This window comes from Erinaceus europaeus, chromosome 4, assembly GCF_950295315.1.
Source record: "Erinaceus europaeus chromosome 4, mEriEur2.1, whole genome shotgun sequence".
NCBI classification, from domain to species: Eukaryota; Metazoa; Chordata; class Mammalia; order Eulipotyphla; family Erinaceidae; genus Erinaceus; species Erinaceus europaeus.
The window spans coordinates 119,557,372-119,629,460 of record NC_080165.1 but is presented as its reverse complement, the minus strand read 5'-3'; the positions used below and the strand labels follow the sequence as shown (position 1 = coordinate 119,629,460).

The 72,089-nt window shown below is 37.5% G+C and overlaps 1 protein-coding gene and 2 long non-coding RNA genes across 3 annotated transcripts; 2 read left to right on the top strand and 1 right to left on the bottom strand.

The window, feature by feature from the left end:
- Positions 1–16,977: 16,977 nt before the first annotated feature.
- Positions 16,978–20,108, bottom strand: CCN2 (cellular communication network factor 2). Its single transcript, XM_007535797.3, has 5 exons — positions 19,838–20,108; positions 19,497–19,719; positions 19,105–19,356; positions 18,751–18,962; positions 16,978–18,379 (listed from the first exon to the last, which is right to left on the bottom strand). The coding sequence occupies exons 1-5, from the start codon at positions 19,886–19,888 to the stop codon at positions 18,083–18,085; spliced, it is 1,035 nt and encodes a 344-aa protein (XP_007535859.1). The 5' UTR covers positions 19,889–20,108; the 3' UTR covers positions 16,978–18,082.
- Positions 20,109–24,186: 4,078 nt separating this feature from the next.
- Positions 24,187–33,978, top strand: LOC132538143 (uncharacterized). The gene is made up of 3 exons (XR_009549582.1): positions 24,187–26,674; positions 28,491–28,543; positions 33,775–33,978. It is a non-coding gene; the product is annotated as an uncharacterized LOC132538143 (long non-coding RNA).
- A 9,238-nt stretch (positions 33,979–43,216) lies between these two features.
- Positions 43,217–61,431, top strand: LOC132538142 (uncharacterized). The gene is made up of 3 exons (XR_009549581.1): positions 43,217–43,314; positions 54,762–54,968; positions 59,593–61,431. It is a non-coding gene; the product is annotated as an uncharacterized LOC132538142 (long non-coding RNA).
- Positions 61,432–72,089: the final 10,658 nt, after the last annotated feature.

Sequence of the window (72,089 nt, the reverse complement as noted above, 5' to 3'; positions counted from 1 at the left end):
GAGAGAGCTTATGCTGATGTTTCTGATGGAAGTGACCAGTGGTGGTGGAGAGAGCGATCTATTAGAAATGTAGGCCCATCATATCTGTGTGGGAATTCAAGGATTCCCTAAGTAGGGCCCCAGATGATGGGGTCAGATCTTCCATTTACATGCAGAGTTCCGTTTATTTTTTTATTATCATTTTTGTCCCTTCCCTACTTCTTATTTTATTTTATTTGTTTCCAGGGCTATTGCTGGGGTTTGGTGCCTGCACTGTGAATCTGTTGCTCTTGGAGACCATTTTTTTTATTACTATTATTGGATAGGACAGAGAGAAATTGAGAGGGGAGGGGAAGATAGAGAGGGAGAGAAAGATAGGCTCCTGCAGACCTGCTTTATCACTTGTGAAGTCCCCCTTCCCACTGCAGGTGGGGTGCCCAAGGCTGTATCAGGATCCTTGCAGGGGTCCTTGAATTTTGTAATATGTGTGCTTAACCCAGTTTGCCAATGCTATTCCCCTCCCTACTTTTTTTCTGGCTTCCTGTTTATTAAACATTTTGTCCTGCTTTTTATCTTACTGCCTTTTAGCTCAAATATAACAGACTCTACTGTGATTCTATCCTGACTGCCCTCTATGTTCTTCAGATATAATAGAAAGCAAGACAAAGAACAGTCTGTTTTCTTGTATTTTTTAAAGATTTTTTAAAATTTATTAATGAGAAGAGAGAGAGAGAGAGAGAGGGAGAGAGAGAACCAGACATCATTCTGGTACATGCTGCCAGGGATTGAACTCAGGACCTCATACTTGAGAGTCTAGTGCCTTAGCCACGCGCCACCTCCCTGACCACATTTTTATTTTAATTTTTTTTAAATTTTTTAACCACTGCTTGGTTCTGGCTTATGGTATAGGTAACTGTACCTGGGACTTTGGAGCCTCAGGCATGAGAGTGTCTTCCCATAACCACTATGCTATCTATCCCTGCCTTTGTCTTAAAAATTCTTAGAAAAGATCTTTCTCAGTGGAAAACATAGAAAATATTTAAGTTGTGGCTCTGGGTGGTGGCGTGCCTGGTTGAGTGCACACATTACAATGCACAAGGGCCCAGGTTTGAGCCCCAGTCTTCACCTGCAGGGGGAAAGCTTCACAAGTGGTGAAGTAGTGTTGCAGGTTTCTCTCCATCTCTCTCTCCCTCCACCTCTCCCTTCCCTTTCAATTTCTGACTATTCCTATCCAATAAATAAATAAATAAAGATAAATATATATATATTTTTAAATTTATTTCTTTATTGGGGAGTTAATGTTTTACATTCAACAGTAAATACAATAGTTCGTACATGCATAACATTCCCCAGTTTCCCATTTAACAATACAACCCCCGCTATGTCATTTATCGTCCTTCATGGACCTGTATTCTCCCCACCCACCCACCCCAGAGTCTTTTACTTTGGTGCGATATGCCAATTACATTTCAGCTTCTACTTGTGTTTTCGTTTCTGATCTTGTTTTTCAACTTCTGCCTGAGAGTGAGGTCATCCCATATTCATCCTTCTGTTTCTGACTTATTTCACTTAACATGAATTTTTCAAGGTCCATCCAAGATCGGCTGAAAACGGTGAAGTCACCATTTTTTACAGCTGAGTAGTATTCCATAGTGTATATATACCACAACTTGCTCAGCCACTCATCTGTTGTTGGACACCTGGGTTTCTTCCAGGTTTTGGCTATTACAAATTGCGCTGCTAAGAACATATGTGTACACAGATCTTTTTGGATGGATGTGTTGGGTTCCTTAGGATATATCCCCAGGAAAGGAATTGCAGGGTCATAGGGTAGGTCCATTTTTAGCCTTCGGAGAGTTCTCCAGACTGTTCTCCACAGAGGCTGGACCAATTGACATTCCCACCAGCAGTGCAGGAGGGTTCCTTTGACCCCACACCCTCTCCAGCATTTGCTGCTGTTACCTTTTCTGATGTATGACATTCTTACAGGAGTGAAGTGATATCTCATTGTTGTCTTTATTTGCATTTCTCTGACAATCAGAGACTTGGAGCATTTTTTCATGTGATAATAAAATATTTTTTAAAAGATAAACATTAGAAAAAAAAGAAGTTGTGAGGGAGGATTGAAGTTAGAGCATTTAGTGATGGCCAGAAGGCAGTGTTGCTGGGGTTAAAAAAATGAGAGAACAGACTTCCCTGGACAGACAACCCCACCAGTGTGTCCTGGAGCTCTAATTCCCCAGAATCCTACCACACTAGGGAAAGAGAGAGATGGGCTGGGAGTATGGATCAACCTGTCAATGCCCATATTCAGCAGGGAAGCAATTACAGAAGCCAGACCTTCCACCTTCTGCATCCCACAATGACCCTGGGTCGATACTCCCAGAGGGAAAAAGAATAAGAAAGCTATCAGGGGACGGGATGGGATATGGAGTTCTGGTGGTGGGAATTGTGTGGAGTTGTTCCCTTTCTTATCCTATGGTTTAGTCAATGTTTTCTTTTTATAAATAAAAAAATTAAATAAAAAAAATTTAAAAAAAGAATGTGCATAGAATAGCAACCTTAGCTTATATAGAACAGGATTAGAAACATGGTCACTGGACTTAGGTGTCTTTTTTTTCTTTCATTCATTAGTAAATATTTATTAAACACTTTATGTGACAAACAAACAAACAAAAAACGAGAGAAAAAAAATGTAAAGGTTGAAGTCAAGACCATGGAGCCTGTGAACTCTGCTAAGGAGTTTAGATTTTATCGGAAACATAATGGGAAGCCATGGGAGAACTTACTTTGTTGAAAGATTACACCAGGTGATGAATAGAGAAAGAATAGTAGAAAAGCACACAGAAGGAGGCTGACCTATAGAGAGGAACAATGTTAACTTGAATTGGAGTTGTGGTCATGGAGACAGGGAGAAATAGTCAGATTCAGCATGTATTTTGGCTGTAGAACTTACAGACTGATTAAATATGGGGCATGAGGGAAGAAAATTCAATAATGACAACTCAGTTTGGGGCCTAATTGATTGGGGGAAAGTTGGTGTCATTACCTGGCATAGGAAATAGCGGGAGATCATTATTGGGAGAATAATATATTTTAGGATAGAAAAGTATTGTACTTAGTGGAAAATTATTTCTTGTGGGAACGACTAATATTCACAGGTTTGTGACCATGAAAATTCTTACCTTTATTCTTGGCTTCAAACTGTTTATAAGAGCTACCTGGCCACTTTATTATTTTTTTATTTGTTATTATTTTATTTTTCTTGTTTACTCAAATGATATAATTTGATTCTCCAGATATTTTCTCCAGTTCTGTTATAAGGTTCAGGTTATATGGACAGATTGTCTTTCATGTTATATGTTTTGAGTCATGAAAGTCAGTTTAATAACATTATTCTCATAAGATTATATATATAATTATGTTTTTAACCAGAGAACTGCCCAGCTCTGATTAATAGTGGTTCTGGGGGACTGAACTTGGAGTTTGGAGCCTCAGGCAGGAGAATACCCTTACACACCATTACTCTATCTCCCCCTACCCAGTATATACATATATGTTTTACGAGTATATAGAACAGATAGTTGGAGAGGGCCAGAATAAGTAAAAATTCAGATAGAGTGCAAATGTTTCCTTATCCTCTGAAGAATGTTGGCTCATTTCTGCAGGCCACTGTAAAAACCTTCTAGCTTCTAGTGCTTTCTATTATGACTTCAGCAAGAGCTCTCCTTTCAAATAAGCCACACTGGAATAGTGTTTTATATGAGTTTTAAAATTCATCTTTTGGCCATAAAAATACTTGAAGTGGTATAATTCATAGGCATTTCAAATCTGGACAGGACCAGGGTCCCAGATTTTTCATACTGAGTGTCTGATTTTTGTGAGAACAAAGATTGCTGGAGTATTTCTAATTCCCAATAATGGATTCAAATTACTGTGTAACACAAAAACAGTAATTCATCGAGTAGACATCAGATTGAACAAAATAAAGCCAATAGTAATATAGCCCCCAAGCAAGAAGAGATGAAAAAAATATTGCTATTTATAATTATTAAGAAAGATTTCTTTTTAATTTTACTAGTTATTACTATTACTTTACAAAACCATGTGATGATAGGAGTATAGTATCACACCATTCCAACCACCAGAATTTTGTATCTCCAATGGAAACATCAGTAGTTCTCCCAAGTTTACAAATATGGGTTGACTTTTATTTCTATAACTATCTATATTTATACATGTTTGCCCATTTTTTACTTTGGTCCTTTATAAGTCACAACTATACCTATTACTACTTTTTTTTCTTTATTGGGGGGATTAATGGTCTACCATCAATATTAAAATGCAGTTGTTTGTACATGTGTAACATTTCTCAGTTTTCAACATAATAATTTAACACCTTCTAGGTTCTCTTCTGCCATCATGTTCTAGGACCTGAAACTGGCCCCCCAGCACCCCGCCCTAATCCCAGAGTCTTTTACTTTGTTGCAATACACCAAACCTAGTCCCAGTTCTGCTTTGAGTTTTCTTATTTTTCAACTTCTTTTTCTTTATTATTAGTGATTTAATAATGATTGACAAGATTGTGGCATAAGAGGGGTACAACTCTATATAATTCTCATCACCAGAGTTTCACATCCCATATTCTCCACTGGAAGCTTTCTTATTCTTTATACCTCTGGGAATATGGACCAAAGACTTCTATAGGGCACAGAAGGTTGGAGGTCTGGCTTATGTAATTTCTTCTCTGCTGGATATGGGCGTTGACAGATCAGTCATACCCCTAGCCAGTCTTTACCTCTCCCTAGTAGAGTAGGGATCTGAGGAGGTAGGGTTCCGGACACATTGGTGAGATTATCTGCCCAGAGAAGTCAGGTTGGCATCATGGTAGTATTTTTCAACTTCTTCTTCTTTTTTTTTTTTTTTAATTTCTTTATTAGTGTATTAATGGTTTACAGTAAGATACAATAACTTGTACATGCATAATATTTCCACATAACAATACAACTCCCACTATGTCCTCCTCTGCCATCTTGTTCCAGGACCTGAACCCTCCCCCCACCCAAGAGTGTTTTACTCTGGTGCAATACACCAACTCTAGTCCAAGTTCTGCATAGTGTTTTCCCTTCTGTTCTTGTTTTTCAACTTCTGTCTATGAGTGAGATCATCCCATATTCATTCTTCTCTTTCTTGCTTATCTCACTTAACACGATTTCTTCAAGCTCCATCCAAGATAAGGTGAAGAAAGTGAAATGGCCACTTTAATTTGAGGTCAAGTAAATTTAGAAGAGTAGCTTTCTAAATGTCATCTGTTATGATTATTCTCACTGTAAAGAAGGAGAATTGCTAACGACCTAGAAAAGAAGAAAAACCTGTGTTATACTATACATGTGGCAAACCTTTGTTTATTTTGTTTTTATTGCATGACTTTCATCTGATAACAAACTTAATTTCTTTCTTTTATAGGGGTTAAAAACTACAACCTGTAGGCAAAATGTATGCTAATATATGTATACATACACATAATAGATAATACATAAAACATACATAAAATCTCTATAGCTCTCTGAATGTACCTGGTACTAATTTCTTTATAAATGAATTTTTTAAATGAAGTTAAGATACTTGAATTGGGTAAAAAGGAAGTGAAGGACTCCATGATAATTGAACATTTTTCCATTTGGTTAATAGTGCTATAATGTAAAATGTAGAAGTGCATGAATAATATAGGCTTTTTATTTTTTTATTTTATATTTTTTAAATTTATTCCCTTTTGTTACCCTTGTTGTTTTTTATTGTTGTAGTAGGCTTTTGATTTTTTTTAACTTAGAAATAGCTTTTTCTACTATGCAGCTATCAAGAACAATGAACCCACCTTCTCTGACCCATCTTGGACAGAGCTAGAAGGAATTATGTTAAGTGAACTAAGTCAGAAAGATAAAGATGAGTATGGGATGATCCCACTCATCAACAGAAGTTGAGTAAGAAGATCTGAAAGGGAAACTAAAAGCAGGACCGGATCAAATTGTAAGTAGGGCACCAAAGTAAAAACCCAGTGGTGAGGGGTAGACAAGCAGCTTCCTGGGCCAGTGGGGGGTGGGAGTGGGCGGGAGGGATGGGTCACAGTCCTTTGGTGGTGGGAATGGTGTTTATGTACACTCCTAGCAAAATGTAGACATATAAATCAGTAGTTGATTAATATGAGAGGGGGAAAATCAATTGTATGTCTCAAAGTTTTTCAAAACACAAACTGAATCTTTTTAATATATAGGCTGTGTATTTGATATGCGGGCTCTCTCAAAAGCCTAGACCAAGCAGATTAGAAGCATCCAATAGCACAGCTATATACAAGATACTGGATACTGTACAGCAAACCCTAACAAAAGGACTTTTCAAAGTTAACCCAATTACCAAATAATGTGATGATAACATTAACTATCGATTGTCTTTTTGAACCCTAAGACAGCAGGAACCTCACATCTCCACTATAGAACCTCTACTTCCCCCAGTCCTGGAACCCTTGGATAGGGCCCACTTTCCCGTATGCATCTCCCAATCCATATCAAATAATATTGCATCCGCCGATCACAACCTCACCAACGCAATGATTGCCACCTCAACATGCTTCACCTCAGACTGTGTCCAGAGACTTCACGTGTGGAATGACAACCCTTCAGCTTCATTACTTGGGTGAGACCTTTCCTTTTATAGTACACTCTAATTTCATCTCAGGTAGTTCACTTTCTGACAAAGTCCCATAACCTAGATATACACCAGTTTCTGTGAGAGAGAGCTTATGTTTACACGTACCCATAAACTACTGCAAAATATATACCTGAAAGCAGAAGTACACTAGAGTTTGCAGTGAGTACCTCCCTAACACTTCCTCTCCACTATTCCAAGCTTGGGATCCATGATTGCTCAACAAATTGTTTGGCTTCATATGTTAACTCTCTTTTCAATCACCAGGTTCCAGATGCCACCAGGATGCTGGCCAGGCTTCCCTGAATTGAAGACCCCACCAATGTATCCTGGAGCTCAGCTTCCCCAGAGATACACCTTACTAGGGAAAGAGAGAGGCAACTGGGAGTATGGACTGACCAGTCAACGCCCATGTTCAGCGGGGAAGCAATTACAGAAGCCAGACCTTCTACCTTCTGCAACCCTCAACGACCCTGGGTCCATGCTCCCAGAGGGCTAGAGAATGGGAAAGCTATTATGGGAGGGGGTGGGTTATGAAGATTGGGTGGTGGGAATTGTGTGGAGTTGTACCCCTCCTACCTTATGTTTTTATTCGTTAATCCTTTCTTAAATAAAAAATTAAAAAAAAATAAATTAAAAAAAAAGAAATAGCTTTTTCTTATTTGTTGAAGGTTTGAATAAATGCATCTTCAAAACAGCATACAATTTGGTTTCCACTCAACTTATATATTATTGTCATATTTCTAAATGATAACAACTAGAGAAAAATGAATTAACTTATTGAATGTAGTCTTAGCAGCAATTCTTTTGTCACCCATTTTATGTGACTAAGCAAATCAAGAGATTAAGTAGCAGCACTCACACAGGCCATTAAATTTTGTTTCTTAAAAGATAAGATCTTTCGTATTAAAAAATATTCTAGCTGTGGCCAGCTGTGAAATCATTGGAATCCTATGCTGGAAGGACAGGGCATACCAACTCTTGAGCATTGTGTTTTGTTTTTTTTTTTTAATTTCTTTACTGAGGATTAATGTTTTGCAGTAGACAGTAAATACAATAGTTTGTGCTTGTATAACATTTCTCAGTTTTCCACATAACAATACAACCCCACTAGGTCCTCTGCCATCATGTTCCAGGACCTTGAGGATTGTTTTATTGGACTAAAGAAACACAATTGTACAATTAGATTTTGTCACATTCTTCACATGTTTATATATATTTTTTATTTTTGAGTTTGTTTGTACAATGGTGATTTGTGTATAGACTGTGCAATTGCATTAATTTATCTTTGAATATTAATTCAGTCTTAAGAAAATGTCATTTTGAAAGAAATATGATGCCTTCTCAGTATGCAACATAAAAGCAGTAGTATTCCTTTTCACTATCATCAGTAATGATTCATCTAAGAATGTTTAAACAAACTTCTCCTCAGAAAACTCTTCAAACACATGATCCCCAGGCCTAGAACTTTTTTTTTTCACTTTTTTTATTTTATTTTTTATTTAAGAAAGGATTAATTAACAAAACCATAGGGTAGGAGGGGTACAACTCCACACAATTCCCACCACCCAATCTCCATATCCCACCCCCTCCCATAATAGCTTTCCCATTCTCTATCCCTCTGGGAGCATGGACCCAGGGTCATTGTGGGTTGCAGAAGGTAGAAGGTCTGGCTTCTGTAATTGCTTCCCTGCTGAACATGGGCGTTGACTGGTCGGTCCATACTCCCAGTCTGCCTCTCTCTTTCCCTAGTAGGGTGGGTCTCTGGGGAAGCTGAGCTCCAGGACACATTGGTGGGGTCTTCAATCCAGGGAAGTCTGGCTGGCATCCTGATGACACCTGGAACCTGGTGACTGAAAAGAGAGTTAACATACAAAGCCAAACAAATTTTTGAGCAATCATGGACCCAAAGCTTGGAAAAGTGGAGAGGAAGTATTAGGGAGGTACTCACTGCAAACTCTAGTGTACTTCTGCTTTCTTACTTTGGTGCCATACTCCAAACTCAGTCAATTTCTGCTTTGCGTTTCTACTTCTTCTTTTTTTTTTTTTTTTTACATTCCCCAGATTCCCATTTAACAATAGGCCTAGAACTTTATGAGATACACCAAATGACGCTCTCCAGTTCACAGCTCCTTGTATAGCATCTTGGCTATGACTCTAAGCAATGCCAGCTTCCATGGCTACTCCTTCCAACAGTGGATAGCATGAATTTCCACTGCAGCAGCTTCCAATCTCACGCTATCATGACATCTGTCAGCAGCTCTTCTTGCTGGTGAACAGTAGTGATTATTTCAAGTGATTTCCATCAGATGTTTATTTCCTCGGAATTCCATTACATCCTAAAAGGTTTCATTTTACAAGACTTTAATCCCAAAAAATCTTCTTGAAAATGCTCTGCTTCTCTCTGTGGCTAAAAGAAAGACTGATGTTCTAGCATCACTATTTTGAGTCAGCTCTCAACAGGTTCAATCTTAAAGTTTTAGTGGCAGTTGAAAAGTCAGTACTTTCCAAGTCCTTTAAATCTCCACTGGCTACTCTACATTTTCCTGCTAGACATGTCCCAGAGATGAGGTGCTGGATTTTTGGCTTTAAAGCCCAACAGAGGGTCTCACTTGGTTAGTGTGCTAATTTGAAATGCTTGCAACCCATACTCAAGCCTGGTTCCTACCACAATACTTACTATAAGGAAGTTTTGGTGCTGTGGTCTCTTCTCTCTCTCTTTTTTGGTTCTGCCTACCTCTCTTGGTCTATATCTAAAACAAACAAACTAACAAAAAACAACAAAGCCAACCAACCAACCAATGCTTTCTCATCATATTCTCTCATTCTAATGTATATCATCCTGCTGGATGAGCAATTAAATAATTGCAGCATCATTAAACACCAACATTGTGATGGACCAAAAGACTGCCACAATGGTTAGCAGAAAATTAACAGATTCATACTAAAAAGAATGGGTTTCCAGATGTTGCATGAGCAAATAAGAATGCATATATTACTCAGGATAACCTTCCTATTGTTTGTTTTCTGCTTTGCCTATTTTTCTACTTTATTTATTTTGCTCTGAGTTTAATATTATGAAAGATATGAAATAATCCTCAAACTGTGAATCAGCCAAATTTATGACTAAAAGTTTAAAATTCAATGAGTAAAATGAAAGACAATAAAAAAGTCATCAAGTAGGAAACAATTTCCCTAAATTCTTGAATTTAATGCCACTTGAATAGGTCATTAATAGCTCACTAGGGAGGATGTATCAAACACTAAATATGGAAATAATTTAACTAGAGAGGAATTGAGATTAGGGAAGAACAATAAGGAATCCATTATAGGTCTATTCTCATTTGAAAAAAAAAACTGGTATAAAAAACAAGAACATTTTTATTTTTCATTTTCTGCCACCAAGTCTTCATTGAGGTCTCCTGCTTGTGTAATTCCACCACTCTTGGCAGACACTTTTCCTCTCTCTCTCTCTCTCTCTCTCTCTCTCTTTTGTTTGCTTCCAGGGTTATTGCTGGGGCACTGTGCCTGCACTAGGAATCCACTGCTCATGGTGGCTATTTTTCCCTTTTGTTGCCCTTATTTATCATTGTTGTGGTTATTATTATTGTTACTGCTTTCGTCCTTGTTGGACAGGACAGAGAGAAATGGAGAGAAGAGGGGAAGACAAAGAGGGAGAGAAAAAGATAGACACTTGCAGTTCTGCTTCACCATGTGTTAAGCGAACCCCCTATAGGTGGGGAGCTGGGGGGCTCAAACTGGTAACCTTACACGGTTACCCCAGCTCCCCACTTGCAGGGGCTACTCTTCCCAAGTGGTGAAGCAGCTCTGCAGGTGTCTTTTTCTCTCCCACTCTATCTCTTCCTTCTCTCTCAATTTCTCTCTGTCCTATCCAATAAAATGGAAAAAATGGCCGCAAGGAGCAGTGGATTTGTAGTGCTGGCACTGAGCCCCAGCGATTACCCTGAGAGGGAAAGAAAGAAAGAAAGAAAGAAAGAAAGAAAGAAAGAAAGAAAGAAAATCATCTAAGAAAGATTGCATTTTATATATATCTTACATATTAGACATATAAGATTTTGTATCTTATGTAAGACCATGTATTTCATTCATTACCACTCTAAGGTGACCAATGGGTTTATTTCTTCAACTATTGCTATGAACTAAAAAAAAAAAAATCAAGCACAGATGATAGTCTCAGTGCATACACTTCTTTTCCTTAATGAAAGGGAAATTGCCTATCTTTATTTATCTCTTAAATTTGCCTTCTGAATCATATTGATATGATTTTAATGGTCCTTATTAAGTTTACCAATATTCAATATAAAACAGTATTTCAAGCATAATTGAAAATATTTTTCACAATTCTTGCTTTGGTGTTGGAATCAACTATTCATCAAAAATCTGTCATTTTTTTTTCAAGTAGAAAGTAGCATTTCATGAGTGTAACTTGGACCTAGAAATGTGCATCTCTCTTGTACCTAATTTTTTTTTTTTTGACACCAGGCTTGTTGATGGGGCTTGATGCCAGCACTACAGGTGAACCACTACCAAGAAACCCTTATTTATTTATTATTTCTAGATGAAATAAATATATAAAAATATTCCTCTAAGTCTAAAATAACACAATATCCTATCTATGCCATACCACCCTGAACACGCCAGATCTCGTTTAAAATGATACAATATTCTTAGAAATTTTGGAAAATACAGAAAACTGTAAGATGAATATGAATTAAACCACTGCTCCTTATGGCCAGTTTTTCGGTTTTGTTTTTTTTATAGGACAGAAGAGAATTGAGAGGGGAGGGGATGATAAAGAGGGAGAGAGAAAGACACTTGTAGATCTGCTTCATGACTGTGAACTGTCGTGTGAGTGTGCGTGTGTGTGGAGGGGTAGTGGTGGTCGGGGAAGAGGCTGGAAGCTGTGTCTTTGAGCAAGGTAATATGTGTTTAACCAGGTGTATCACAGTCAGGCCCCCTGTATCTAAATGTTTTCAGAGAGCAAGTGTAGTACAAAATATACATACATATGCATATATATTAAAAGATAAAATACAGGAGTCGGGCGGTAGCACAGCGGGTTAAGCGCACAAGGCAGCTCAAGGATCGGCATAAGGATCCCGGCTCCCCACCTGCAGGGGGGTATTTTCACAGGCGGTGAAGCAGGTCTACAGGTGTCTATTTTTCTCTTCCCCTCTCTATCCTCCTCTACTCTCTATATTTCTCTCTGTCCTATCCAACAACGATGACATCAATAACAACAACAATAATAACTCCAACAATAAAACAACAAGGGCAACAAAAGGTAATAAATAAATATTAAAAAATAACTGAAAAAAAAAAAGAAAAGATAAAATACATTGTGAATTGGGCCGGCAAGATTGCTTGCCTGAAGTGTATACTTGCTTTGTTATACGCACAACCCAGGTTCCTGGCCCCACTGCACTGAGGGGAAGCTTTAGTGTCTTTGTCTTTTCTATCTGAAAAAGTTGACTTAGAGTGGTAAAATCCTGGTGATAGCAAAAAATGATCATAAATTAGTGTTGATATTTCTAATTCAATTTGATATCTATAGAATTTGATGCATATATAAGATACTTATGAATACACTTTAAACTTATACGTGTATACGTACATTTGTATTTACTATGTTTAAATTATTTGTACTGTTATAAACATATTATTAATTTGTAATTATGTTATAACTGCACTGTGTAATACTCAGTGAGAATTAGAATTATAACTAGAGTATCTACAGTAATTTCTTTGTTTCATTCCACACTATACACACAAGACTTTCAGAATGACAGTATTTTTAAAGAACTTTTTGACTTAATATTATCATTTTTACTTATTTACTTTTATTTATTGGACCGAGACAGAGAAATTGGGAAGGAAGGGGGAAGCGGGGAGGGAGAGAGACAGAGAGATACCTGCAACTCTGTTTCAGTATTTGTGAAGCTTCTCCCTTGCAGGTAAGGATCAAATGTTTACACCTAGGCTTAAACATTGTTACATGTGCACCATGGCCTGGTGCTCAGAATAACAATATTAATATGAGCACTACTGATAAAAGTCCTTTCCTATTTAAGGGATCATATGGTAATTACATCCATTCTCTCTTCTACCTTTTATTACCCTTTGTAGTACCAGAGTATATAAGCATTATGTTCTGTGCATTTTCATTTTTAATCTTCATTCACTTGGCTCTAAAGCTAAGTTGTATTTAATATTCACCACTAATCCTTCTGTTAATATTTATTATTTTCACTGTATGATCTTTTCTAGTAGATTCCTTAGGAAAGGCTCATAGGAACTATACGCCTCAAGTCTTTTGTCTCTGACAATATTCTTCTGTGTTCTTTATTCTTGCATGTCAGTTTTGTAATCTCTCTTTCTGACTATCTTAAAACTATTACAGTCTTTCTATGGTTATTTCAATGCTTCATTTTTATATATAAAGCTCATGTTTTTTTGCCTATATATTTAGATAGATTTTTCTCTGTTTTATATTTCAAAAAGTTTAATAAAATATTTCCTGGTCCTGGTAATTTTACATTTACATGACTATGTGTTTAACTAATTAATTCTTAGGCTTCACTACTTCTGGCTTTTTTTTTTCCTTTTCATGTAGAGAGAAGCAACAGAAAGGCAGAGAAAGAGAACAGGAAAGAAAACACAGTGCCAAAGCTTCCTTCAAAACAATGGGGGATAGATCCAAACCAGGGTCACACGCATGGCAAAGCAGTGCAGTATCCCATTAGACATTTATGTATCTTTTTATCATTTATGAAAAGTTTATTCAAAATTTATTTTCCTGAGGCAGAAATACAGTGAGACTGACAGAAGCAAAGAGCGATATAAAGAGATAGAGTAAAAGGTTTGTGGTGGGATTCGGTTGGTAGCGGGTTAAGCGCAGATGGGGCAAAGTGCAAGGACCAGGTCTGCAGGTGTCTGTCTTTCTCTCCCCCTCTGTGTCTTCCCCTCCTCTTTCCATTTCTCTCTGTCCTACCCAACAATGATAACATCAAGAACAACAATGATAATGACTACAACAATAAAACAATAAGGGCAACAAAAGGGAATAGATAAATATTTTAAAAAGCCATCAAGATAAAAAAGAAGAGGGTTTGTGGTGATGCTGGAAGTTGGACTTGAGACCTCTGGGACTTCAGGCATATGAATCTAGAATGCTCTTTCTACTGTCCAATAAGTTATTTATTTATTATTATTATTTTAATAATTTGTCCTTTATTGGGGGATTAATGGTTTACAGTCAACAGTAAATTACAGTCGTTGGTACATATGTAACACTCCACCCAAGTCCTCCTCTGCCATCATGTTCCAGGACCTGAACACTCCCTCCATCCCAACATGTTCTTTAATATGTGCTTTAAAAATCCCCATTTATTTCAGTAAGTTTTTTTTATCATTTACACTTACTGCTTTTTTTCCCCTCTCTCAGAAAGTTCTGTCAGATCTTCTTTGCCTCTTAAAATAGTTGTCATTTTTTTCATGAAATATTTTTATTTTAAATGGTTTTCTTATGCATTACCTATTATTTTAAAAGAATTACTGGTCGTGACATTTTCACTCATTTTTATTCTAGTCTGACATCTTCTATTTGTAATTTCTTGAGCTTTGTCATATTTCTAACTTTTACCAGCTCTGATTTATTGGATATATTGTTATTAACAGTTTTTGATCATTTATATCTATGTCATTTTTAAATGTACTTTTGAAATAGTAGATTATATTTATGTTATACTTTCTGGACATACATTTCTGGCACATTTTATTTTATTTATTTTATTTTATGCAGGTTGTTATTCCATCCCTATTTTCATTTACTTATTTTAATTTTTTTAAAAAAAGTACCTTTATATGTTTATTAGATAAAGACAATTAGAAATAGAGAGGTAAGAGGGAGGTAGAGAGAAAGAGAGACAGAGTGCCACTTGCAGCAATGCTTTACACTCACAAAGCTTTCCTTCTGCAGGGAGGGTCTGATGGTTCAAGCATGGGTCCTTGTGCATTGTGACAAGCAATCAACCAGGTGTGCCACCACCTGGCCCCGTTTTTGGGATTTGATTTTGATAAGTTGGTTTCCATGTTTTATATAAAATTAGATTTTTCTTGATTACTTTAGGAAGGGTGTTTAGTTTAATAGCTTTTATAGCCTCTTGGAGATTCTTCTTTTGCTGTTTTCATGCAGTACTTACACACACACACACACACACACACACACACACACACACACACATCATTTATAACTGAAGAAGGGGTACAGTGAATAAAGCATTGAAATCTAAAGGTCCTGAGACTCACTTCTGGCATCACATGTACCACAGTGATACTATGGTTCTCTCTCATTAGTAAATAAATACAAATTTTCAAAAAAAATAAAACCATTGCAATTGCTTCCTGAGATTTTCAGATTAAAATTCTCTTCATTTTTTGTTTGTACATTGTCTTTCTCTGTCTATATATGTTTGTGTATGTTACATATTCATTTTATTGGGTACTAATGATTTACAGAGCAGTTGTTGACATATGGGTACATGATCTGTCATCTTCCTGTGAAAGTTCTTTGCAGAAAACTCACCCACAGCTTAAGTCCTTTTTCATAATCATGCAACAGGACTCCAAGATTCTTTTCACCCCTTGCCACTTCCTTCTTCCCCAGAGTCCTTAGCTTTGGTCCAGTACATCCTACCCAAAGTTTTGCTTTGTGTTTTACTTTTATTGTTCCTAGTCAATTTTGCTTCCACTCCCAAGAATGTGGGAGAGAATTCTGGTTTGTGAATTTGCTGGAGTGGGCAAAACTCCTATGTGTTTTAGCAGCTGTTCTCTTCTATTTCACTGTTGGCTATTTTAGAGCTCTGCTTTTATCAGAAGCACCAGATACCCTACTGGGTTCCTCTTGTTTTGTCTTACATATATGCTATTATCATGCAAGGCTTGTAGTGACGGATGACTTTTTTCCCCACTCATGTTTTGGGGTTTAAGCAATGCTTTGTCACTTAATTTTGTCAAAGTATTGCTCATAAGATATTGAGTTAGTAATCTAGTTACTTTATTTCTATTTGGAGAACTGGAAAATTTAAAATTTATGCTCTCATTAACATTCCTGTTTTCCTAGAATTCTCCAATACTTTTTTAATACAGCCTTATTCAGTATGGCCCTTCAGGTAGGAGTTAACTGGCAGGAAGGAAAGGAAAACTAAACAGTGTGCTCTCTCTCTCTCCTTCCCCCCCCCCCCGTGTGTGTGTGTGTGTGTGTGTGTGTGTGTGTGTGTGTACTCTCATGTTTTCCTGTGGGTTTATTTGGAGAAGCGGGGTTCAACTGCTGACAGTGTTGCTATATATGTACATGGACGTATTACAACACTCCAATGTTTTGACCAGAAACACTTTTTACATTTTGAATAATGGAAGCTTTCCCCTTGGTTTGTGGCATAGACATTGTTTGCGGAACTAATCTTGTTTTTCGGATGTATTTTTGTCTCTTGGAATGACACTGGCATTACAATATGGCTAATTACCCTCTGATGAATTATTTTGTAATTATTTTTTATTTCATTTCTCCCCCCCCCAGTGCCCACAGTTTTTAATCTGGAAAAAGAAGTCCAACTTCTAGTTGTCTTTTGTTTGCCACTTTGCTTTTCAGTAGAGGCTGAGTACTTCCAAGTTTCCATAAGTTTTCTTGAATAATTTCATTTTGTCACTTACAAACCATTTAGTAAACTATGTATCTTAAGATCTCATAAAGCCTAAGACAGGGAAATGCAGGAGTTGCCTTTAAGAAAATTCTTGACAATGTTATTGAGTGGGCAATTTACTTATCCTTCCTTTTCTACTTATGGCATTTACTTATGATGACCACTATGCCAACTGGTATTAAAGTAGACTTAATTTTACAGTCAGATTTAATGGTAAGTTATTAAAGTTTGGAAATAATTCTGCATAGGGCACAGAAATTCAGGGAGATTAAATGCCTACAATGGTCAGAAAAGTATTAAATGTAAGCAGGGTCAAGTGTAATTCACAGGTGCTAGTTCTGTGGTTAAACTACTGTGAAGACATCATAAGATGCCTGTGTTCAATATAGTGTGTATGTGCAAAGTTGCAACACTTGATTCTGTGTGAAATATTTATGCAAAACTGTATTTGGGTAATTAATTTATTAATATATTTGGATATATTGAGAATTAGTGAATTGTGCTTAAGACAAAATATTTTCTTTTGTACTCAAGAAGATTCCAATATTTAAAACATAAATGAATAACCAAATACTTTATAGAAAAAATATATACTTTATTTTCAACCAGAAAGGTGCAAACATGTAACTTTTGGTCACACTCTTAACAAATAAAACTGTCCAAAAAAACAGCCATAGTCAAAGTAGAAACAAATGTTTCCAGGTGGAAAAACTGATCAGCTTTACAGAACCACTCATTTACAAATAAAGATCATTTGTTTAACAAAAGTGAGCCTGCCACATTTCTAACCAGCCTGTCAGACTTCCAAAGCATTGCTGCCTCATCTTCTGCAAACTGTCTATTTTGATGGACTGTCCCTCTAACTGAGCAGAATTTCCATTTGAATATCCACTTCATGCTTTGAATCAAACAAGCTTTACATCTTACCTATGGTGTTCAGACTTGAGGCTAACATTTGAAATATCAAAGCATTGAAAAAACAAAACAAAACAAAATAGGCACAAACAACTTTAAATTAACTTAGATAACTGTACAAATATATATATATATGTACACACTATACACACACACACACACACACACACACACACACACAATGTCAATAAAAAAATTTGGCTTGTCACAGGCAAATTAACTTGCCACAAGTTGTCCAGTCTAATAGACAAGGTTCTGATTCCTGAATACTCTGCTTAGAATCAGAATGTCAGAGCTGAATCTGCTGTTCTAACTTAAACAAGAACTTGACTCAGGCCCTTGATGGCTGGAGAACACACATCCTAGCTGTCATTAGAGCTTCAAGCAGATTAGCAAGCATGCTAAAATGCTCTTTCTCAATTACACTCCAAATAGCAGGCACATCACTACCTTACCTTACCGGTGCTCTCCCACTGTCCCTAAAGCCACACCTTAGTATACATTCTGGTGCTATGTGCTAATGTAGTCCCATGGTCAAGTTTTACTTTCTTCAAACCAGTGTTTGGGGTTGATAGACTATTTGTTTGAATGTCACATGGCACAATATTTTTAATTTGGCGAGAAACTTCCTCCCTCCTGCCCCAGCTAGAAAACAGATTTAAATAACTTGTGCTACTGAAGTCATGTTTACACAAAAAAAAAATGAGATGCAAATTAGTTCAAGTTATAACCTACAGAGTTAATGTCTCTCACTTTCTCTGGTTTTAAGCCATGTCTCCATACATTTTCCTGTAGAACAGTGACTCAAAGATGTCGTTGTCTCCAGGACAGTTGTAATGGCAGGCACAGGTCTTGATGAACATCATACTCTTCTTCATGACTTCACCATCGGGGCACTTGAATTCCACAGGCAGAGTGGTGGTTCTGTGGGGGGTACAGCATCGGCCATCTGTGCACACTCCGCAGAACTTAGCCCGGTATGTCTTCACACTGGTGCAGCCAGAGAGTTCAAACTTGACAGGCTTGGAGATTTTGGGGGTGCGGATGCACTTTTTGCCCTTCTATGGAAGACAAAGGAGTAGAACATTAATGACTCAGCTAAGGGAGTAGCTTTCTTTAACCTCTGTCTGTTCTAGTCTTAGGTTGTCTGGCTTCTGTTTATATTTTGAGGAGAGGAAGTTTGAGTGTTATAAGGCAATTTTCTAAAAATACACAGTCTCTTTTGAGTATCTTGGGCTAGCTAACGTTGTGGAAGATTTCTAGTGAAAAGGTGGCAGATCTTAATAGGCAACCTCTCATTGCAGCAAGAAAACACAGTGGATACTTTTGAAAATAATAGGTCTACCTATGACTACAAGGGTGTAAGAGAGCTAACTTTGATCATATTCACTACCACACCATGACTATCTGTTAATAATAGCGGAACATGTACCTTAATGTTTTCTTCCAGGTCGACTTCACAGGGTCTGACCATGCAGAGACGGCTCTGCTTCTCCAACCTGCAGAAGGCGTTGTCATTGGTAACCCGGGTGGAAATGCCCATCCCACACGTCTTGGAACAGGCACTCCACTCTGTGGTCTGGACCAGGCAGTTGGCCCGAATCATAGTTGGGTCTGAGCCAAACGTGTCTTCCAGTCTGTAGGCTGTAAGAGCAGAGAACACAAATTTACTAAGGGTACGATGCCATGACAGGACACTTCCTTTCTTCCCTTGGCAAAATCAGGAGCAGACCCCCAACCTCCCAGCCCCAAGCCCTACGCCAGGAATTGAGAAGACTCAACTCACCTGCTAGGGCTGGGCCAACCACGGTGTGGTCTTTGGGCTCATCGCACACCCACTCCTCACAGCATTTCCCGGGCAGCTTGACCCTCCTCGGGAAGGGGCAGTCAGGGCTGGGCAGGCGAACGTCCATACTGCACAGGGGCACGCAGCCTACCGCCCCGTCCAGGCAAGTGCATTGGTATTTGCAACTGCTCTGGAAGGATTCTCCGCTCCTGTACACCGTCCCTCCAAAGACGCAGGGAGCACCATCTTTGGCTGAAGGAAAGGAAGAAAGGAGCAACGCAAACGTCAAACGTTGGTCCCTGGCTCGTCAGTGTCCCCAGCCCCAACATGCCCCCTACTCCTGGTGATGGTACGAGCTTGGGCCCGGGCAGGGGGCTGGCTGCAGGTCTTACCAGTGCACACGCCGATCTTGCGGTTGACCGGGGAGCCGAAGTCACAGAAGAGGCCTTTGTGCGGGTCGCAAGGGTCGCGCTCGGTGCACAGCTCCCCCAGCTGCTTGGCGCACACCCTGCAGCAGCCGCAGCCGTCCAGCACGAGGCTGACGCCGGCCGGGCAGCGCGGCGCCGGGGCGCTCGCACACTGGCACTGGCCGCTGCAGTCCTGGCTGGAGGCGGGCTGGGGGAAGGAGCGGACGTCAGCCGGGCGCACGCCCCTCGGGGCCCTCCCCTTCCCCCGTCGAGCCCCTCCCCACCGGCGCCTGCCTCCGCCGCCGCGAGGGTCTCGGGGCGCTTACCCGGCTGCAGAGGGCGAGGAGGAGCACGAAGGCGAAGCCGACGGGGGACATGGTCGGGGCGCAGCGGGCTGTGGGTTCCGAGTTCGGTAGCGGCGGGGTGGGCGCGGCGCGGGCAGCCGGGCAGCGAGACTCGGTTTCTGCTGGAGGTGGGTGCTGGGTTGCGGCGGGCGGGCTGTCGTCCCGGTAGCTGCGGTCGAGTTGCAAGTTGCACTGGCTGCCTCCTCTCCGTGGGGAAGAGTTGTTGTGTGGAGTTGAGGCAGCAGCCCGAAGCTTTTATACGCACTGGGCGGCCCCGGCTCGCCAATGAGCTGAATGGAGTCCTACACAAACAGGGACATTCCTCACATTCCTCCCCACCTTCCTGCCTCATCAACTCACACCGGATTGATCCTGACCCCTTGACACTCCACATTCCTCCCGTCTGAAAAAGCTGGCACACTCTAGCTCACAGGAGGGGAGGGGGAAAAGAAAAGAAAAGAAAAGAAAGAAACCCTGTATTCCAACATTTCGAAGCTCTACGTAGGATTTTCCCCCCTCTTGCCTCTTTGCACCGCTCTTTATTTCTGTCAGTTAAAAGTACTTAGGAAATCATTATTAATATTGTTATTTCATACTATTTCTGTTTCTGATAGACTCACTTCTACCCAGGGACTCAAATCCCTTTTAGGAGGGTGATAGCTGAAGAGGCTAACAAAAGGAATTTCTAAATAATAATAATAATAATAAAAGAAGGTTTCTGTTATAGTGAATTTAGTTTTAGAGTCTGTATGTCTTTGAAACTCTTAGGAGAGGAGAAAAGGTGTTTGTTGTTTACAAATAGCTGAATCCCCCAGGAAGCCTACCTGCAGAAGCTTATATAACATATTTGATAATGGCTTGCATGGCCATTGCCAAGCAGAATAAGTCTTCAGAGGAGTATATGGATATGGTTCTCTGGGGGCAGGCAATCTTCCTTTGTTTCCTCCTAGTATATGTAGCTGCTTCATTGTTGGGGATATAGGATATAGAAACAGTATCATCAAAACATCTTTTTAAAAAATGGGTCCGTTGTTATGTCAGAGCAAATGATATGTGGTGGGTGACTGGTTATAATGAGTAAAGCTAAGGAATAAAGCTAGACAGGAGTGGGTGATAATATATTTGGGGTTTACTTGCATAGATGATGAACTTTTTTCTTCACTAAAACCTGCAATATTCAAATGTGGGTTAGAATTAGTTGGCCTTGCAGGAAAAAAAAATATATGATTATAAAATCAGAGCAATGTGCTCCTTTACATCTCATTATCATCTAGGAGTGTCAGTGAAAAATGTGTTTTAGTCATTTTCCATATATTTGTGTATAGCGGTTGTCATTTCTTTTTCACTCAAGTGGCCTGCAGCTTAATGGACTGAGATGAGATCAAGGAAAGAAGTCTTATCTCCTCAACTTGTGTGCAAATGTCAAATCTGACTAACAGAATTCAAGCATATCTCTCTTACTTACTGAGACTGCTAATTTCACTACAACCCCAATTACTGTCCTGTTAATTACAGTCCATGTTATCTAGGTTTTTTAAAATAGTTATTTTTAATGACCACTTTACATAAGGAGAGTGATTCTAGTACCATGTCTTTCTTTCAACTGTAATATCACATTATTTGACACTGGTATTACCATTGGATAGATTCATTTCAATTGTTGATGTTTAGGTTCAAGATATACATGCCCATTTTTGATATAAAGACAAGCTTTAGAAATAATCCTACAGATTTGTGAGTTGAAAAGAGCCTGCTTTAACTGGTCCCCTCCCCCTCTTTTTTAAAATCTCAATTCATTCATGGACCAACAGCCAAAAAGCAAAACCACCACCACTCCTAAGTTCAGCACAAACCATATCATCTGTGCAGTTTCCTTATTAAGCAGCCAGCACGTTGTACAGTGTAGTTGCCTGTCAACAGTGTCAATAGTCAGCCAGCAAAAGGGGCCTCTGAAGCTCAAGAAGAATTTTCATCATTGTTATCTAGTGTTCTCTGCAAGCAATTTTTCAAAGAGGCTAAAAGTTCCTATTTACAGAAGGAACATTCCAAGTAATGTGAATATCCACATGTATATTAAAGGTAACTTGGCCCCCAACTCTTTCTTTCCTTGTGGATGATTTTAAAAGTCCAAAATACGTGGGAAGCCACAGTGAAATCTTTCAAGACCTAAACACCCAATTATACCCACCACTAATGGCTGGAAAGGTGTGGTAGATGGGGATGGGTAGGGATGTGAAGCTCAAACCTCACCTAAGGTGGGATGTGGGCTAAGTGGTGAGTTTTTGTGGCTTGCAGGGTGAGGTAGAAGGAGGGAACATTAGACATTTTTTAATCCCCAGGAGAGTCTGAGAGCCACTACCAACAGATTCAAGTAAGGCAGAGTTGAGACTCATTCATCAAAGGGACAAATTGCTGGACTGAGCTGCAGTTGGGTGACTTGAGTTCTATTCTTGAAAGTGCCATTCACAAATTTTAGGGAAGTGACAAATAGGAGGCAGATGTTCAGTTTTCCATTTATAAAGTGATAATTAAGATGTTTTACTTCATAGGGTTTAACAATAGTTAATTAGATTGAAATCCTCTGCAATTAGCATTTCATCTTTTAAAACATCTTTCTGGATTCTTTTCTTTCTTCATAAACATAACGAGTCTTCTTTCTTCATAAACATAACTCACACAGACAGTGTACTTGCTTTGCTACTGGCGTGATCTGGTTCTAGCCCAGTACCCATTGCATTAAGGGAAGTTCTGGGGCTGTGGTGTGTTTTTCTCTGTCTTTCTCTATCTCTGTCTTTCTGTGTGAAAAATCCAGCCTACAGGGACAAAACCCCAGTGATGACCAAAAAAATGAATAAATAAATATAAATTTAACAAATAAAGCCAACAAGACATATTGTAAAGAAGAATTTGGTTTCGCCATAGAATTCACTTGGTCTGTCAACAAGACCAAATAGATGGTTTTAATATTGACTAAGGAAAAAGATATCAAAATATATTGAAATATATAGAATGTGAAATCTCAGAATAGAGATATATGATGTGAATTACAAAATTAGGTTGAGGTTTTTTGATCAGAACTCTTGACAAAATAGGGGGCTGGGTGGTGGTGCGCATGTTACAATGGTCAAGAACCTAGGTTAAAACCGCTATTACCTTCTTGTGGGCAAAAGCTTTAAGAGTAGTGGAACAGTGCTACAAGTGTCTTGCTCTCTCTCCCTATCCTTCTTTCTCTCCCCCTCCTTCTTTCTTTCCCCCTTCTATTTAAATTTCATTCTGTTTCTATACAAAGTAAGTAAGTAAAATAAAATAAATATTAAAAAAAGATTTAAGATTTAGGGCGGCCGGGCGATGGTGCACATGGTTAAGCGCACATAGTACTGTGTGCAAGGACCGGGGTTCATGTCCCCTGCCCCCTGCAGCAGGGTCTCTGACAAGCAGTAAAGCAAGTCTGCAGGTATCTGCCTTTCTCTCTCCCTCTGTCTCCTTTCTCTGTTCTATTGAATAAGATGGAAAAAGAAAAAAAAAAAAAGGAAAAAATGGTCGCTAGGAGTGGTGGTGGACTTGTAGTGCTGGCACCGGGTTAAGCGCAGGTGGCGCAAAGCGCAAGGATCTGCATAAGGATCCTTCCTGGTTGGAGCACCCGGATCCCCACCTGCAGGGGCCTCTCATCACAAGCGGTGAAGCAGGTTTCAGGTATCTTTCTCTCTCCCTTTCTGTCTTCCCTTCCTCTCTCTATTTCTCTCTGTCCTATCCAAAAACAACAACAATAATAACAACAACAATAAAACAACAAGGGCAACAAAGGGGAATAAATGAATAAATATTTTAAAAAAAAGAAGAAAGTAGATAACCAAGACATTCACAAACTCAAAAGTATGTTTGTGATTTGAATCATCTAGTGCTGGGATATTCAAAGGGAAAGACTGACACTTAATCCTCAACTCCTGCCATGGAACTTGAATTCTTGCAGTATTATAAATAATTCAGCAAATGTTTATGCCTGAGCAATAAGTTGGAAATAGTGACTTCTTCATAGCAGTTTCATCCAGTTAGTTGTGACTTATCCCCACCCTTTTTTGATTGACAACAGGTCAGTACTGGAGAAAAAAAAAGTTCTTTGAATTTGTGGCAAAACGGTTGAGATAAGTTAATTTTGTCTTGTAAGCAAGTGTTTAGCAGATGTTTTTTAGAGAACTCCCCCCCGCCCCCAGTAAAATGAAGAATTTACTAATTTGGCCACTGACTTATTTGCAGAGCTAAATAGGGTATGTGTGAGTCTACTTGGGTATTATTTATACAGGGCATTTAGTTAAGTCTTGTAAGATGTTCAGCTGTGGATGTACTACATTCCTTCTCTTATGTTTTTTGTTGTTTTTGCTCCTTTAAAAAGGGAGCTTGATCAGGTATCAGACATAGAGAAAACCTGGCAGTATTACAGGAAAGTGGCTAGACTTGGAGTGTTTGTGTACTTAAAGAAGGAATCTTGCACATTTTCAACTTTCAGTCGTAGACATTTTCTTATAAGAGCAAGTAGGAAGCTGTGCCAGCCCTCAAAGCGGAAATCAAAGCTCCCAGGGAAACATACCAGAGGAATGTGATTTAGAGCCAAGACCCATACGCAATGCATACACTGAACTGTCAGATTTATGGGAAGCCCGGCTGTACATGGGCATCTGGACAGTTAGCGATTTGTCCTAATGGGGGTTTCTGATGTTTGCAGTATGTCTCAGCTTCGATCATGTAAATTAATTCCATCAAAAGAAAAAAAAAAAAAGGTAAGCCAGAGGCTTTTTGAAAAACAGCAATAAATGTTATCCCAAAATCTTCAGGGACCTTGGGTTGGCTTAGTTTGCCTTATATTTGCTTAAGATGAAGGTTAAAGAGAGGGCAACACTTGCTGGGATTTCAGAGGTGGGAAAGAAGTGCGGATGTTTACTATTTAAATTACATTCATTTCCTTCATGCTTTTTCCTCCTTAAATTAGTCCCCTGTAAAGTATTTTTCTGATGCAAAGGTATGTATCAGAAGGTAGTCAGTGCTGTTTCATGTGGTCTGTTTTATGTTTGCGTGTTCATTTACTTGCTTGTAGATGGAGTTGAGGGTGAGGAAGGCAAAGAAGTAAAGGAACTTAACATGCTATGTTTACTTCAGTTTTCTGCTTGTCTCACTTTATGTTACCAGTTTACTTAGAATTTTGTTACCACTAGTCTGTTTTTACTCAGAGATGGTGCTGAAGACATAGATATTATTACAGATGAAGATGATGTCCAACACTTTGCTGACAGATGAGTGATTCATATTTATTACAATTTAGTAACCACAAGTACTTACAAACCTTTTATTTATCAACCAGATGAAGAGCCCTCTTAACTTGGCAGTTGTATTTGGAAATGGAAAAGTAGGGGAGGCAAGCATTCTTTCAAATAAGTAGCTTGAAGGGACCAAATCAAAAGGTTTAAGAGGAAGAGAGGCATCAGGGAAGATAATTCCACTAGTTAAAGCATCAGACTTTCATATCTGAGGTTTCTGGTTCAATCCCTAGAACCACATGTATTGGGGATAATTTGATTTGTCCTTCTCTCCTCTCGGCCTCAAGTGAAATTTTCTTTATGTGTAATAAAATCTTAAACACAAAAACAAAACTTTTAATGTTTAAAAAGGGGGGAGAGAATGGAGACTCTCTATAGATGATGTATTTCACAGGATGGGAGTAAATGAGAGGGTAAGTATTTATGAAAGAGTTAGTGTAAAAATATGAATGAATGTGTCCTTAGAGATTCTATAGGATGGGTGGCTGAGAGGCAAATTAAATTAGGCTTCATCATTTTATCCTTTGAAAAATGTCCCCACCACCTTCCAAGAAACCTGAGATTATTTATAATTTTAGGGATCCCTAGAATACTTATTAAACCCTTAGGTATGACCCGGAAGACTGTATAGTAGGCTGGAGGTGTGCATTCCGTTCCTGCTATTTTTCTGCCATTTGATCATGGGAAAGACAATAATCTGAGTCCCAGATTTCCTCACTAACCATGTTATCTTTCAACCCAAGGAAACAATTATTTCTCAAAGTACTTTTCCATAATGTATTAGACTTTTCCATTTTCCTAGCCTGTTCTTCAAAAGTTCTTCTTTGCCTTCCTTAGTCTAAAGAGACTAAGTCCTACTCAACCTTGATTTTAAAGGTCCAATGCAGTCTGACTTTATGACACCATTCATCTTTGAAGGAATTGATGATACAATTCATCTTTTTTTTTTTTTTGTAGTTGCCACCAGGACTATCACTAGATCTCTGTGTTTGCTCCTGGCGGCCTTCCCCACACCACCTTTTTCTTTTCCTTCCCCATTTTTGATAGGACGGAGAGAAATTGAGAAGGAGATAGATAGATAGATAGATAGATAGATAGGTAGATAGATAGATACCTGCAACCTTGCTTCACTACTGCTGAAGTCCCCCCTGCAGGTAGAGGAGGGGCAGTTTGAACCCAGGAACTTAAACATGGGAACTTGTGCACTCAGCTGAGTCCACTACCATCCCGTCCTGATGCCGTTCATCTTTGTAAGACTTTTTAGTGTTGAAGCTCTGAGAACTTAGAGGAATTCAAATCCTACTTCTTCTTCTTCCTCTTTTAATATACTTTATTTTTATTTATTTTGGATAGAGACAGAAAGAAATTGAGAGGGAAGGAGTAGATAGAAAGGGTGGGAAAAAGAGAACCTACAACACTGCTTCATCACTTAAGAAGTTTCCCTCCTGCAGGTGAGGACCAGGAGCTTGAATCCGGATCCTTACACACTGTAATGTGTGCACTCAACCAGGTATGCCACTACATGGCCCCCAAATCCTATTTCTTCTACTTTAGAGGAAATCCTCATACTTAATAGAGACATTTAACAAGGGAAGCCTTTATGTCTTATGTTTCATATATCATATATCATTTATATCAAAGAAACATGGCAATATATTTCTCACTTAATCATAGTTCTCAGGATACATGAAAAATTCTATACCAAGATTATCTTAGTCACATGATTAATAGTTGTTCTTTTCATTTCCATTTTATTTCTGTGCCTTGATTTTTGGGAGAAAGGGTTCCAAATTTTTCCTTCTTCAAATAAATACTTGTAAGTTGTCATTAATCCTTAGCTATCAATACTAAAAAAAAAATAATAATAACTGAAAATATTTTATGGCGTTTGCCCATTATATTTTCTTTATATTATTTGGTCAGAAGTCATGATAGTATATTTTTTTCTTTACTTAACAAATTGGTACAGACATCTTGTATTCTACATATATTTTCCTTTAATTTTATACCATAATAGTAGCAAATAAGTTTTGAAATTAACTAGAAATTGGTAGCCAGCATACTCTGTGATGCTAAAAAGTCAAGTTGTGCAAATTGTTTTAAAGAGTTTCTAAAGTCACTTCCTGTGAACGAATTTTTTATGCCTATGAGAAATATATTAAAATTTGAACACATGGATAAGACTTTTTGAGAAGGTATTTTACCTTCTTGGCTAGAGTTTATATATAACATATATAAGAAAGAAGCAAGCTTTAAATTCATGATGTCATACCAGTTGAAAGTAAAAGTGAAGTAATACCTTATGTAATTTGACATTAGAGTACACAATGCTAATTTTGTCTGGTCAGTTTAACAAAAGCGTCTCCTAGAGCTCTGTTTGGATACCTGAAATTGATACTCAGATCGCTGTAATACCTTTGTGTATGAAGAGATTTATATTGACAAATCCCTTTATATATACTGTCTCACTTTAGCTTCACTATAATCCTGTGAGGTATTATTTTTCTCCCCTCAGGTGAGAAAACTCAGGCTCTAGCATAATTGGTTAGAGGTGGAGCAGAGATATGTGACTTTAAATTCAATTCTAATGAGTTCACTTTTCCTTTTCCCATCCGATTCTTTTATCTTCATATTCTACATGCAGTGATTTCTGAATGCTGTCTGTTCTCAAGATGATTATCTCAGATCTTACACCATGAAAGCACACACCCTAAAAGACATAGAAAACACTGGGCTCACAGGCCAACTCAGAATTATGTTGTGGTTTCAGATAAGCTTGAAGTAGAAAGATGTTTACTGGTTTGTCTTGGGAGAGGACCTGGGCCTTTGACTCAGATTTTTTTTTTATTTTTTGACAATTCAGATTTGTCTGACATTGCTCTGTAGACAGATGTGTTGCCTCTTACTTGCTAATGAACTGATGTGGCTAATAAAGGAAAATGAATCGAAATGATGCTTTATGCTTTGGGAGACTTAATATTAGGGTGTGTACTACAGTGACATCAGCTTCAGCCCACACTGAAAATGTTCAGTCTCTAACTCAGTCCAGTCCTGTTTAGGCTGAGTCTGGGACCAGCCACAGGCATCATAAAAGTCTCCTTGAATCATTGCATCATTCACTGATAAGTTACCCTTCTGATTAATATCATGACAGAGTCTCAGACAGGCTATCACACTGAAGTAGTATCTACTATAAACAAAGTTTTTTTTTTTTCCAAGTCTCCCTAAATTGGCATGTCCCAGCATAGTATTGATGTAGTGCTTATTTTGTGAACTGTCTTAGTGAAACTGTACTTTCTTCTAACTTGGTATGACCTGTATTTCAGGCTTACTGATTTCTCCTTTTCCCCCTTCTATGGAATGGTTGATTTGAAATATGGTAAGTTTCATGTTAGTAACTACATGTACTGTAACTACTTGTGGCAGAGATTAAGAATATATGTCTGGGGATGACAAGTTTATAATAAGTATTTTTTTTATTGATGTGTGTGCATGCGCATGTATGTCTCTGAAAGCTGACAACTAGAGATTAAAGTTTCATGTAACCATAGATTTGCTAATGTCTGGAAATATTTCACCATTAAGCAACTTCTCACAAATAGACAAGGAAACCTTATTTTGTCCGAATGGATCTTTGTGGTGCCTTCTAGTTACTCTCTGTTGATTCTTCTTGCTCATGATATTTCCATATATGGCTGAAGCCTGAGGTTCCAGATTGCTGGCTTCAGCTCTGTAGGTGAGCAAATAAACTTCCGTTCCAGTTTCAGATAGACTTTGAACCATTTTTTACTTTGCAACAGGGTGGGGCACTGCCATCACCAGATGTATCCCCTTGTTGATTTTGACTAGTTTCCAAGCAGGCCCCTCCCTCACTTGTGGACCAGAATTTTCCTGACCAGCTTCTGGAGAAGCTAAGGGGGCTCCCACAGCATGGTACTACTATTTCTGCCTCTCTGATGTTTTCATCTGGCTCACTAAAACCTGGCCTTCATCTAAAGAAAGTTCAAGCTTTCCAAGCTTCTATATTTCTATTAATTTTTTTTTCTTTTACCAGAGCACTGCTCAGCTCTGGTTTGTAGTGGTATGGGGGATTGAATCTGGGCCTTTGGAGCCTCAGGCATAAGAGTTTCTTTACATAATCATTATGCTATCTCCTTCATCCTAAATTTCTATATTTCTTATATGTTATATCCAACTTTCCAAGAAAGGAAAATGGCAATCTGGAAGTCATTATGTCTACTGTAAGTGCCAAAGACAAGGGAAATTCCTAGACTGTATATGTGAGAGCGGGTGTGCAAAGTCACACCAATGCCTCAAATGCATACCACCTGTCATCCTTTAGTGAGTACTGCTGAGAGTTACTTTGCTAGGGTTTCTTATTTTTCCTGGCATTGGGGCTGGTAGGAAAATAATATTGTTTTACTATTTTAGGCAGCCTAATATCCAGTAAAGCTAAATCTTAAAAATCTAAGGAAAGAAAACACACTAATATCCTATTTATTTATTTTGTAATTAATTAATTTTTTAATAATGTTTATTTATAAAATGGTGGGGCCGGGTAGTGGTGCACCTAGTTGAGCACACATGTTGCAGTGCTCAAAGACCCAGGATCGAGCCCCCAGTCCTCACCTGTAGGGGGGAAGCTTTGCAAGTGGTAAAGCAGGGTTGCAGGTGTCTTTCTGTATGCTTCCCTTTCTGTCTTTCCCTTCCTCTTGATTTCTGACTGTTTCTATCCGATAAATAAATAAAGATAATAAAAAAATAAAATAAAACAAAATGGAAACACTGACAAGACCATAGGATAAGAGGGGTACAATTACAGGGAGTCGGGCTGTAGGTAGCCAGCAGGTAGCACACAAGGCAAAGCGTCAGAACCTGCATAAGGATCCTGGTTCAAGCCCCTGGCTCCCCACCTGCAGGGAGTTGCTTCACAGGTGGTGAAGCAGGTCTGCAGGTGTCTTGTCTTTCTCTCCCCCTCTCTGTCTTCTCGTCCTCTCTCCATTTCTCTCCGTCCTGTCCAGCAACCACGACATCAATAACTACAACAATAAAACAACAAGGGCAACAAAAGGGAAAATAAATAAGTAAAAATAGAAATAAAATTAAAAAAAAGAGGTACAATTCCACACAATTCCCACCACCAGAACTCCATATCCCACCCCCTTCCTTGATAGCTTTCCTATTCTTTAACCCTTTGGGAGTATGGACCCAGGGTCATTATAGGGTGCGGAAGGTGGAAGGTCTGACTTCTGTAATTGTGTCCCTGCTGAACATGGGTGGGGACAGGTTGATCCATACTCCTAGCCTGTCTCTCTCTTTGAAGTGGAGCTCCAGGACACATTGTGTGTGTGTGTGTGTGTGTGTGTGTGTGTGTGTGTGTGTGTGTGTGTGTGTATGCCCTGGGAAGTCCCGTTGGCATCTGGAACCTGGTGGCTGAAAAAGAGTTAAGATATAAAGCAGACCAAATTGTTGACTAATCATGAACCTAAAGGCTGGAATATTGCAGATAAAAATTGGGGGTCTTTGTTTTGGAAAAAGCCTAACACCTGGTAGACTGCATGTTACCACATGTAAAGACCTGGGTTCAAGCCCCTGTCCCCACTTGCAAGAGGAAAGCAATGGAGCAGTGCTGTAGGTGACTCTTTGTCTCTCATTACTATAAAAATAAAAAGAAAGGGGGCTGGGCGGTGGCGCAGTAGGTTAAGCGCATGTGGCGCTGGGCGCAGGGATCGGAGTAGGGATCCCGGTTCGAGCCCCCGGCTCCCCACCTGCAGGGGCGTAGCTTCACAGGCGGTGAAGCAGGTCTGCAGGTATCTGTCTTTCTCTCCCCCTCTCTGTCTTCCCCTCCTCTCTCCATTTCTCTCTGTCCTATCCAACAACGAACAACATCAATATAAAAAAAAAAATAAAAATAAAAATAAAAAATAAAAAGAAAAAAACCCTCAATGTTTCTATTTTGAACATTAAATGGAAAAAGCCTAACAAAGCAGATTTGACTCATATTTAAACTGTACCCTGAAGATTCTTATAGGTATGGAATTTGTGTGTCTGTCTTATATATACTGTTTTTTTTTTTCTGATGGGGGGGTTTGTACCTGATTTTGTGTTTCCATTGCACCCCCAACTCCTGACATCTTATGTCCTACTCTTTTAAATGTATGTTCAGTGTTGTTACTTGGAACCATCATGCTATTTCACTTTTAAGTCAGTACACTCTTCTTTTTTTTCTATTTAATCTCCTATATTCAGCCTCAAGTTTTGTGAATTCTGTCATTTTATTTCACCTTCCCAATATACTAGACCATCAGCATTTTCTGAGGGAATCACTACAGTAATCTTATGAGTAATTTTTTTTTTTTGATGTACATTATTGATCCTCTCTAATTTATTCTCCACTGCTGCCTGGAAAATTTGTCAATTTGTAGTGTATACTCATCTGCTTAAATCCTTCTCATAGTTTCCATGGCCTCTCAGATAAGGTTCTTTGTTTAACTCCTGTCTTCTTTGTTCTTATCTCTCTGCTACCTACCACATCCCTATTTCCTGTTAGTGCTTTTTTACATCCTTATTTGCTTAAGTCATTTTAAGTGGCTTAAAATTTCAGCTGGCTCTTTGACATTTTTATAACTTGCTAATATTGTTCATCCAGCAGTTGGTGGATACTTGGTGTGCATAAACATTAGACTCTAATAGAAGTTTATCGTGTATTTGATTCAGTATAAATACAACAAACACCACTTTGGGCTGCTTAAAATTTTTTTGTTGATTTTTTTTCTTCTTTTTTTCTACCAGAGCACTGCTCAGTGTTTGTTGTAGCTATCATGTCAATGTATGACTTTCTCACAGTAGTGTGTTATCTCATTGTTGTCTTTGTTTGCATTTTTTCTGACAAGTCAGTGACTTGGAACATTTCTTTTATATGTATTTGGCTTTTTGGATTTCTTCTTTGATGAATATTCTGTTCATATCCTGGTGGCTTTAAATCCATCTCTCTATTTTTGGATGGGATCATTTTTTGTTGTTGTTGCTGAGTTTTGTGAGCTCTTTATATATAATTTGGTTATTAGCATTTTGTCTGATATATGTCATGTAAAGATCTATTCTGTAAGGAGTTTCGTTGTTAGGGTACTGGTTTCTTTTACTGGACAGAAGCTTTTTAATTTGTTGTTGTTCCATTGGTTTATTATTCTTTTAATCTTCTTTGCAATCAGTTTTGTATCATTGAAGATACCTATAAAATTTGGATTAAAAAGAGTGTTGCCAATGTTTTCCACTAAGTATTTGATAGTTTCTGTTCTAAGATCCAAGTTCTTGATCCACTTGGAGTTTATTTTTGTGCATGGTGAAATGTAGTGGTTCAGTTTCATTCTTCTGCATGTTTCAACTCTATTCCAACACCATTTGTTGAAGAGACTCTCCTTTTTCCATTTGATAGTTTGTACCTCCTTGTCAAAAATTAGATGTCCATAGGGCTGGGGGCTTATTTCTGGGCTCTTAATTATTTTTTAAATTTTTATTAATGGTTTAATATTGATTTACAAAATTATAAGATAACAGGTATAATTCTACACCATTCCCATAACTAGAGTTCTGTGTTCCCACTCCCTCCATTGGAAACTGGAGAAGTTCTCCCAAGATCCCAGATATAGATTGACTATTATTTCGTTAACTATATATTTACATATATTTGCCCATTTTTTTTTATGGTCCTGCCTTCTCTTCCTTTCTAAGTCACACCTATTATTTCTGAGTTTCCTTCCTCCCCCTCCTCCACTCTTCTCTCTGGGGCCTGATGGAAATAGAGTTCAGAACCCTCTGGTCATCCATCTTCCCCTAACATTTACCTCTCTGGTAGCATGGACTAAAATTACTTATGGAGTGCAGAAGGTGGAAGGTCTGGCTTCTGTAACTGCTTCTCATGGGCGTTGGCAGGTAGATCCATACCCCTATCCTGTTTCAATCTTTCCCTATATGGGTAGGGCTCTGGAGAGGTGAGATTCCAGGTTTCAATAATGAGGTCATCTGTCTGGGCTTTCACTTCTGTTCCACTGATCAGTATGTCTATTTTTATTCTAATACCAGGCAGGTGTACTTACAATGGCCCTATAATATAGTTTCAGATCTGGGAACTTGATGCCACCAGTTCTGTTCTCTTTTCTCAAGATAATTTTGGTAATTCTAGGTATTTTTCTGGTTCCAGATAAACATTTGTAGCTTTTGTTCTATTTTCATAAATAAATTGGTGGGACCCTGATGGGGATTGCATTATATTTGCATAGGGCTCTGGGTAGAATATTTATTTTGATGCTGTTAATTCTTCCAACCCATGAACATGGAATATTTTTCCAACTCTTTGTGTCTTTTTCTGTTTTCCTTGAATAGTGACTCATAAGTTTTAGTATACAAATCTTTCATTTTATTAGGTTTATTTCTAGATGTATATATATATCTATATTTTTTTGCTGCTATAGTACATTGTACTGATTTATGCATTTCTTCTTCTGACAGTGTTCGCATAAAAGAATGCTACCAATATGAAAATATGCTAATTTTGTAGCAGGACACTTTACTATATTGCCCCTTGAGCTGCTTTTTATTTCATTCACATAGAGGAAAAAAGTGTCTGTGAGAAAGAGGGAGAGATACCACATTGCTGGAGCTTCTCTCAGTGCCACAGAACCTCCCATGGGTGGTATTGAAGCTAGAAACTGGTAAGCGTTCCTGGCAAGTCACAAGGCCTACCTAGTGAGTTTTTTGTTTTTTTGTTTTTTTCTGAATACCTGTATTTTCAATGCAACTATTAATATTTCCTAATTTCATCATGCTATTGTAGCACTCCTTTCTAGTCTTTTTTTAACACAATGGATGACGTAGAGAATTAAAACATTTTTATGACATTTTGAGACAGAAGTTTACTAAAAATTGTAAAGTATTGGAACACTGCAAAACACTGTATTGGAACACTAAAGTATTGGTATATAAAGTTTCTTGGTTTAAAGATATCAAAGATCAAGGGGGAACTAACTGGCAAATTGCTACCTTTTAAAAATTTTCTAGGTAATTTAAGGCATTTCTGGGAAGTTGACTTCTTAGTATTTGTGAATAACCTCTCACATAACATCAAGTATAAACAGATCCACGTTGAATGAACTCTTTATGTAAAGTTTGGGAACTAGTTTGAACTTTAAAATATTCTGTAAATATCCTATATTTAGTTATAATTGCACAGTTACTAAAGTCTTAGGAAATATGGCATTACATATGTAATGTATTCATATCAATTTATAGGTATGTGCTTTGTATCACTGATTATATTAATAAGATTTCTTAGTATCAACTATTCATACCTAATAAGTTTGTTTTTCAGGATACTAGGAAATAAAGTTTATTTTATTCAAGCCATAATTTATTAAAGTAATTCTCTTGAAAACTAACTAACTTATGGATACATGTACATATGCCCTGTCTCATGGGCCCTGATCTAAATATATCTTTAAGATTTTTAAAATTATTTATTGGATAGAGACAGCCAGAAATGGAGAGGGAAGGGGAAGGTAGAGAGAGGGAGAGAGGGAAAGAGGGAAAGAGGAGGGAGAGAGGGAGAGGGAAAGAAGGAGAGAGGGAGAGGGAGAAAGGGAGAGGGAGAGAGGGAGAGGGAGAAAGGGAGAGAGACCTGCAGCACTGCTTCACTCACGAAGCTTTCCCCCTGCAGATGGGGACTGGGGGTTCAAATGGGGTCCCTTAAGCAGGTGTGCCACCACCCGGCCCCAACAGATTCTTTTTAGATAGATGGTGGGGGGGGGGGAGGGAGAGAGATACAAAGACATAAGACATTAGTGTTTCATCTTTTGAATGAGAAAGCTCACCTGATAGAGCACATGGTCTCTTTTGTACCTGCCAAGAAAAACCGTTTGATTTGATATCAGCATGATGGACGTGTCATTGAATTAGGGCAAATCTGTTTCCCTTTTGATCACCTGCTTGACACCATGATAAGCTCCACCACCTGCCATAACCTCCTATTGAATCCTTAATAGTAAATAAAGTTTTCTCCTCAATGCCCAGTAACACATGAATTCAGTTGCACATAACTTTATCATGTATCTCTCTACTTTTGATTAGCTAGTTTCTGAGAGTAAAAAAATAAAGAAGAGTTGGCCTGTCAGTTTCTATACTCTAGGTATTCCTGAAAGCACAGAACTGTACACAGTGCTATTTATGGCACTAAAATACTATCTCTCTCTCTGTGTAAACATATATATATATATATATATATATATATATATATATATATATATACACACACACATGTATATATATCACTTATTTACATAAAGGTCTTTTATGGATTATAAAATAATTTCATGGATGTTATATAATTTGGCTTTCTCAAAAATTATGTGAGATAGGAAGAGTTTTACTGACCCCACATCACAAAAAGGAGATCAAGGTAGAGAAAAGAGAAGTTACTCACTCAAGGTAATAGCTAATAAGCATGAAAGTAAACTCTCATCCTTTCTTACTGTTAAGACCCTCACTTAAGAGCATACGGTGTTCTTATAAGTGGGTACAGGAAATACATATACAGTAGGATTATGCTATCTTTTAAACCCATGGAAAGTGTAGGCTACATTATTTTATTACTAGTGGAAGAGAGATTCTATATTGCTAAAGTGTTTTACCATGTGAAATTCCAAATCTTTCTTAGAAATGGTAAAAGGCTTTAGTAATATGTGCTGACCTTAAAAAAAAAAGAGGAAATAGATACCTATGAGTGATTTCCAAGTTCAGAAAACTGTTCTTCAGAATATACAGTAGTAGTTTGTCTTCTTTAGATGGCATTTAAATTGGCAAAGGCTTTTTAGATCCCTTGTCATTTAAACTGTCAATAGCAGAAGCTTTGCATGATTTTTTAGATTTCTGTGGTGTTTGTGATATCTCCTCTATCGTTTACAGTCCTATTTATTTGAGTCTTCTTCCCCACCCCCACCTCTTTTTAAGTGAGTCTGGCTAAGGGTTTGTCAGTTTTGTTTAATTTTTCAAAGAACCAACATTTGGCTTTGTTGACCTTTTGTATGGTTCTCTTATTTTCAGTGTTGTTGATTTCCACTCAAATTTTAGTGACTTCGGTCTTTCTGGTTGCTTGAGGGTTCCTTTGTTCCTCTTCTTCTAAGTCTTTAAGGTGTGCGGGAAGGTTGTTTATTTGAGCTTTTTCTTGTTCTCTAATGTGTGCTTGTATGGCTATGAGTTTCCCTCTCATGCCAGGGGTTGTTTCCATACGCCATCTTGGCTCCACCCCATGATTGGTATTTTTCTAAGATGTAATACTCCCAAGTACCCTGGCAGTCCTTTCTGTACATGATCTTTTTATACATATGTTAAATATTCTTAGGATTTATACCTTAGTGCAGTCATATTCACTTACTCTTAATTTATTTTTCTACTTTTCCCTTCTATATACCCACAGTAAGTCCCCCAGTTGGATCTGAGACCTAACCAACCTATCTTATTGAAAAGCCCAATAAGCAATTATGAAGGTATCAGGACTTTTATGGTTGTTGTAAGTATGTGTGTATGTGTGTGTGGGGGGTGCTTTTACTGGAACTCTTCAATCTAATTAATATTGACAGAATTGTTTATCAGATAGTAAATTTTTATTTCTTAATAACAATAGATGAGGAGAGTAAGAATACTACAGGGATTATTATATTCAGTATTGCAGCTGACACTGACGATTGAGCACTTACTATACTAGATACTGTGCCAAGTGCTTTACATGTATTCTTATTGAATTCTCACAAAGTTACTATTTGCTTGTCAATGTTTTATGGATTAAAAATGGACACAGTGTTTGTAAGTTTTTCAAGGTTATATAGTGATCGAACTGAGATTTTTTACCTTCTCAGAGCCAGCAATATCATACAAATTATGTGGGTTAGAGATGACAATTGACATTTTATTTTGAGAATTTTTTTTTAGGTCACACATGTAATTAAGAAATACACCGAAAGTTTAGAAAATCAGAACCAAAGTATACAAATATGACTTTTATTGAAGTAAAAAAAATAGATGTTATTGCCAACTTCTAGTTTAAAGATCTCCCTTTCATATCAACTGAGTGATTAGTGATTCTTATGGAAGAATAAGTATTTACTGAAGCCTGACCTAACGAATTCTGGTTAAGTGAAGAGAAGTAATTCCCATTAAGGGAAGGGGAGCCTTCATTGTGGATCTGCATGAGGTCAGGGAATAGGAGGAAGATGGAGGAGCTGTGAAGGGCATGAAATGAAGACTGAGACCCCTTTCCTTGTTTATAATTGCTGAGGGCAGGGACTCTTTGCAACTACAGCTTTGGTACTGAGTGTGCTGTCTGACACATAGGAGTTGTTTCCTGAATGTGGTCAAATTGAATTAAAGTAACAGTTTTCCTGAATGTTCTTTTTTGCTTTAATCATTTTGGAATTTTGCTTATTAAGCTGTTGACTGGAATAATTGAATATATTAATTTATTATACATATTTTTAGATTAAATGTGGCTGTCATAGTTTTTGGTCATTGTTTTAAACATAAAGTTACCCTGTAGTTCATTAGACCGCATAGTCTTTTTATTTTCAGTTGAAGGCAGTATTTTTTTTTCAATGCATATAACTGTATCATAAAAATGCAAGCATCTGGTCATGCTATAGTATAATTATATATAGTATAACAATATATATTATATAATAACATAGTAACTGAATAGTTGATAGTAACTGAATTCAAAGGTTATAAATTTTTTCGTCTATCAAACAAAAGATGATTAAAAAATAACAAACATTTTTTCGCAAATACTTCTTTGATGCAGTCAAAGGTGGATACTTGACTTCTAGTGAATGATGATTATTTTTCTGCTGCCTTCCTTATCGGAAATCTTTCTAATTCGATGGCCTGCATCACAAATTTGTTTTCAAGACTGAGTGCATATTTAATATTATTTGAGGGCTTGTGAGTATTATTATAATGGATGGAAACCAAGAAAATTATGGGTTCTTGGTTCACTTTTTTTTTTTTAACAAATATTTACTGATTGCCAACAAAAACAGTATTTATGGCATGAGCAGGAGACAGGAGGAGGAGACAGTTCTTACTTCTTTGGAATTTGTTGTTTATGATTTGTGTTGTTTATACAAAGAGCCTTGTATGTAAGTATAAAACTATAGTTGTAATAGGTGAGAGTTAATAGTCGTGGAAGAGTAGATATTAGGGTGAAATGTTAAGGAGAGCTAATAGTCGTGGAAGAGCAGATAATAGGAAGAGAGTTAATTATTGAAGGAGAGTTAATTATTGAAGGAGAGTTAATAGTCGTGGAAGAGTAGATATTAGGGTGAAATGTTCAAATCAAAGAGGTTCAGTTAGGGCCTTTCTGAGGAAGTGATGACTGACCTAAGGTCAAATGCAACAGTCAGTTGGATAAAAAGAGACCATAGTTCGTGCATAAAGCCAGAATACTTCAGTTCAGTTTACTGAATGTTCCTATAATACCTAACAAATGCAATGCTTGTTAGATGATTTACACTATGTTTCCATGTTGGGAACAAAAAGAGGAGACTAATTTTTATGACATCCATAGTAAGTAACTCACCAGAAAGGCTTTATTTTCATAGCATTAAAAAATTAGGAAAGCTACTCTTGATGTGTTTGCTTCGCTGCTGTGCAATTTGTGTTTTCTTTGTGTTAGGATTACTACCTTTAGACAAGTCTTCAAAAAGCAGACACACAATCTTTTTGTTGTGGAATCAAAGGTGAACAAACAAATAGCAGTCTGCTAGATTAAAGTCTCTCACTGCTATTTCAGGGCGGTATCTGAATCGCAGTCAACTGAATTTGGTCCCACCAAGTAGCTCATGTTAGTTCAGAAGCTGCCAACAGTATGACTCCAGGAAGGAAGCCTGACTGACATTAAATAGGAGACCCATTATTACTTTCCCTCTCCCTCTCCCTCTCCCTCTCCCTCTCCCTCTCCCTCTCCCTCTCCCTCTCCCTCTCCCTCTCCCTCTCCCTCTCCCTCTCTTTGTCTCTGTCTCTCTCTCCCTCTCCCTCTCTCTGTGTGTGTCATATTTTTAATCATTAGCTAAAATTAGTAAATTATTAACCTGGCCATAGAAACACAATGAACATAGTGTTTGTTTACATGTTAAATATTCTCTGATCTAGTTCAGAAACTCCTAGAAGCACACAAATAACATACATATACAACTGCAAGGATGCAGACAAATGGGGGAGAGGCAGGAATTGTGGAGGAAAGTTGATTGTCAAAACCGCAGAAACAGATCAAAACAGTGTATGGCACTGGTGGATTTTGCCCCAACCTATATAACACAGGTTCTTTTGTCACTCTATCCATGAGAAGCACATTCTACATTTTCCATCCTTACTTCTCCTCCCTGCAGAGATCTAGACCCGCATCAATCTCTCTGCCTTTGATTTTGGAATAGCTCCCTATTCTAGAATTTACTGATTCGTTTCCTGCTTGGAAGCATTCCCACAGGTTGGTAGTGAATTGGCTCTAGGGCTGATTGTGTGCCGTGTATCCTCTGATCTTCTGTTTGACCTGTTTGGGTCAGAGTACCACCACCAGTCTTCACAGCCCCCACACATCTCCCTGAAAAGCAAACTATCAGATATGTCCCCTTTGCTCAAACTGACTGACTTCCACAAAGTGGTTGATGAAGTTAGTGACACCAAGACTTAGGTCTCAATTCTTCTGTTCCACTTTACTATTTTCCTACTTTTCATTCTGCATGGATTCACAAAATTCTTTATAGGTTAATGTCAATATATTATGCTATTGAGGCATTTTCATCCTGGCTGCAAATCTAAAACTTGTACTTTACTTTTCTCGTTTGTTTTAATATTATATACTTTTAATTCTTTTAAAAATATTTATTTATTTACTTACTTATTTATCTATTTTTATTGTCACCAGGGGTTATCTCTGGGGCTCAGTGCCAGCACTACGAATCCGCTGCTCCCAGTGGCCATTTTATTTTCCTTAAATTTTTTTTCTTTCTTGATAGGACAGAGAGAAATTTAGAGAGAGAAATAGGGAGAGGAAAAGATAGACACCTGCAGACCTGCTTCACTGCCTGTGAAGTGTCCCTGTTGGAGGCAGGGAATGGGGGGGGGGCGGGTCTTGAACCTGGGTCCTTGAGTATAGTACTGTGTGCACTTAACCATGTACACCACTACTCAGTCCCCTATATTTTTACTTCTTTATTGGGAGTTGACTTGTTTTCAGGAGTAATACTATTTGCAGGTTAAGGAAAAAATAGATACTGGATGATTAAATGACTTGTCCATTTTTGGTAATGTGTGCTCAACTGGGTATGCCACCACCTGGCCCCTTGACTTGTCCATTTTTGTACTTTTCTGTTTACCGTGGAACAATCAGAGAAGATGAACAAGCTCCCAAGTTTTCTTTTTTAGTTGATAATATACAATCAGTTATCCACAATCAATTCAGTTGTTTGAATTTATCCATTCAGAAGTTTGAGTTTCAAAGACTGTTAGAAAAGTTAAATTTGCCTTTTGTAACTATGAATCTGAACTAAGAAAAAGGCCCCTGTTTGACTTTATTTAAAAAAAAAAATCTTCTTCAACCAAAATAAAAAAAGAAATTAGGTTAGAAACTTGAAGCCTCAAAATATACCACTCTGTTCATAATTCATAAAGGTTTTTAGACATTTTGGAATTCAATGTGTGTTCCGTCTTTAACAATTCCACATTCTTCCTGTGAAGTGTTATTATCAACCCTGTTGATGAGAGCTGTGATTTTTGTCTACAATTTTTAAAATTGAAGTGGTGAATAACATTATCAGACAGTCTAGCAAGTTATTTGTGCTGTCTCCTTTCCAGATTATTCTGTAAAAAGGAATTTGCATGAGTACCATTTTACCTATTGAATAACTCTTTCTGGTAGTTTTTTTCTGGGAATATTAACAATATACTCCATCCAGTAATGTGCTAGTCCAAGATGTTCTCGTGTTATTTTGGAACGAGTCTCTAGTGACTCATAGCACATTGGGCATCCAGGCTATGGTTAACTGGTGGTCAAGTTAGGAAATTCTGTTCCCATTAACTATCCCTTTCTTAACCCAGAACACCTCTACGGTCAACGTTTTTCTCTTGATTCGTCACATTCATAGATTCTGCTTGGTGTTTTCTGACCAAAAGTAGAAGCAATGGCATGCCATAAATAAGTATTGTTCCTATTGCACTTCCAACTTAGTTAATAACAGGAAAAACAGGCCATTTTGTGGAAAATCCCACTTTTGTATTATTTCCAAACTAAAAGGTTTGGATCAAATTTGGTTGACTGTCTGAACTTTTGGCTTCTTACTTACAGTAAGCCTTCTAGCTTCAGAATTTTAAACTATTTATACTTAAATGGTGATGTCTTCCAAATTTATATTATGCTGAAACATAAGTTTGCTTTTGGATCACTTTTATTTAATATTAGTTGAAAATTATATGACTAAGATATAGATCATGACAGTGGAAAGAGCAATTATTTTCATAGTTTCAGAAATTTATTTATTTGACTTTACTATTATTATTTTTGTTAGTGATTTAATAATGATTAGTAAGATTGTAGTATAAGAGGAGTACAAGTTCACACAATTCTCACCACCAGAGTTCTGTATCCCATCCCCTCCATTGGAAGTTTCCCTATTCTTTATCCCTTTGGGAGTATGGACCAAAATTCTTTATGGGGTGCAGAAGGTGGAAGGTCTGGCTTCTGTAATTGCTTCTCCACTGAACATGGATGTTGGCAGATGCTATTATATGATTTTTTACTTATTAAATGGATGGTTGATTCAGGAATTTAATGTATAAATTCCAGAACAAAAATTTTAGGTTAATTAATGTAATCTGATGTGTTTTCTTTAGTAGAGAATATCAGGTCCCCCCTCCCCCAGAAAATGAAATTAAATTATTTTGTACTCTTAATCATCAATCAATTCTTTTTCTTTTCTCTTCTTTCCTTGTCTTACTCCCTTCCTCTATTCTTCCCTCCCTCCCTCCCTTCCTTCTTTTCTTTCTCCATCATTAAGCTTTATTGCTCCAGGCTGACTTTTTTGTCAGAGTAAAGATGGAAAAGAAGAGGGAGAGAGGAAAAGACAGCACACTGTTGCAATTTACTCCATGTATTGGTGGTGGTTGGTTAGGCCCAATCTGGGTCTCAGGTGAAATATCCTGCAGGTTCTCAACTGATGTGTATATATATATTGTTTCCAGGGTTATCCCTGGGGCTCTGTGCCTGTACTACAAATACACTGCTCCTGGAGGTTATTTTTCTTGTTTTGTTGACTTTGTTGTTGTTATTGTCATTGTTGTTATTGCTGTTATTGTTGGATACAACAGAGAGAAATCGAGAGAGGAAAGGAGGACAGGGGGAGAGAAAGACACCTGCAGAGCTGCTTCCCCGTTTGTGAAGCAACACATCTGCAGGTGGGGAGCCCGGGGCTGGAACCTGGATCCTTACATGGGTTCCTGTGCTTGGCACCAAGTGTGCTTAACCCGCTGCTACTGCCTGGCCCTCTCTCAACTAATTTTTATTAACACTAGTGGAAGGGCATGAGATTTTAAAGTTGGAGCTTTATTTAAACTGTCAAGATCCACTGAGGTAAAAATCTAGTAGGATGAGCTAACAATAGAAACCACACAAGCTTACATTTATGTGATTCCTGACACGTAGGGTGGTCTCAGACAATTCATCCTCTTTTATTATTTTTAAAAGAGTGAGAGATAGAGGGAGAGGGCAAAGAAAGAGGACTGAGATGAGAGCCAAGAGATATAACATTGCTCTTCTACCAAGAGTGGAGTTGCATATGTCTTAGTCCTTGGAGCTGTGCTCTTATACTCAGAATCAGATCAGGGAAGAGTTGGTAAGATGGTGCTTGGATGGTGCTCTCTTACTTTGTCATAAGTATATGACCCAGGTTTGACCCTGGCCCCCACTGCACTGAGGAAAGGTGTCTTTCTATAATCTCTGTTTCTGTATTTCTAGCTGAAAAAATTGCTCTGAAGTGGTGAAGTCCCAATGAAAATAACTAACAACAGCAGCAACAGAAGAAGCACATATGGAAAGCAGACAGTCATGCTTGGAAGGTATGTACTATACTCACTCAATCACCTCCTTGTCCCCTTATACTCTGTTTTCATAGTCTCACAGATCTTTCTTCATCACGTCCGTATTTTGTGATTGTAAAGCTTGGCTTGGCTTTGTAATCGTGAGTAAAGTCATTGTTAATGACTTCGATGAAGAGCATTAATTAACTTGTTCTCTTTTAATTTAGCCATCTGATGGGACCCTACAAACCATTTCCCATAGTTTGTAAGCATGAGAAATGGTTAAATAAACCATAGTTCTAGTTGACTTATTAAATAAGCTTACTTTATTTGCCTTGATTAGATCCAATTTGCTACATTTTGTTTTTCACTTTGATTTCATATTAAAATGAATAATCTCAAAGAAGGACAAAGAAAATGTGTCAAGGAATATAGAGTATAGAGACAGAGAAACCTCTTCATAGGTCAGAAGTCTTTCAGCTTTAACCCTTATTGAGAAAGGAATTTAACTCAGTGTTTGTTGATGTTCTAAAATAACTGAATAGATTCTTTTATTCTGTATCTTCTTGGTCCCATTTATCTGGAATGTACCGGACAGGATTAGAAATGGCTGTCCTTTCATTTCTTTTCCTTTCTTTTCTTTTTTATTTAGACAAAAAGCAAAGTGCCAGAGTTCTTAAAAGTAATCTCTCTGAGATTCCAGGATTTTGTGCAGGTTCAGAAAGTGGAGACAACATCTAATTTTTTTTTAATAATCAAACTATACAACATAACAAACCTTAAAAATTTTATTTATGGTTAGTTGACAGTACATCCTTTCATTCCAGGTCAGCCCCCACCCTCTCCCTTAAATCTTCTTACAAAGCAAGAAAAACAAAGTGAAAAGCAGCTAATACCTGTTAAAATGCTGCATAAGCCAAATATTTTTCTATTGTGTCTTAAATCACATGATATTCATTTTCCATCTTCATTCTTGGAAACATATCACTCATAATTTAAGATTTTACATTTCAGATTTCTAAGCTCTAGATGAAATAATGCTGGATGACTTAGAATGTGCTAACAGTGGATTTATAAAGAAAATGTTGATGGAACTTGAATTCTTATAGTGCTGGTGGGTACTATGATTATAATAATAGTTTCCTCTAAAACGCTTCCATTAAATGTTCCAAACAGTGGAATTTGTAGTTTTTCCTTTGGTCTAGAGATCTAAAACATGAAAAGTTTTGCATTTCTAAGGTTGGACAGCATCAGTGGGAAAGCAGTCCACCTTTCTCAGTTTTATTAAAAACCACTATCTTGGCTCCAGTATGTGCCACTATAAGCACTGCATTATATCTCATATCTCCTTTTAGGAAGTGGAGTCTGGCTTTTTTTTTTTTTCTTTCAAAGGCTGTATGCTGTAAATAAATAAAATTGGTTTTAAAAATTGAAGATAGACCAACCTAGTGAAATGGATGAATCTAAAAATCTGAGGTACAGACTAAGAGCAAATATTTATTTACCATTTAATAGATGTGTGATATAAGCAAGTTATATAAGATGTGTGTATTAATAATATCTGTCTTATAGGGATTCTATAAAGATTAAATAAGGAAATCATGTAAAATGACTGGATTGTGCCAAATTTTAATGATTTGAGCTTCCCCTCTTCTGCAGATGGTCACCTGGGTCTTGAACCCAATTCTTTGAGCATGGTAATAATATATGCTCTCTACCAGGTGTGCTACCTTTTGCCCCACACTTTATGCTACTATAAGCATGTTCTCATGTTAATAAAATATATCTTATAGTTCTATACCGATCCATTCATTTATCAAGGCTATATTGAGTGCATCATCTATTCTAGTCACTAATACAATCTTTTTTCCCTTCAAGAGGTTATAACTTGCAACTATCTGTATTTGCCTGTTGGAAATCATCTCATATTGAAAACACACACACACACACACACACACACACACACACACACACTCTTAAAGGGTGAAGTGAATGAGTACAGAAAATTACTCTTTTTATTTTAGAATCTGGTTTTACAATGCAACATATTTATTACTAATGTGGATTATGATGGAGTTTGAATTGTAGGGAAATTCTCATTATAATTTAAATAACCCATGACCTACAAAGATTTAAAAAGAGAAAAGCTACATGGTAATAATAGTCATATTTTATCATATTTTGAGTAATTGTGTCATAATTTTTCCATAAATAATCTCTTCTATTCCATGTCTACCAGAGTAAAATCTAAAAGGTAATTCATGTCTATAATTCAAATATGTATTTTGAGAGAATAATTTTGTTTCTCTTTTCTCTTTTTTAAAAAGGTCATATTTTAATTTTTTACTATATAGAGACAGAAATTGAGAGGGGAGGAGGAGATATAGAGGAAAAGAGACAGAGAGACAGCTGCAGACTTGTTTACCACTCATGAAGCTTTCTCCCCTGGTTGGGGACCAGAGGCTTGAACCTGCATCCTTGTGCATTGTGATGTGCTCATTTCACCAGGTGTACCACTGCCTGGCCTCTAATTTTATTTATTTAAAAAAAAAAAAAAGGTCAGGGGGAGAAAGCATAATTGTTGTGCAAAATGACTTCCATGACTGAGGTTCTGAATTCCCAGGTTCAGTCCTCACTACCACCATAAACCAGGATTGATCACTACTCTTCTAAAAAGTAAAGAATAAAAGATAAAACAAAACAAAAAAGAAAAAAAACAAATTATTTTTAAATGGCAAAAACAATGTGTTTTATAATTTGGTGTTGTTTACATCATGCTTTCTCATAATAAGAAATCAGATACTTTAGAAAGAGTATTTATGCTGTGTCATACATTAATCACTTTTAATTTTCTTTTCTTTTTCCTTTTTTTCTAACATTTTCCCCTTTATTGGGGGATTAATGTTTTACAGTTGTCAGTAAATACCACTTTTAATTTTCTACTTCTTTTATTTTTTTATTTTTTTTCCTTCAGGGTTACTACTGGGGCTCAGTGCTTACACTATGAACCCACTGTTCCTGTGGCCATTTTTTATTTTTTTGCATATAACAGAAAGAAATTGAGAGGGGAGTGGTAGAGAGAAAGAGAGAGCGAGAGAGAGAGAGAGAGAGGAAGATAAACACCTGCAGACCTGCTTCACCGCTTGTGAAGTGACCCTTCTACAGATGCGGGTTAGGGTTAGGGTTAGGGTTTAGGGTTAGGGTTAGGGTTAGGGTTAGGGTTAGGGTTAGGGTTAGGGTTAGGGTTAGGGTTACGCATTAACCATTTATGTTAGAACATATCTGTTGACATTACTCAATTATTTCTTTTTGGTTTATCAATTTAGCAACAAGTATCTGTGTCTGCTACACTAAAGGTTTTAAAAGTGGAAATTAGGTTGACCTAAAATTTTTTTACCTTAATTTATGATGTTTCATGTATGGCTGTGTGTGTGTGTGTGTGCGTGTGTGTGTTTGTGGTTTGATCAGCTTATGAACATTCCCTTATAATTCTAATCTGATAAGATCTTTTCTTACTATGATCAAGGTTGAATTTTGTCAACTGTTTTTTTTGTAGTTCACACAACATTATAAAAATTTTATTTTAGACATTAAATATATATTTGTCTACATCTCAAAATTTTAAATTTAATCTTTTATATTTTAAATAATAATTTACAAGATTATAAAATAAAAGGGGCATAATTCTACACTAGGCCCACTACCAGTGTTCTGTGCTTCCATACCCCCCTGTTGGTAACCACCATAGTTCTCCCAAGGGCACAGATATAGGTTGAATTATATATATAATTTTTTAAGTTCATGTGTTTCAATTTTCTTTATTCAATATATGAGTGAATTCATCTGATAGTTGTTCATTTCTTCCTTATTCACTTTGCTAAGCATAATCTTTGCCCATTCGATTCCTTTTGTCCCAAAGGATACACTATAGTCTTTCTTAACTTTCAGTATATGTCCCATTTATATCTATGTTTTAGACTCAGATGGGTTATTTTTATTCCATTGTTAGAGGCTTTCCCCCCTTACTCTTATGTATTCCACATAATTTTTTTCTCTTTTTCTTACTTTGTTTTTCCAGATATGTTAAACATTTAATAGGGAAAATGAAAAAGCACATACCAGAGAAGTATGTGAGCCATTTGGAAAGATGGATGACCTCATATAGAAGTTGATACCCATTTATATTCATGTCTGAGGCCTCTCCTTCACTTCCTTTCTAAGTACTTCTGTTAAAACTTTTGGATATCCTTCCATTTTACTCTTCCCTCTAAAGTAGGGGAAACAGAGCCTGACTTACTCAGGTGTTCTCCAGATCTCTTCCTTCTTACTTATGGGGTAATAACAAGTTTATTATCACAAAAGTTCTGGGTCCGAGTGGAGCTGGGGTTCAGAGACTTCTGGTTGTCTTGGTTGAAAGCCTTTCTCACTGAGCACTCTATAGATATCTTCCATTCTCTTCTGACCTGTAATGTTTATGTGGAGAATTCTGCTGCTAATCTTATGGGTTTTCCTCTGTAGGTGACTCTGTTTTTCTTTTGCAGCCTTCAGGATCCTTTCTTTATCCTTATTCCTTTCCATTCTAAATATGACATGTCTTTAAGTCTGGGTTAATTCTGTTTGGGACCCTCTGAGCTTCTTGAACCTTTATATCTTTTATGTTGTCTAGATTAGGAAAGTTCTCACTTATTATGTCCTGTAGAATGCTTTCTTCCCCTCCCTTTCTTCCTCTGGTAGACTGATAATGCATGTATTATTTCTTGTAAAGTCACCCCATATGTCTCTGTTGTTGTTTTCAGTATCTCTTAATCTCTTTTGAGATCTCTTCTTTCTTAGTTTTCTCTAATTCATCTTGATCTTTCTAATTCTGTTTTCTGCCTCTTCTATTCTACCCTCTGTTGTGTTCTGTAGCTCAGCTATTTTGTTGCTCTGTTCTGACATTGTATTAGCTTGTTCAGCTTGTTGTGCTCTTAGCTCAACTATTTCAGCTTTCAGCTCTCTAATTACCTAGAGATAGTTGGTGTTTTCTTTCAGAGAAAGAAACAACATTTGTTGTTTCTGCATTTCTGATGAAAATTCTTTCAAATTCTTTCCTCACTCCTGTGACTAATTCCTCAACTAGTGTTTGGATGTTGATCTCATTGTTCTGTGCTTCTACCTTTGGGGGATTTTAGCTGGACTTTTGTCTTGGTTCATTTCTCCAGTGTTTCTCCTTGGTTTACCCATTATTATAGTGTGTTATGAGGTCCTTCTCTCAGTATTTTTCAGTCTAGTGATCACTCTTGCCTGGATTGACTTATATCTAAGTAAGGTACTTAAAGAGTTCACAGTTGTGGAAATTAACAGTTGTTTCAATGTTATCTCCACCCCTGAGTTGAAGCACAGTGGTTGTTAAAAACTCTTTTGTTCTTTTTCTTCCCTAGGCTATGGTAGCCTGAGGTATTTTTACCTATAAGTAGGTTTTTTAGCTTAATAATTTACTCCTGACCAAGAGATAGAGTGGGGGAGAGATAGCACAGTGCATATTCAGAGAGACTCCCACACCCCAAGGATCCAAAGCTTGAGGCTCAATTCAGCTTCTCTGCTGGCAGCTGGAACCAAGCCAGGCAGTATTACTTGGCTCTGTGAGTTTCTAAATAAGTCCTGTTTATAGTCTGTGGGTTATGAGGCAATTATTCACCATGTTCTCATCAGGAGAACAATGTGGAAAGGCTCCCACTATACAGCCTCACCTCTAGACCATTTGGGTGTAGATCTTCTCCTGAGTGTCCCAGACAGTTCTCTGTCCACCCCTCCCTTCCATGTCAGCACAGGGCCTCCCCCCTGCTGCTCCAGCCTCCAAGGAGTTGTAACAATGGATACTCACAGCTGCATTTGGTGAGCCTTAGGGAAGGCCTCTCCTCCTTTCAGTCTTTTTGTTGGTGAAACAGACTGGAGGTGGCTCCTCAGCTGGCAAACTGTCAGATAGTTACCAGCTGCTCCAGAGTAGATACTGGCTTTAGCCCCAGGAATCTCTCCTTCTGCTCCTCTCTGTCCATGAGCCACACGTGTTTTCACTTACCAGTGACATGGTGGGTTCCCAAAGTAGTCCTAGTGTCATTTTTTTTTTTTTTTTGCAGTCTTAGCTGATTTTTGATATTCCTTGTTCTTTAGAGAAGTTTCTCAACTGGATAGAGTTGGAGGTTTGGGCAGAGTTGTGGTCTCTGGATGCTCCAGTGATTTGGTGGGTTCTCAAAGTAGTTCTAGTCCTGTCTTATTGTGGTCCCTGGTGGTCTCCTTTGACATTACTAGTTGACCAGGGAGAGGAGAGGAGAGAAACCTATGTCATAACTTTCTTAGCTACTTATCTGTTCTTGGATTTGGGTTGTTTCTAAATTTTGGTGATTACAAATAGTGTTGCAAAAAACAAGCATGCAGTAACCTTTTTGGATAAGTATTGTTGTATTCTTTGGAGAGATAGATAGGAGAGAAATGCTAGATCATATGATAGATATTACATTTTTTCATCTAATTGAGGGCATTTACAATACATTTATTGGCATATGAGCACATCAGCACCTCAACACCTTTTTCACACCCTCCTAATCTCTCTCTCTACAGAGTCTTTTGCTTTGGTGCAGTCAGTGCCCAGTCCAAGTGCTGCTTTGTATTTTCCTTTTAAGTTTCACCCATAAGTGAGATCATCTGATATTTGTCCTACTCTTTTTGACTTATTTCACTTAACATATGCCTTCAAATTCCACCCAAGATGAAGCAGAGGAAGTGATTTCATCATTCTTAATAGTTGTTGAACATCTGGGTTGCTTCAAAAATTGGGCTATTACAAATTGTGGTAACTCTTATTGAACTGTTTTCTACCTCTTAAAACCCAGATGAAATATTAACCTTACTCAAGCAGCCTTTTCTGTTTTGTTCATATCTTTCTAATTATGTTACACTTTTTTTGTATATTTTCTGGGCTTTTTACTTTAACAGAAGAGAGTCTGTTATTATATTAAAAACAAAATTAAAAGCACAATAGATTTGTGAAAAGTGAAAATATATTATTTTTTAATTATTTCATATGTAGAAGGACCTTCATTAGTGCTGCTTTCTTTGAAGTAGCTAACATCTGCTAAGTACTTACTTCCTGCCTGGCAATGGGCTACTGTATCTAAATTATTTTAAGTTCTTTTCACTAATGTATACTGAATTCTTCATTGGTCTTGTGTTCAAAATAGTACTGAACATAATTGTAGATACTCAGTAAGTGTTTGCTGAAAGGTGACTCTTGAAGACAAATGTATTTAAAACATGGGAGATACAAGCCTCCCCTGTATTACCTTTGTGAAATCAAGATTAAATTGACCTATTTGTTTTAATGTACACCTAAATCATGTAGTAGAGTCTAAACTAAATAGGGTTTTATAAAAAATGATGTGGTAGTGAAGACAAATTATGAATCAAATGCCAAAGTATTTCCAATTTTATGCATTGTATATAAATTTAAAACACACTATTGATTATTTTAAACCATCTTTCTTCATCACAAGAGATGAGGCAATGATAGAGGTTTTTTTTCCCTTATTTTTATTTTTAACCAGAGCACTGCTCAGTTCTGGTTTATGGTGGTGCAGGGGATTGAACCTGGGACTTGGGAGCCTCAGGCATCAGAGTGTCTTTGCATAACTATTATGTTATTTACCCCCAGTGATAGAATTCTGGATTTAGAAGTATCAGTTCCTGAGTTCAATCCCTGGCATCAGATATGCCAGAATACTATTTTGGTTCTCTGTATTTCTTATGAAATAAAATAAATCTTAAAATAAACCATAATTGCTATGATACATGCAGAAAAAATACTGAAAGAAATATTAAAAATGCAGAGTAGGAAATGTTACGTAGATTTTACTTCAATATCTTTTTTTAACTTATTTTATTTTTAATTTATTTTTATTTATTTATTCTCTTTTGTTGCCCTTGTTTTATTGTTGTAGTTATTATTATTGTTGTTATTGATGTCATTGTTGTTGGATAGGACAGAGAGAAATGGAGTGAGGAGGGGAAGTCAGAGAGGGGGTGAGAAAGATAGACAACTACAGACCTGCTTCACAGCTTGTGAAGTGACCCCCTTGCAGGTGGGGAGCCAGGGGCTCGAACCGGGATCCTTATGCTGGTCCTTGCACTCTGCACCACCTGTGCTTAACCCGCCATGCTACTGCTTGACTCTCAGTTTTACTTTAATATCTTATGTGTGCACTTAATGAGAAGCAATTTATAAAACTTCATTAACTATAGCTATAAAGTTTTTCTACAATAACTGACACTGTGTCTAAACATTAATATAAATACCAACTTGTATGCTTTTTAATAGACATATTAGTTTGTTTTTTTTTTAATCACATCCCAGAATCATGAACTTGCTCACTATTGACTGTTTAGACCTCAACGCAGCTCACAAAAGGCCCATTAAAACCAAGCTGCCGAGTAGACTTGGCATTAAATTCAGACGGCTTTGAAAAGTAGTTCAGATGTTCTGTTTTTTTCTTTCTTACTTTGTATTTTTTTCCATAAGAAAGCTGAGTCTGACCTATTTTTAGGATTTGGCCCAGGGAATTAAACTTGGTGGTTTTAGTTTCACTGTTGTTGTTTTTCTTCTTTTAGATAAAAAAAATAATAAAGCATAGGAACTCTTGACTAGAAAAGCATTAAAGCTTTCTTCTTTTAATTATATGCCTTAAGCCATACTAGAGCAGACACAAGCTTTGTGCCTCCTGAAAATAGTGAGGCTTTAGTTCCTTTAAACCCTTTTAACCTTTCCCAGCAACTCATTGACTTTTAATGACCCTTAAAGGAACATCACCAAAACACCCAAATTTACCTGAATATCAGTTCCCATTTTGTTGGAATTCATTATCAGTACTTTTGTGGGTTTTTTTCCCTGATGCTCTTTTCCTCCCACTTTTTGTCTGTCTTATGAAACTCTTCTCTCTATAGCTGAAGATTGATTATCTTCTTCACTACACCAATGTCTTAATACAAACTAGAATGAAGTCACTGAGACTGTTTCTTCAGAACAGAATGGCCTTTGCTCTCTTTTCATACTCTCCTGTGTCTCTTTTGAATTATTACTAGAACAGGTTTTTTTAAAAAAAAATGAATAATAAAAAAACAATTTATTATCAAATGATTGTTACTAAAGTTACTAAATACCTTATATGTGACCTTGAACTTCTTTTTTCAAGTTTGTCAGGGTTTAAATGCTCTTATATATCCCATTGTCTTAGCAAAAAAAGAAAAAGAAAAAAAAAAACCAACCTCCCCTCTGGAAATTAGGATTACAAATATAAGTACACCACAATAGGCAAATGAAATGTGTACCCATCAAAACTTTAGAAATTAGGGAGGATTAACCAGCAGAACCACAAACTGACTACCAAAAAATAATTACCTTCACTTTTATTCCGAAGTTTGCTTTCGAGTTTCAGTAGCATCTACTGAACTTTTCACCTAACTAACTTGACATATCTTTTTCGTATTTTAGAGTCTGGCCAGGATTGGAAAAAGAGGTGTGAAAGCATAACACAACTGGCTTTTTTTTTTTTTTTGTAGTATTTTTTTTTTTCTTTTGGCTAGAATTAAAATAAGCAGGAAACTCTAAAATGTCTAGAGAAAGTTTGTTCTCAAGAAAATTCTAGACTGGATTTGGTGTATTGCAACAAAGCAAAGTACTTGGAGGGTGGTGGTGAGGGGGTGGAGTGTTCAGGTCCTGGAAGATGATAGCAGAAGTGGATTTAGGTGGGGGTGGGGTGGCAGTCAGAGTGTTATATGGAAAACTGAGAAATTTTACAAGTACAAACTACTGTATCTTACTGTAAACCATTAATCCCTCAATTAAAAAAAAAAGATAATTCTAGTTTTTTTTTTTTTTTAAGCATGAAGTTCAGATATTTGGACCAATACTCAAATAAGAATTATACCTATATGGACATCAGTAGTAACTGCAACTGTTCTTGGGTTTTACTACCTATATGTTACTATGTAGAATTTTCCTTATTCTTGTCCATGCTTTTTCTCCTCTGATGGCAACAGTTGTTTTATCGAGCAGAATTTGTTAATATCACTTCTATTTTGCAAATGAGAAGTGCTCAGAGCAATGGTTTAGGGGTACTTCTTTCTGGAAAGAGTTCATAAGTCCTTTAAAATGTCTTCATCTAGCTGTATGTAGATCAAGAATTCTCTGAAATATTTCTGAAACTACTGAGGTTTAGTCCCTCATTTTATGAATAAACTAAAAATATAATTGAATGATTTCTTTTTATGCACAGTATTCTTGGTCTGTACTTTTCTAGAGTCAAGGTGGTTGATAAGTTATTTCATTTCTATTCAGTAAGTAAATTCATTTCTAACTTTATAAAAACTAATTTAATGTTGATTTGAAAATGCAGAAGCAACCAAATTCAGATTCTTAGAAAAGTGATTAGAGCATTAGGTCAGTTCATAACCAGGTCATTCATAAAATAGAGGGAAAAATGTTGATGAAAGGATTAATGAAGTTAAAGTAGTTTTCTATTAAAACCTTGGATCAGGAGCCAGGACATAACTCAATTGGTAGAGTGCACATTTTATCATCTGGAAGGTCTTAAGTCCAAGTCTCTGACCACTGCATGGTGCGCTTGCACCAGGAAGCGTGACCATTTGTTTTTCCTTCTCTCTCTACCTCACTCTTCCTTCCTACCTCTCTTCTGTCTTTAAAAAAAAAAAAGGTAGACATAAGCAGAGGAATTGTGCAGGTGCTAGTTCCAGTGATAATGCTTGTGGCAAACAAGGATAACAATACAAAAAAAATTACAAAATTTTTTTAATCCTATGTGTGTGACGAATAATAAAAGAAGTTAATATTTTATAGAGTGATTACTTTGTACTAAACTCTGCACTAAATCCTTTAAACACAACATCTTATTTAATTTTATAATAAATGTATGGCATATGCTCTTCAGTCATTCTCATTGTATTGCCGAGGAAACTGAAATTCAGAGCTATAAACATCATCAATTCATAAGTACTAGTGCAAAGATGCAAATTTCCATCTTTCTGATTATTTATAAACCACAGAATTGAACAAAATCTATATGTGGTAGGTGACTATCTACAGCTTAAAATATCTTGTCAGTATTTGATCCAACTTGATCTTTCTTTTTTTAGTTCATTCCTTCTGCTCTCATCTCTATATGGCTCCATGTCTGTCTTCTCTGTCTTCTTCTACATCCTAGTATATACCTCTGAAAATTATCTAGGTATGAACAAAAGAAAATCTCTCAGTGTATTTTTCTGGAGTGAAAATTATTTTGAGAATTAGCAAGATGAGAAAATTTTACAATAATAAAACAGTTGTGCAGTTAGAGAAGTAAGGACAAAATACCATATCTAGCAACTATCACCTTTCCTGGCAATTAGTAAGTTGACTTTACTTACTCAACCAGTTGATTTATTAAAATACTGTGTTCTAGGTACTATTTTATGTGCTGGGTATAACACTGAAAAAAGTGGAAAATATTTCGGTCTGCATGGAAGATAATAATGAATCTAAAGATGTTATGACAGATGTTACAGAGAAAGCTGAGAAGGCACTATGAGAGAATGCAGAGGGCTACACTTTTACCTAGAAATTTGAGGAAAAGTCACAATGAATGAAGAAGTCACAAGAAGAATATGAGGTAATTAGTGATGTTTCTACCCTCCCCCTCTCCTTGGAAGAGATTGGCATAAATACAAATATTCTGAAGTGAGCCACTAGTTTGGCTGATACCAGAAATAACAGACAGACTATTGTGTCTCGAGCATAATCAGGGCTGGGTGAAGTTGTAGGAGAAATGGTCAGAGTAGAAAAATTGGGAAGTTGAAGTGGAACTAATGGAAAACTCTTGAATGATTATAGTAAAGATTTGTCAGTCACTTTAAATAGCAAACTAAAGGCTTTAGGCAAAGGAGTGACATGACGTGGTGTGTCTTAAAGATCTGTCAGCAGCATTGAGGTAAAGGCTAGTGGTAGGACAGAGAGGAAGTAGAAAGACCAATTTGTTTTCTGTTGAATGAATCAGAGGAAAGTGGTCATGATTATGAACCAGGATAATAGAAGTGAATGTGGTAAGCACTGGTCAGACTCTGTATATAGTTTAACTACAGACCTTGAAGTTTTGTGTATATTTTGAAACAGGAGCTTTTGTTGGAGTCATCAGTAAGGGAGGATAGTGAAAAGAAGAGCCAAGAAGGGCTTTAAGATTTATTGACTTCAGTCAGTGGACATTAAATGTTGAATTAAAAAAAATTATTTAATGGTTTACTGTCAACAATAAAATGCAGTAGTTTGTATGTATATAACATTCATACATAACAGTACAACCCCCACTAAGTCCTCCTCTGCCATCATGCTAGAAAATACAGAGAATTGCCAAAACAGTCTTGAGAAGAACAGAACTGAAGGCATCACACTCCTAGAACTCAAATTTTATTATATGGTCATTGCAATTAAAACTGCTTGTTACTGGAACATAAATAGACACATTGACCAGTGGAATAGAATTGAGAGTCCAGAAATAAGCCCCCACATCTATGGATATCTAGCCTTTGACAAAGGTGCCCAGACTATTAAATGGCAAAAGGAGAGTCTTTTCAAGAAGTAGTGTTGGAAAAATAGGGTTGAAACATGCAGAAGAATGAAACTGAACCACAATATTTCATTAAACACAAAAGTAAATTCCAAATGGATCAAAGACTTGGCTGTTAGACCAGAAACTATCAAATACTTAGAGGAATGTATTGGCAAAACTCTTTTCCATCTAAATTTTAAAGGCATCTTCAATAATACAATTCCAATTATTAAGAAAACTAAAACCAAAATAGACCAATGGGACTGCATCGAATTAAAAAGCTTCTGCATAGCAAAAGAAACCATCACCCAGACAGACTCCTTACAGAATGGGAGAAGATCTTACATACCATACATCAGACAAGAGGCTAATAACCAAACTATATGAAGAGCTCAGCAAACTCAGCAACAACAACAAAAATGACCCCATCCAAAAGCGGGGAGAAGACATGAACAGAATATTCTCCATAGAAGAGATCCAAAAGGCCAATACACATGAAAAAATGCTCCAAGTCACTAATGGTCAGACAAATGCAAATAAAGATTAACAATGAGATACTACTTCACTCCTGTGAGAATGTCATACATCAGAAAAGGTAGCAGCAGCAAATGCTGGAGAGGTTGAGAGGACAAAGGAACCCTTCTGCCCTGCTGGTGGAATTGTCAATTGGTCCAACCCTTGTGAAGAGCAGTTTGGAGAACTTTCACAAGGCTAAACATGGACCCACCCTATGACCCAGCCATTCCTCTCCTGGGGATATATCCTAATGAACCAAACATACAAAAAAAAAATGTGTATGCCTATGTTCATAGCAGCACAATTTGTAATGGCCAAAACCTTGAAGCAACCCAGATGTCCAACAATAGATGAGTAGCTGAGTAACTTGTGAAATATAAACACAATAGAATACTGCTCAGCTATTAAAAAGGGTGAATTCACTTTCTTCATCTCATCTTGGATGGAGTTGAAGGAGTCATGTTAAGTGAAATAAGTGAGAAACAGAAGGATGAATGTGGGATGGTCTCACTCTTAGACTGAAGTTGAGAAATAAAATCAGAAGGGAAAACACTGAGCAGAACTTGGAACACCAAAGTGAAATACTCTATGGTGGGGGGTGGAGTTCAGGTCCTGGAACATGATGGCAGAGGAGGACCCAAAGGGGGCTGAATTAAGTGGAAAATTGAGAAACTACACATGTATAAGCTACTGTATTTTACTGTTGACTGTAAACCATTAATCCCACAATAGAGAAAAAAAAAGTAAGAAAGAAATGAAGGACAACTACTCGATGATTTCACTCATGTGAAAAACAGAGTATTGAAATACTTGATAAAAGAAAAGGATGGGAGTCGGGCAGTAGCACAGCAGGTTAAGCGCATGTGGCGCAAAGCGCAAGGACCAGTGCTAAGGGTCCCGGTTCAAGCCCCGGCTCCCCGCCTGCAGGGGAGTCACTTCACAAGTGGTGAAGCAGGTCTGCAGATGTCTGTCTTTCTCTCCCCCTCTCTGTCTTCCCCTCCTTTCTCCGTTTCTCTCTGTTCTGTCCAACAACAACAACATCAATAACAACAACAATAAAACAAGGGCAACAAAAGGGAATAAATAAATAAATATTAAAAAATTAAAAAAAGAATATATATGTATATGTTATCTCATATCTATGAACTTGGGATAACCATAGTGTTTACTGTTTGAAGGCATTGGGGCACAGAACTTTGGTGGTGGGAATGATAATAAAATTGTACCTTTACTGCATAATTTTATGTCATTATTACATCATTAGTAAAATAAACATAAAAAGTATTGAGTTAAGGAACTAAAACTTTGTAACATAAAACCAATCTGGGATTTTTTTTTTTTTTTTGTTAGCAAAGCAGTGTAGTGCTTATCTTTGGGATCTGAAGAATGAAGTGATTGGATCAGGAATCAAAATCAAGGAGATTGTTAAGGGGAATGGTCTGCTGTACTATGGCTGTTAGTTATAAGCATAGGCTCTCTGCATAGAGTAAATTCTTACAGTGCATGTGCTTTTCTGTATGTGTGCTACAGTTCAATTGAAAAGCCTAATTTAAGTAGTATGGAGAAATAAATCTTTTTTCAATGGTGATGGGAACATGACTTGGAAAGACCTTTAGGGGGCCAATGTAGCAATATTTTATCAACTGAATAGTCTAATTTCTAAGAGTTTGTCATATGAACAAATTCACTACTAATAGAGAAAATAAAAAGACTAGTAAATAAAACTTTTTTGTTTTTTTGCCTCAAGGGTTATCACTGGGCTTCAGTGCTGACACTATGAACCCACTGCTCCTGGCAGCCATTTTTTTCCCCATTTTATTGGATAGGAGAAAGAAATTAAGAGAGGAGAGATAGTTAGAGAAGGAGAGAGAAAGATAACTGCAGACCTGCTTCACTACTTGTGAAGCTACCTTCCTGCAGGTGGAGGATGGGGGCTCAACACATGATCCTTATTCAAGTTCTTGCACTTAATACTATGTGTTCTTAATGGGTGTGCTACTGCCAGCTCCCATAAGTAATGCCTTTATGAAGCACTTGTATGCTATACACACATTTAGGCACCTTCATGTATTTGCATATTAATTGATGAAAATTTGAGATAGCTGATATAAATATATTGTATAGAGATATGGATCATAGGATTAGATTATGTAAATAATCATCAATAATGAATTAAATATTAATTCACTCATACAGTAAAATAAATGGGAAATAAATGGAAATAGGTATATATTAAAATAAACAACAAACTAAAATAATTGTTTAGTGGATCATTTTGGTTTAATAATTAATACTACACACAGAAAAAGTATGGAAGGCTACAAATTAAATTTATAAATTTAGTTTTCTCTGGGATGTAGGATAAGTTGGAAGATTTATATTTTGTATCTTGTAATTTCTCTGTGAATGTTTTATATTAGGTATCTGTTGTGTTTGTAAGTAGGAAAATGTCATTTCCTTCAAAAGTTAATAGTAATAATGATAATTTATCCATTTTGAACTCAGTCCAAACTCAAAGAAAATGGAATAAGTTAGAGATATCTTACTTAAAATATACATCAAATAAGGATAACATAGACTATACCCCAACTCTCCTATGTCAAAATCCCTCCATTTTTTTTTTCACTCAGATTTCAGTAATCTTTAAATGCTTTTTGCTTTAAACACCAAAAATGTTAATGGTAATCAATGTTTTATATCTTTGCTATATTTCTCTTTATGACTATTTTGAATCTGTTACTTTTGTTGCCTCTTTTTTTTTTGGTAATAATAAATGGAAATTTTAATTCACAAAGTTTAAATGTAGACATTGTGAAACAAGGCAAGTGGAAAAACTATTAGTGGAAAAAGTTTTACCTAAAGAATGACATCTGAATGTCATTGAGAGCGTAAATTTAGTGGCACTGGAATATCTAATTCTAAAAACAGAGTATATAGAACAGAAATAAAACTCTTTCATTCCTAGGTCAATTCAACTTCCAGTGATAGAACTGTTGCTACTCATGATGACCTAACTAAAAAGGAATGTTTTTAAGAGTTGGATTTCAAAATAAGCAAGTAAATGGCAAAACATAAACATGAGATTTATATATACACAAAGATTTTAGGAATGTCTATACCCAAGAGAAATGCATTAAAAATGTTTACACTCTTTTTCTTTTGTCCTTTATTATAGTCTTCTCATTAAACAGCTCATCAAAAAGAGATTGCAAGCCCTTCAATATTCATGTATTAAAAAAAAAAAGGTCAAAGAACTCTGGCAGGAAGGAGAAGAAAAAGACCAAGAAAAAAGAAAGAAATGAAAACAAATAAGGGATTTGAAGAAACTGTAAGCATCCAAAGTCTGGCATTAGATTTGGCAACAGGTGAATTTACTTTGGAAGGTATTAATTTTGTAAGTCAAAGCTATTAAAATCCAACTTCCTGTTTCAACTCTGGAAGGTATAAATGCACAGGTCTTTTGCTCTAGCTCTCCCTGGGGGCTGTGCTTTATCCAACTAGTCTCACTCCCTTCAGTGCCTCATATTTAAAATGCAAAACAGACTGGCCAAGACCTTTCCTTTAGTCTTGCCACATACTGTGCGGAAGTCTTTGTCAATGTCAGTCTTGTCTTCCTGGATAAGTATACATAGCTCTACTAAATGCACAAACCTACCTGTGGTGCCCAAAATGTCTTATGATAATTTTAAATTTTAGGGAAATGTTCAGTACCCTTTTGTGTCACAATTCTGTGGGAAATAAGTCAATTGTTTTAAGTTAAGACAGCATTAGCCATTCTTTTTTTAAATTTCTTTTTAAAATTATTTTTATTTATTTGATAGAGACAGCTAGAAATTGAGAGGAGCAGGGAGATAAAGAGAAAGACAGAGAGACACCTGCAGCCCTGCTTTACCACTTGTGAAACTTCCCCCTGCAAGTGGGGACCAGGGGCTTGAACCCAGGTCTTTGCACATTGTAATGTTCACGTTCAGCCAGGTACACCACTGCCCGGCCCCGGCATTAATCATTCTTAATTCATTTTACTTTTTCACAATATTTGATTTAAAAATATCCTTTAAATATCATGGAATTAATCCACTGTATTTTCTTAATATGTAGATTTGCCTGCTCTCTCTCTTTAAGAACTTTTTTGGACCCTCTCCATTCTCATCTTTAAATCTCGGTTCTTTTCTATTTTCTCTGCCATCAGACTCATTACAAAGAATGGGCTATCTACTGTATGATGCTAATAATTTTACTAGGGCTCTGTTTGTAGTTCTCTTACCCAACATCACCACTCTTCTTCATCACCCATTGTTTCCCATTCTATAACCTGCTACTCAGAAACAGACATGCTGAACTGCCCATTTTATAAATCTCATTCTTAGTCTATCTTGTTTCTCCAAGTACTGCCTTATTCCCCATTCCTTTTGTCACAAAACTCTCCTAAATAATATTTACACTTACTGCTTTAAAATCATTCATCCCAGTTTCTCAGCCTTACTTCAGCGAGTCCTCATCCCCTTCCCTACACTCCCTGCACCCCAAAAACACACTACTACCACCACTACCATTCCATGGAAGCTGCTTGGGTCAAGAGCACTAAGATCCTCCACATTGCTGATTCTGAAGGTCACTGCTCTGCTGTCATATAATTGGTCAGTTTCAACACTGGCATAGTCATTAGTTTCCTTCTCTTAGACACACTTTTCTCATTGGACTTCTAAGACACAGTTACTCTTCTAGTTTCCTCTTATTTAAGTGTCTACTTCTTAATGTTATTTTATTTACTTATTTTTGTGTATGTCATCACCTCTTCCAACTGTCAATTTCCAAAGGCTTGGCATTTGGTTTATTTCTGTGTTTGCTTATCCTCTAGAAAATCTCACCTAGACTCATATCAATATGCTAAATTTAGCATATAGCTCACATGAAAGTGTGCCTACTTTGCCATGTGTACAATTCATGTTTGAGTCCAGCCACTAACTCACTGGGGGGGAGCTTTATTTCTGCCGTCTCCTCTCCTCTCCTCTCCTCTCCTCTCCTCTCCTCTCCTCTCCTCTCCTCTCCTCTCCTCTCCTCTCCTCTCCTCTCCTCTCCTCCCCTCCCCTCCCCTCTCTTCTCCTCTCCTCTCCTCTCTTCTCCTCTCCCCACCCTCTCATGTGAGCTATATTGCTAGTCCATTAGTAGAGCTTTAAGTATTATCTATTTATTGAATTATAGTAGTAGAGTTTTATTTCCTGACTTCTTCTTTCACTTCTAAACATGAACACCCAACTGTATTTGAGATACCTCTAGTAGGAAAGTTAACAGGAATCAGTGTATCTGCTATAAATTGAAGTACTTCCCACGAGCTACGTAGCACATTATAAAAGTTGTAAATCTCAAAGTGTTCTAATTCAACATATCTTTCTTTGATATTTCCTTTCTTCGGTAGGTTTAGGTCATCAAATTCTATTTATATTGGTAGCTCTGACCCCCCATGTTGTGTTTTGTCAACTTCATTAAAATGGGAGAAAGCTCTAGATTAAAAGTTTCTCCTTGATCTCAGGTCCCTAAAAAAAGTCATATTCATTGAACTAGCTGATCTGTGACACATTCGAGCTGTTGCTCTACTTATAAGAATTAAACTGATGCCATAATAGTCAGCAACAGAGGGATGATCCAACAATTTCTTATTTCTCCATGATAGGTGTTTGTATACCACACCTACTACCAGGATACAGGTACCCAACCCCCTCTGATATGCATACTTATTTATTTATTTATAAAATGGAAGTATTGACAAGACCATAGGATAAGAGGGGTACAATTCTACATAATTCCCACCACCAGAACTCTGTATCCAATTCCCTTCCCTTATAGCTTCCCTATTCTTTATCCCTCTGGAAGTATGGACCCAGGATCAGTATGGGATGCAGAAGGTGGAAGGGTTTGGCTTCTGTAATTCCTTCCCCGCTGAACCTGGGCATTGACAGGTTGATCCATACTCCCAGCCTGTCTCACTCTTTCCCTAGTGGAGTAGGGATCTGGGGAGGTGGGAATCCAGGACACATTGGTGGGGTCCTCTGCCGAGCAAAGTCAGGTTGACATCATGATAGTGTCTAGAACCTGGTAGCTGAAAAAGAGTTAAGATATAAGGCAGAACAACTTGTTGACTAATCAGGAACCTAAAGACAAGAATTGTGCTGATGAAGATTTGAGGTCTCCATTTTGGAAAAAGCTAGTAGGTCTATTTTAGGTATATTCTAAGGGGCCTGTGACTTTACTAGTTTTTGCCTGAGCTTGACATCTAACATGCAGGTGACCTAAGTTATTGTCTGGGAAGATGGCATCATAGTTGGGAAAAGAACTAGAAAGCTGGATCAGGGAAGAGGATAGCTCCCAAATGTGGGAAAAGTATATAAATATTGTTAACTGTAAATCCCATAGATTTGATCTGGGGCCCATATCCAGCACAGGAGCCTATGTAACCTTTACATCCTTGTACATCTGGGCTCACATTCTGTGGTCACGGCTAGGAACATTCTAGACTGCTCTAATTTCAGGACCCATCATCCTTGGGTGATAGGTAGAGTATGTTATCTAATCTCCCCTTGGAGAATGGAACACGCCCTAGCAAAACATATTTTTTATCTGTTTATTTGTTGAATATTTGAATTGCTTATTCCTTTGACTATTGAGAATAATGCTGCTATGATATTGAGTACATGTGGATTGGCTTTAACATTTTTGTTTTCTTGATGTTTGTGTGATTATATGTGTGTGTGTACATATGTATGCATGTGTTTTTTGTTTTGCTTAGCAAGTATCTGAAATAATCCCTAATAATATGTACAGGTCTGTTTCTAGATTTTCTTTTCTATTCTTTTGATCAGCCAACATTTTTCTAAACCCAAACCAGACTATCTTTATTATTTTACTTTATAGTACATTTTTGAGGTCTGGTACACAAAATTTTTTCTCATTATTCTTTCATAAAAACTTGCTAACTATAGGCTGCGACACGGAGGAAAGAGAGAGGAGATTCGGAGCAGAGAGGGAACACAATTCTTTATTCCTGTGGGCACCTCAGAATTGGGTGAGAGCACAGCAGTTAGGGCCACATGGAGCTAGCCGAAATGGCCGCCTCCTGCTATGCGCCATACCCTTCCGTTCACCGATGTGAGAAACAGGCAAGAGAGAGAGGGATAGAAGAAGAAGGGCTTTATAGGGCAAAGACCAGGAGTGACGAGCCGGGACAGGATTGGTTGGGAAGGGCACTTCAAGAATATCGTATTAACTCTCGCAGAACTGGCACTAGCCTGAGGGGACATCTGCACAGCAGCTAACTGCATTTCAGTGTTTTCCTCTAGATGATCAACTGTTAAAGTGAAAAGAAAACAAATGGAATTTTCACTTTTAGTTAGTGTTTAGTTACATATGCATCAAATAACAGTAATACTGACTCCTTTTCTGAAAGTTGCAGATACTTTGCCCAGTTTGATGTTGTGTAGGAATATCTGCTTTGTCCTCTATTCACAAAATCTCTTATGACCAACAGACATGTAGTTTTATAGTTATCTTATATGTATTGTATAAGTAATGTGTATGTGTATGTAATTTCACATATTACTATGTTTATGTGAAACTTATTTCTAATAATACAAATTATTTTTGCTGTTGTGAGTGAGCATTTTTAGATATATCTATAACCATCTATATCTAACATAAAAAGAAATATTAACAGTTAAAATATTTATCTAAAGGGCTAGGAAACTGAAAAGCTTTTGAACAGCAAAGGGGACCATAACCAAAACAGAAATGTAGCCAGCCAATAACGAGATTGAGACCAAGATGGGAGGAAGGAGGAGAAATTTATTACACTGGTGGGCCAGAGTCAGAGAAAGTGTTTGACCCCAAGCCTCTGGTTAAACTGCCTTTCATAGTCTATTCCAATTCTGTGAGCACAAGCAAGCAAGCCAGGAAGTAGAGAAGCAAAATTCACAGCAGTTAGCTCTTGCTGTTACAACTACAGGAGATGTTGTAACCGACTGCCATAAATAACGATGACATTTTCAATTAGCAGATACATTGTTTAGGGGATGGAATATTTCACTGAACATATGACGAAGTAGTCTGACCTAACTTGTTTTTATTCATTCCAATTCTATTTGTCTTCTACTTCTTATCTACTTTTCTAATCTACTTTTAATCTGCTTTCTTATAGACTTTTGGTTACATCTGTATTATAGAAAGCTGCCCTACAGAAGGGGAGAAGATCTTTACATGTCATACATCAAATACAGGGCTAATAAACAAAATACATAAAGAGCTCGCTACACTTAACAACAAGCAAGCTCATTAAAATGAGTTGAAGAAATGGACAGAATCTTCACTAGAGAAAAGATTCAGAGGGGTGATAGACATATGAAAAATGTTCAAATTCACACTGATTACCAGAGAAATGAAAATAATGACAATAGTGAGATACTACTTTATACCTGTGAAAATCTCATTTATTAGAAAGAAAAGAAACAACATGTGGGGGTTATGGAAGGTGGAAGGGGAAAGACCTATTTTACATTGATGGTAGGGATATAAATTTGTCCAACCTCTATGTAAAATAGTCTGAAGTAATCTCAGAACTCTAGAAATAAACCTATCCTATGACCCCACCATATCTCCTTTGGGGATTTACATAAGGAAACAAAAACACTTATCCAAAGAGATCCAGGCACAGCTATGTTCATAGCAGTGCAATTTGTAATACCTCAAACTTAGAAGCAACCCAGATGCCCAATGACAGAAGAGTACCTAAGAAAGTTGTAGTGTATAAACATTATGGAATACTACTCAGATGTTCTAAATGATGAAGTTATCTTCTTTGCCTTATCTTGGATGGAGTAAGCCAGAAACAGAGGGACTAATACTGGATGATCTCACTTTCTTAAGTGAAACTTAAGAAATAAGGACAGAAAGCAAAAACATAAAGCGAAATTTGAACTGGGTGTGAAATATTTCATTAAAACAAATTTTGGTGAGAGAGAGAAGGGAAAATGTAGAGAGGTCATCGGGGTTCTGGTGCATAATGGAGGAAAGAATCTAATTCGGGAGTGAGAGTGTTTTGAAGACATCCATCATAAGGGGAATGATATCTATGTATCACCATACTATAAAACTTCCCCCAATAAAAGGATTAAAAAACATTGAGGAAATGATGTTCTGCAAGACTTTGTTCTCTGAGGTACAGTTAGAAATATCAAATTATGTGTGTCAGTATATCCCCCCATTACAAAGTGACATCTCCCTAGATAATAATTCATTGTGACCCTTCCCTCTATTTAACTCTCTCCTACATCCCTTCCACCTTTAGAAGTGAATGTGCCTCTTGTTAGCTAGTTATGTAAATGAGTAGCACCTATAATGGCTGTTAGATTAGGCTTAAAAATTCTGTGGCAGAGGAAATATTACCAGAGAACGTCAATATTTTCTCTGAGGATTAAGTAATGTCCATCCCTATCTTTTAAAATTTTATTTATTTTTAAGGTCTATCGTGTCAGATATGAGAATAGCTGTTCCTGCCCTTTTTTGTGGTTCATTAGTTCATTTTTCATCCTTTCACTTTCAGTCTGTGTTTGCTGAGTTAGATGGGATTCCTGTTGACAATATATGGTTGAGTTGTGTTTTCTGATCCATCTTCCTACTCTCTGTGCCTTTCAAGGGGAAGAAACTATTAAGAACAGTCATTGTAGGGTCTGGAGATAGCATAATGTTTGTGCAAGACTTTCACAGTTGATGGTCGGATGTCCCAATTCTGTCCCAGGCTCCACCATAATCCATGGCTAAGCTGTGCTTTGGTAAAGATAAAATTAAAATAAAGCCAGAGTGCTCCTGACAGAGCCACCAGGTTCCAGATGCTACCATGATGCCAACCAGACTTCCCTGGGGAGACGACCACACCAATGTGTCCTGGAGCCCTGCTTCCCCGGAACCCTGCCCCACTATGGAAAGAGAGAGACAGGCTGGGAGTATGGATCGACCTGCCAAGGCCGATGTAATCGGGGAAGCAATTACAGCAGCCAGACCTTCCACCTTCTGCATCCCATAATGAGCCTGGGTCCATACTCCCAGAGGGATAATGAATAGGAAAGCTACTAGGGGATGGGATGGGATATGGAGTTCTGGTGGTGGGATCTGTGGAGTGGTACGCCTCTTATACTATGGTTTTTTGTCAGTGTTTCCTTTTTATAAATAAAAATTTTAAAAAAATTAAAAAATAGAAAGGGAGGAAGGAAGATATAAAATTAAAAAAAATAGTGGTTGTGTTAGTATGAAAAACTTCTAAGTTAGCAATATATTTTAAAATAGTCTTATGGGCTTTGAGGTGTGAACACTCAAACTTCTTTCAAATAAATAAGCAAACCTCTAAAGAGAAAGAGTGACTATATTTTTGACATATCCTACCAGAAATCACTTTTGTTACTTTCAAGCAAGTCAAAAGGATTTTAGGTGACTTACTGCTGTGCTACGAAAGTGACTGTGTGTGTACATTATTAGTAAGACCTTTCATCAGTAACAGGAAAAATATTTCTCTGTTATGTTAATATGAGATTTTTAGTTTCCTCAAATTGTAGTCCAGCTGGAAAGTTTATCTTTTTCCATGTGTTTCCAAGATAGAAGGGGAGCTTAAAGGAGAGTGACGCAGGCAGGGGCCCTCAGCTTGGCATCTTCCCCCAACTGCCTTCCTTCTGGGGCCAGGCCTGGTGTGTGGCTGCTGTTTATACCTGCTGAAGTGCTTTTAATGTTTGAATTGGCACTGCCAGCTTACATGCTAGAGCCCCAAGCTGTTCATGAGGTCTGTCCCAGAGTCTGAAACCTATGAGCTGGCAGCTGGGGAGAGAATGTCTCTCTCAGTTTTTTTGGGTGAACTCCATGTTTTTTTCCAAAAGGTTAGATCACTGTTCATAGTCCAGGCTTGCTAGACAGAATGTAACAGTTACTCTTTGAGACATCCTGAACTTTTAAAGGCAAAGAGGGTTGGGAGAGAGAAATCCCAAGGTCAAGTTAACAGTTTGAAAATAAGCTTTTCTTAAAAATATATATATCTGGTAAGCAATATTTTGCTGAACTGAAAAAATTTATCAGTAAGGAAGGAAAGAATGCCACTTCTTGTTATGGCAAGAGGATATGTTCTTAGAAACTTCCCAAGTCATGTTTGAAACCAGACCAGATTCATTAGTACCTGTGGAAGGGTTAGTAGGAGCCATGTAATTTTTTGTAGAAGCTAACCTGAACTTCTGTGGATTCTTTCACTGGTCCATTGATTTTTAAAAAAAAGATTTGTCCATTTTTATGAAAAGCAAAACTAGGAAAAAGTAATTACCTTCTTGTCCCCTGATCACAAGTCTTTATTCCTCCTGTTACTCCCTCTCCCCATCTTTGTTGTTGTTGTTGTTGTTGTTATATAAGAAATATCACCAGCCTGATATTTCTCTTTCTTTACCTCTAAAGGAAGTCTTGGTTATGGTGAACTTTGGTGATTATTTTGGTCATGTAAGCTTGAGTATTATTAGAAAATGTATACCTTCTATTTGTGTGTGTGGATGAACAAGATATAAGTATATAAAAGATTTATACTTAAGAAGCATGGCATCACAAAGTTTTACACCACTGAAGTATAACAGTGTATAAAGTAGCAGAAGAATTAGGTTTCAAACCTGGTCTGACTGAATTTCAGATGTTATAGCAACTTCAATTATAGGGAAACAAGTTAGAATCCTTGCTATTCTCTCTTTGCCACCTCGGGCCCCAAACAAGCACAAAAATCTATATTCCTGTAAATGTGTTAAGATTTTAAAAAAATATTTCTTTCTTTCCTTTTGTTGCCCTTGTTTTATTGTTGTAGTGATTGTTGTTGTCATCATTGGATAGGACAGAGAGAAATAGAGAGAGGAAGGGAAGACAGAGAGGGAGAGAGAAAGATAGACACCTGCAGACCTGCTTCACCGCCTGTGAAGCGACTCCCCTACAGGTGGGGAGCCAGGGGTTCGAACTGGGATCCTTACGCTGGTCCTTGTGTTTTGTGCCACGTGCACTTAACCCGCTGAGCTACCGCCCGACTCCCATGTGTTAAGATTTTAATTTGTACTGTTTGTCTGTGCAGACCATAATAATGTCCTTGGATGAGGGTATTGCTAGTCTTATTTCACCAAGTCAAGGGAAAACTTTGCTGTTTTTGTGCTTCCAGGTAAAGAAATGTTAGCTAAGCTCCTTGAGTCAAATTCAGTTGTCAACCATTTTACAGTGTTAACCCTTTTTTCAGCTGCTTTCTTCATACCTCATTCACTAATCTCACTTACGCTGTTTGTCTGACAGGGCTGGGGGGCGGGGTGCCGGTGGCATACATAGTGAACATTTACTTTGACCTTGTCTGAAGAATGCAATTAGAGACTTATGTCAGCTTTAATGTGATAGAACCATTCCTACATATGGTATGACTTTATTTGTCATTTGGAAGATTTGTTGATGAAATGTGTATTCCCTGGTCCTTTCATGAAAAAAAAATGTTTATACCTATGGGTATGTCCAGATGGCAGTGAATGTCTTGCATTCATGAGAACAGGATTTAGCAATTCCTGGTTGCCAAGGTAAGCAGCAAAGGCATGCCCTCTGCCACTCCATTGCCTTATAAAGAAACAGTCTCTAAGGTAACAGACTAGCACATTTAAGGCCAGTGAACCCTAGTGTATTAGACTCAGTGGAGAAAGGGAGGGAGGGAGAAGAGTAGAACAGCGGCATAAGATAATATCAAGAAAAGCATTTCTGTTTACAGTTTATAAAGGGTGAAAATTTAGGGTAAGAGGAGGGACTTCAGATGTTTCCACTGTGCATTTCAGTAACTTTTTAATTCATATTTGCTCTGCACAGTGCAAGCACCATTTCATAAGTAGGTTAAGAAAAGCAGGGGTTAATTTCAAGAACTCAAGGGACAAATGGTCTAAGGCAAGAGAAAAGGTATGGCTTCAGGACCATCAAGACTGAGACACAAGCATGATGAATAGGCAGAGTCCTCTGTCTTGAGATTTCTAACAATGTAAAGGAATTCTGTAATATATCTTCTTAATGTTATTGGAGTAGGAAAATGCCACTTGGTATTCTTAAGAAGTTGTTGGTTCTGACTTAATAGTATTTTTCATGTTAATTTTTCTATTTTTATTAGGGTAGATTAATGGATTACAGTACAGTTGTTGATACATGTGTATAATTTCTGATCTCCCTGTGATAGGTGTCTACAAAACACTCCATCTCCTTCTCGACTTGGGTGGAAATCAAGTTAAGTAAGATAAGTCAAAATGAGAAAGATAATCTTACTTATAGGTGGAACATAAGAAACAAGGACCCAGGGACCAGATAGTGGTGTACCTGGTTGAACACACACATTATAGTATACCTGTAGCCATATATATATATGGAGAGAGAATAGGAAAATATAAAATAAAACTTGGATTACGTTTGGTGTATTGCACCAAAGCAATTTAACAGTCTTAATGGGCAGATTTTTTCATTAGTCCAGTCCCAGGTGCAGAAATATCTCATGACAGTTTTCAGCATTTGTACCTAGATGTAATGTAGATTTCGAATTTAATGGGCTAATACAAGGATAATATGTTCCTATAGACTTTGATGATACATTGTTACTATTTAATACAATAGAATAGGGAGAAGCATCCAATAGCACAGCTATATACAAGATACTGGGTACTGTACAGCAAACCCTAACAAAAGGACTTTTCAAAGTTAACCCAATTACCAAATAATGTGATGATAACATTAACTATCGATTGTCTTTTTGAACCCTAAGACAGCAGGAACCTCACATCTCCACTATAGAGCCTATATTTCCCCCAGTCCTGGAACCCTTGGATAGGGCCCACTTTCCCGTATGCATCTCCCAATCCATATCAAATAATATTGCATCCGCCGGTCACAACCTAACCAACGCAACGATTGCCACCTCAACATGCTTCACTTCAGACTGTGTCCAGAGACTTTATGTGTGGAATGACAACCCTTCAGCTTCATTACTCGGGTGAGCCCTTTCCTTTCATAGTATACTCTAATTTCATCTCAGGTGGTTCACTTTCTAACAAAGTTCCAAAACCTAGATATAGACCAGGTTCTGTGAGAGAGAGCATATGTTCACACGTATCCATAAACTACTGCAAAATATGTACCTGAAAGCAGAAGTACACTAGAGTTTGCAGTGAGTACCCCCTAACACTTCCTCTCCACTATTCCAAGCTTTGGGTCCATGATTGCTCAACAGTTTGTTTGGCTTTGTATGTTAACTCTCTTTTCAGTCACCAGGTTCCAGATGTCATCAGGATGCCGGCCAGGCTTCCCTAGACTGAAGACCCCACCAACGTGTCCTGGAGCTCAGCTTCCCCAGAGACACACCCTACTAGGGAAAGAGAGAGGCAGACTGGGAGTATGGACTGACCAGTCAACACCCATGTTCAGCGGGGAAGCAATTACAGAAGCCAGACCTTCTACCTTCTACAACCCACAACGACCCTGGGTCCATGCTCCCAGAGGGATAGAGAATGGGAAAGCTATCAGGGGAGGGGGTGGGAAATGGAGATTGGGTGGTGGGAATTGTGTGGAATTGTACCCCTCCTACCCTATGGTTTTGTTAATTAATCCTTTCTTAAATAAAAGAAAGAAAGAAAGAAAGAAAGAAAGAAAGAAAGAAAGAAAGAAAGAAGAAAAAAAGAACAGTCTGGAGAACTCTCAGACGGCTAGAAATGGACCTACCCTATGATCCTGCAATTCCTCTCCTGGGGATATATCCTAAGGAACCCAACATACCCATCCAAAAAGATCTGTGTACACATATATTCTTGCAGCATGATTTGTAATAGCCAAAACCTGTAAGCAACCCAGGTGTCCAACAATAGATGAGTGGCTGAGCAAGTTGTGGTATATATACACAGTGGAATACTACTCAGCTATTAAAAACGGTGACTTCAGCATTGTCAGTGATCTTGGCTAGAGCTTGAAAAATTCCTGTTAAGTGAAATAAGTCAGAAGGATGAATATGGGATGATCTCACTCTCAGGCAGAAGTTGGAAAACAAGATCAGAAGAGAAAACACAAGTAGAACCTGAACTGGAATTGGCATATTGCACCAAAGTAAAAGACTCTGGGGTGGGGGTAGGGAGAAGGATACAGATCCAAGAAGGATGACAGAGGATCTAGTGGGGGTTGTATTATTATATGGAAAACTGGGAAATGTTATGCATGGGCAAACTATTGTATTTTCTGTCGAATATAAAACATTAATTCCACAATAAAGAAATTTTTAAAAAAAGAATAGGGAGTAGTGGGAAAGAGAGGGACTTTATTTATTTTTATTTTTTGCCTCCAGCGTTATTGCTGGGGCTCGGTGCCAGCACTATGAATCCACTACTCCTAGAAGCCATTTTTGTTTCTCCATTTTTGTTGCCCTTGTTGCTCTTGTTGTTATTGATGTCATTGTTGGATAGGACAATGAGAAATGGAGAGAGAAGGGATGACAGAGAGAGAAAGAGAAAGACAGACACCTACAGACCCACTTCACTGCCTGTGAAGCAACCCCATCTACAGGTGGGGAGCCAGGGGCTCAAACCTGGATCTTTACGTCAGTCTTTGCGCTTCGTGCCATATACGCTT

Bases quoted from the DNA above. Each gene is read 5' to 3' on its own strand.
- CCN2 (XM_007535797.3), bottom strand. From the start codon at position 19,888: ATGTCCCCCGTCGGCTTCGCCTTCGTGCTCCTCCTCGCCCTCTGCAGC. The intron at 19,357-19,496 runs GTAAGACCTGCA...CCTTTCCTTCAG, and splicing joins CAAGATCGGCGTGTGCACTG to CCAAAGATGGTGCTCCCTGC. The intron at 18,380-18,750 runs GTACATGTTCCG...TGTCTTCCATAG, and splicing joins ACCTGGAAGAAAACATTAAG to AAGGGCAAAAAGTGCATCCG.